Source organism: Archocentrus centrarchus, chromosome 9 (assembly GCF_007364275.1).
Source record: "Archocentrus centrarchus isolate MPI-CPG fArcCen1 chromosome 9, fArcCen1, whole genome shotgun sequence".
Taxonomy (NCBI): Eukaryota; Metazoa; Chordata; class Actinopteri; order Cichliformes; family Cichlidae; genus Archocentrus; species Archocentrus centrarchus.
In genome coordinates, this window is record NC_044354.1 from 5,044,799 (window position 1) to 5,114,482 (window position 69,684).

At 40.2% G+C, this 69,684-nt stretch overlaps 7 protein-coding genes across 9 annotated transcripts in view; 5 read left to right on the forward strand and 2 right to left on the reverse strand.

The window, feature by feature from the left end:
* Positions 1-398: 398 nt before the first annotated feature.
* tut7 (terminal uridylyl transferase 7) lies at positions 399-12,381 on the reverse strand. 2 transcript variants are annotated; one of them, XM_030738022.1, is made up of 30 exons: positions 12,247-12,381; positions 10,901-11,317; positions 10,620-10,774; positions 10,348-10,464; positions 10,079-10,256; positions 9,807-9,895; positions 9,403-9,454; positions 9,239-9,308; positions 8,954-9,080; positions 8,737-8,856; positions 8,476-8,607; positions 7,899-8,076; positions 6,725-7,440; positions 6,417-6,567; positions 5,794-5,880; positions 5,577-5,677; positions 4,969-5,026; positions 4,465-4,568; positions 4,244-4,333; positions 4,008-4,121; positions 3,642-3,716; positions 3,375-3,552; positions 3,138-3,185; positions 2,941-3,032; positions 2,733-2,848; positions 2,420-2,619; positions 2,261-2,328; positions 2,075-2,141; positions 1,160-1,234; positions 399-1,109 (listed from the first exon to the last, which is right to left on the reverse strand). In XM_030738022.1, exons 2-29 carry the CDS (start codon positions 11,295-11,297, stop codon positions 1,176-1,178), a joined length of 3,939 nt encoding a protein of 1,312 aa, XP_030593882.1. In that variant the 5' UTR covers positions 11,298-11,317; positions 12,247-12,381; the 3' UTR covers positions 399-1,109; positions 1,160-1,175. The 2 variants fall into 2 exon arrangements, with proteins under 2 accessions (XP_030593882.1, XP_030593881.1); XM_030738021.1 differs by having other exon boundaries at positions 399-1,234.
* Positions 12,382-13,684: 1,303 nt separating this feature from the next.
* ccno (cyclin O) lies at positions 13,685-18,600 on the forward strand. The gene is made up of 10 exons (XM_030738171.1): positions 13,685-13,747; positions 13,923-14,108; positions 14,200-14,548; positions 16,327-16,439; positions 16,525-16,597; positions 16,692-16,771; positions 17,241-17,301; positions 17,441-17,667; positions 17,931-18,041; positions 18,157-18,600. The coding sequence occupies exons 1-10, from the start codon at positions 13,685-13,687 to the stop codon at positions 18,598-18,600; spliced, it is 1,707 nt and encodes a 568-aa protein (XP_030594031.1).
* A 3,475-nt stretch (positions 18,601-22,075) lies between these two features.
* LOC115786377 (cell division cycle protein 20 homolog B-like) lies at positions 22,076-34,777 on the forward strand. 2 transcript variants are annotated; one of them, XM_030738508.1, is made up of 12 exons: positions 22,076-22,357; positions 22,656-22,701; positions 27,373-27,589; positions 28,223-28,332; positions 29,467-29,518; positions 29,834-29,950; positions 30,720-30,931; positions 31,082-31,176; positions 31,394-31,622; positions 31,976-32,101; positions 32,186-32,309; positions 33,652-34,777. In XM_030738508.1, the coding sequence occupies exons 2-12, from the start codon at positions 22,660-22,662 to the stop codon at positions 33,747-33,749; spliced, it is 1,422 nt and encodes a 473-aa protein (XP_030594368.1). In that variant the 5' UTR covers positions 22,076-22,357; positions 22,656-22,659; the 3' UTR covers positions 33,750-34,777. The 2 variants fall into 2 exon arrangements, with proteins under 2 accessions (XP_030594368.1, XP_030594369.1); XM_030738509.1 differs by lacking the exon at positions 22,656-22,701.
* Positions 23,322-26,257, reverse strand: gpx8 (glutathione peroxidase 8 (putative)). The gene is made up of 3 exons (XM_030738510.1): positions 25,997-26,257; positions 25,572-25,833; positions 23,322-24,404 (listed from the first exon to the last, which is right to left on the reverse strand). Exons 1-3 carry the CDS (start codon positions 26,201-26,203, stop codon positions 24,241-24,243), a joined length of 633 nt encoding a protein of 210 aa, XP_030594370.1. The 5' UTR covers positions 26,204-26,257; the 3' UTR covers positions 23,322-24,240.
* A 3,790-nt stretch (positions 34,778-38,567) lies between the features above and the next one.
* Positions 38,568-41,226, forward strand: LOC115785899 (granzyme A-like). The gene is made up of 5 exons (XM_030737820.1): positions 38,568-38,651; positions 38,914-39,055; positions 39,702-39,840; positions 40,393-40,668; positions 40,769-41,226. The coding sequence occupies exons 1-5, from the start codon at positions 38,588-38,590 to the stop codon at positions 40,916-40,918; spliced, it is 771 nt and encodes a 256-aa protein (XP_030593680.1). The 5' UTR covers positions 38,568-38,587; the 3' UTR covers positions 40,919-41,226.
* A 2,092-nt stretch (positions 41,227-43,318) lies between these two features.
* Positions 43,319-50,706, forward strand: LOC115786130 (polyserase-2-like). The gene is made up of 10 exons (XM_030738172.1): positions 43,319-43,402; positions 43,567-43,708; positions 44,690-44,828; positions 45,560-45,829; positions 45,947-46,085; positions 48,603-48,668; positions 48,854-48,995; positions 49,756-49,891; positions 50,156-50,425; positions 50,560-50,706. The coding sequence occupies exons 1-10, from the start codon at positions 43,339-43,341 to the stop codon at positions 50,704-50,706; spliced, it is 1,515 nt and encodes a 504-aa protein (XP_030594032.1). The 5' UTR covers positions 43,319-43,338.
* A 14,273-nt stretch (positions 50,707-64,979) lies between these two features.
* LOC115786131 (kallikrein-11-like) overlaps positions 64,980-69,684 on the forward strand; it is a 12,293-nt gene continuing 7,588 nt past the window's right edge. The window contains exons 1-5 of the mRNA XM_030738173.1: positions 64,980-65,085; positions 65,245-65,386; positions 66,226-66,364; positions 66,643-66,912; positions 67,047-67,201. Coding sequence (XP_030594033.1) covers positions 65,022-65,085; positions 65,245-65,386; positions 66,226-66,364; positions 66,643-66,912; positions 67,047-67,201 — 770 coding nt within the window. The 5' untranslated portion in view covers positions 64,980-65,021. The remainder of the gene's footprint in view (positions 65,086-65,244; positions 65,387-66,225; positions 66,365-66,642; positions 66,913-67,046; positions 67,202-69,684) is intronic.

Sequence of the window (69,684 nt, forward strand, 5' to 3'; positions counted from 1 at the left end):
AGTCTGAGCAGGAAACTTGACCCAACTTCCTCAATCATGTGTTCCTGTACCATCATTACAACACTTCCTAGCATGGGTGAAGACATACAGAAACTCAATAGAGAAACTTTTTACCGTCCCTCTATTAACATTTGCAGGCAGTTGCTGGGCAGTACGTATCCATGAACTTGGGTGGACCAGCAATCTCAGACTGAAACTGTGATCCTGAGAAACATGTTTACAGGGTGGTTTCTCTAACAAAGGCACACAAACATGGAGACACCTTGCAGGTAGTTCTGTCTTCAAGGCCAGCAGACATGGACTGATGGTTGTCAGTGCAGGACAACATTTAAAAACCCAACTTTAAAATAAAAATTATTAAAAAAAAAAAAAAAAAAAAAAAAAAAAAAAAAAAAAGATCCTGGCCATTAAAAATGTATACTGCCATTCAAAACTATGTTTTGTTTTTTTTAAATATCTGAAACAAGACTTAGAGGGAGAAAAAAAAATGAATATATGAATGGATACTTTTTGGTTAAATCTGAAATAGCTTCGACATTCTGCTGTTAAGTAGCAGACAAATACCATATTAGTTACCCATTTCTATCTGACTCAAAAATATAGCAGTGTTTAAAAAGACTAGACTTTATAGACTTTATCCAATTGTAAGGACGGTTGAGCCTCTAATGTCCCAAAACAAAAAAAAAAAAAAACAAACAAAAAAAAAAAAAATTGTTTCAAAGATGTATGATATCAAATGATGTCATCCTACTGAGATCTAAACTATTAATCATCTAACAGACATTTATTTACATTAAAATTTAAGAGATTTTACACCAAATTTGCAATAATATTGCTTTAAATGTAAGAAATATCTAAAATTTAAAAAAAAAAAAAAAACCCTTGACAGACTTGGTAAACAAAGACATGAGGTGCATGCTTAATGGCTTGTCTTTTTAAAACGAAAGCTTTAAAAAGCTCCTCTGACGAGGAGAGCTTTTTTGGGGGGTGAGGGTGGGGGGTAAACACAATAAAAAGGCCCTATTTGGCTTCAAGTCAAGGCGTCCTGGCTTTGGCTTTGAACAGGCTCCCAGTGGCCCAACAGTACCATTCAGATTTAAGGGTTTCTGGACTTCGGGTTGCTGTCTGCCTGGACAAAAGAAGAATCTCATGGTTTTTGTATTCATAGCAGCTTCTCATTCCACCGGGCTCTTCCTCTGACCAGAGCGGCCCAAATTTCGGCAGGCTAAACTACCTGAAACACACCAGAAAGCAGTCGTCAGCATTTAGTCCAAACACAATTTTCCACCTCAACAGCAACTTCTGTAACATAAATATAAAAACTTTAAAAAGGTGACAAAAATGGGCACGCTATTTGATCCTGATGAACTGAACACTACTTTATTGACCAAGGGGGGGAAAAAAAAAAAAAAAAATTATATATTATATATACACATTCAGGTAACAATACCAGATACAATAAATCAGAGAACATGTTCTAAGACCACATGGAAAACAACAGATAAAGCAAGCACCAGAATGCTACACTTTAGGAAACACATCAGCAAAGGTTCACTCCAGAGTCCAGAGAAAGACGGATGAACCTGAGCCTGCTGTACAAATGTCACGCTGTCAGTCTCTCTCTTCACAAGCCCTAGAACAAGACAGTTGACCCAAAAATACAAGAAGACACCTTCAACCTTTGACTAACTTCTCTGCAAACAGAACTTTGTCTCCATAAATGAAAGAGAATTTTAGTTAAACACATTTAGTTAGCAAAATGTGTGTGTGGGAGAGAATAAATCTAATCAATGCCTCGCTGTAGTGTAGGTGCATCCTCACTTGAATATGCTGTCTAAAAGGCAAAGCCAAGAAAAAAAAAAAAAGAACTTTGATATGACTTTAAATCTAATGAATGATTTTAGTGGAAATATGGAAATGTTACAGCTGTACACTTTCTGTTGTTGCCATTAATGAGGAAAGAAATGTGTGTGTGTGTGTTTGGGGGGGTGGGGGCTAAAGTAGGTTAAATTACTGTTTCAATAATGTAAAAGTGGCATTTTCCATGTATAAAAAGTATAATAAATTTAAATACCTGCTTGTGGACTCAAGATCACATTTTGCTGCTTTCTCTTCTTCTTATCTTCTTGTATAGGTATACCCTTAAAAAAATTAAACAGATCAACATTTGTACAGGTGTAGCAGTGTACAAAGCAGTGTACCAGAGCATCAATTTGAATTATTTTAAATTAATATTTTACACTGACTGAAACAAACATACCTGTTTCTCCGTTTCTCGCAAATTCCTCAAGTGGGGCGAAGAAGAAAAGTTATCCAGTTTCACATTACCTGCCAAATGACAAGTGAAGATTCAAAGTAACCAAGTGACTATTTTTTTTTAATAGTTCAAAGAACATAAGACAGTGAACTTTGCGCATACCTGCAGGGCTTCTGTAAAGCTGACAGTCCTTCTTGATGTGGGCGTTTGAGCCACACAGGTAGCAGCAGCGAATATCCACTCCATCCCTTTTCCTCCAGTGTTCACTCTTGTGTCTGACCTGATCCTTAGATTCCTCTGCTGCATTCACTTTGTCTTGTGGCTGCTCTGACCTCCTCTCTGAATCCCGCCTGTGCTTAGGCCTGGGGCCACAATCATTCACAATGTAACGCTAACATTAAAGGATGGCGTGCACGGTGCAAACGGATATTTGAGTAAATAGATATTGTGACTAATTACTTGTGATTGTACCCACTTCTTACGCATGGGGCAGTCTTTCATGAAGTGGCCAATCTTTCCACAGATGCGGCAGCAGCGATCATTGGGGGCCACTTCTCCTTCAGTAAGTACTTCGGGATCGAAGAAATACTCCTGGGAGAGGTGCGGGTAAAACACGGTTTTACTGTCGACTGGAAAGTATCACCACAATAAGCAAATGTAGTGTTCAGACAGCAAATACTGACCATCTGACTGGGATATACAGGAGGAAAGTGTCTGACTGGTGTGCCAAACACTCTTCTTCCATTGATGAGAGCCTTCATGATGAAGTTAGTCACTGAGACAAAAAAACAAAAATATGTATACATATTTTTTTTTATAAAAAAAACAAAAAACAAAAAAAACAATAACAAATGAGCCTAATTTGGGGGGGCAGGCATACTTTTCCTTGAGAGACCAGCACCCAAATTATGATTGAGGTCAAACGGATCTGTAATAGAAACAAAAAAGAACACTATTAAAAATATTCACAAGCAGCCATACATGGTTTGATTCAGCAAATTAAACATTTGATTTTAGATGAGTGATTAGTTAAAATATATTATGCAAATTTTTTTTTTTTTAATTCCCCCCCCACCCTTCCTTGGTGTACTTTAAACAGACCGAGTCTCACACAAACCTTCGATGACGATGTATTTTGAGGTCCACTGCTTGTTGAAGGTGGTGAGGCGGGCGAGCTGTCGGACACAGACAACGTGCTCTCTGAAGTCGAAGTCCTCCGTGTAAAAGCGCAGCAGGTTGAGCCACAGCTCCCCCACAGTCTCAGTGTTCTTCCCATAGTGTGGCCAGTGACTTGGCTAAAAAGGACAATTTTGATGGACCATTAATACAGTCTTACATTTGTATTCACCATATGGTTTTAGGCACGCAAATACAAAATACTCACCAGTGCTTTTAAATCATCAAAGAAGTACACGTTCCAACCGTCTACTAGTACTTCAGGCTTCTTTCCATCATAGATCTGCAAGAAACCACTTGGTCAAGCTGTAAGCTTGGACACATGACATTGTGACTGAACATCCTAAATAAAATAACTACTGCAAAGACACTTAGTATCAAATGAATTCAAATGCAGGCACCAAAATTGCCTGCATTTAAATTGTTAAATAACAAAATAGTAATAAAAAAAAAAAAAAAAAAAAAGTAGATTGTGTTTTAAAGAAAGGCTACACTTGCATGGCCAAACCAAGACACACATTTATGTGCGACTTGCAAAAAGGATAAAATGTGCTTTTCTTCCAGTCTCTTGTACCTCTTGCAGCACGGGGATAACTGGTGGGTTTCTCTGCTGAAGGAAGAACAGCACCATGAGGGTGTAGGCGTAGGATGAGAGGCTACCACGTGAAGCGTCTCCAATGTCACACATCTGTAAAATGGAAGTGGAAGCAAAATTTAATAAATACATTAACAAAAAAAAACCTGCATATTTTGTAAATTATGACCCAACACTTAAAAGATGCCTCAGCTGCGAGTCTAACGCATGTTCACCTTGGCAAAAACCTTCATTGCGTAACAGAGGATCTTCACTCTTCTGTCAATTGCAGCATACGTAGCTAGCAGGTGAGTGTTGTGCAAGGCCTGAAAGGGAGGAGGAAAAAAAAAAAAAAAAAAAGTGTTAAAATGAGATTTATAAGTCACTCAAAGGCAAATCCAAAAGGTGTATTTTTTTTTTTTTTTTTTTTAAATAAATTTAAAAGACAGAGCCCCACCAGCGTATTGTAGAGGCTGATGTCTCCTTCCAAGCCAGTGCGAACATGGTAGAACTTCACAATGGGTACTTTTGCTGTAGTGATGGGCAAGATGTTCCTCAGATCTGGTGAGATGTGGATACACACTGACATTACCAACACGTATGGGATAAACATACAGGACCTTTATTTGATCATTATAACTGATCTCCCATTAATGTGACTCCTGTGGTTGGGTAGGCAACACTACTTTTAAGTTGAATCAATTTAAAAGTTAAAAAAGAAACTTCCAAATATCTTTAAAATCAAATAAAACGTAAATAGAGTTTCACACTTAGCATGACACAAAGATGCTACCATAGCCACATTAATGAGTGCTATGAAAATACCCCAGGTTGCTATAAACCCAGAATGGTTTGTTACCATTTGATCAAAACTAACACTGGCTGCAGGCAGACAACATAAGCGACACACTGATTTAGAAGTGCAAGAATGTCAGCTTCTCTTATGTCTCCTATGTCTTACCTGGGTGCTTCTTTAGCAACCTTGCAAGGCTCTCAATGATGTTGATGCAGTCAATGTCCTATGAGAGGGAGGGCAGGGGGGCACAATTTAATCACTTATATAAGTATTGCTAGATAATAAGAATGCAAGGACAACCATGAAAAACAGCCAAGACAGCTTTTAATCAAGTTAAATTTTACTAATTGATTCTTGAATCAATCAGGTTGGTGTACACGGTGCAAATCAACAAAACTACATGCGTCAACGGCTTGATAAATAAAGTCAGGCTGAATTACAGGATTAGCTGTAGTTGGTAAGCTACCAAGAATTAAGTAGAGAATCCAAAGAGAGCACTAAAAACAACCAAAAATCATGAATATCAAAAGTAAAATATACCAAAAGTCAGAATAATAAACAATATACACCAGTGCTGCTCATTTGCATTCTTTGCAGATTAAAAATGTTCAACTTTCAAAAGTGAACATCACGAGAAGAATTTCATAAAAGCCTCAGAACTGCGTTTAATCCCCAATCGCTGAAGAAAGTCACGCTGAACCTCAACAAAGCTAAACGATAGTAAATAATTAGTGCACAGCTGATGTGTTCATATAAAAGAAGCAGTAGCTCACATCTATGGTTTCCTGTCCCTCCAACACCATGCAGATGTCTAGGTCACTCTGTCTGAAGCCAAAGCCATTTTTGGATGATCCAAACAGTTGTAAACGAGCGCCTGTGATCCAAAAAACACCAAGATTTGTTAACCAAGTCAATAAAATGTATCGCCATGGTAGTTTAACTCTGAAAAACCAAAAGATGCTAAACAGTAAAGAAGCCAGGTGACTTCACCATCAAACTGTCTTCTGACAAAGAGCTCGAGGTCTTGAAGGATGTGTTCTCTTACACCCACTTCCAGTTCATCTGGGGCAAAATCGCCTAAAAAGGAAACAAAACAATTTAGCTTAAAATAACTTGGTGATTAACTCATTTAAATAAATGCAAATCCTACTGGGGAGTCAATCAGAAAGTACACTTGAATGACCAGCACTGGGCCTAAGGCAAGAACCTTACTGAAATGTATCAGAATTTGACAATAAACTTTAAATTCACGTCAGTTTTTCCAGATACCCCCAGAACCACTGACACTGCTACATCTGCTGTATTTTCTTCTGGAGCATTTGAAGTTCTCCCTCTTCATTAAACTCAAGGAGCTTTTTGAGCCCCACACAAAACGTTGCCGCCCCATCATGCTCATGATTTTCTCTCAAACACACCATGAACAGATGGCCATCGTTAAGCTGAAACGAGCAATCTGCAACAATTAACACTTTGTTAAAATAGTTGAAGTTGGATTAAACGAACTTACTTTTTCCAGAGTAGAAGTGTGACATTGAGATACAGGTTAGGGACACATTTCCTCAACGTTAACAGTATTACATCTGACCCAAAACACTTAACCCCATAATACTCACTGTAACACTGCTCGCAGACTTTGTTAAGGACACTGAGAAACTCTGGTGTTAATGGGGGTAAGGGCTCCAGCTGCACTTTCTTGAAATCTTCAGGACAGTCTTTCTTCAGGTGGCCGTCACGTTTGCACAAGCTGCACACGACCATGTGTGACTAATGATGTCGAAATGAGAAATACAATTTAACATTTCGTCACCTACAACTTAAATAATTACCACACAACTTTAAAACGTTAAGTTAAATTATGAAATATATTCGTTTTTTGATTTACATGAATGTAAACACTGTGAACAAGCGAAGGCAAACTGACCTTTCCTCTGGTGAAAGCTTGTTTGGTGAACTCATAAGACAGTCTGCTCTGTTTCTGGTTTTTACTTTCTGGGCTCTCATCTTTAATTTGATCCTCTGAAGGTAGAAGAGAAACTTCGATAGGTGCCGAATCCACTTCTTCTTCCTCTTCCTCATCCATTGAGCCAGGTGTGTCTAAATCTGGACCCTCCTCATCAGACAAATGCTCCTCCCCTGAGATCTCATCAACTAGGAAAATCTCTTCATCTTCTGTGTTGAAGCTGTCCAGGTGCTGCCGGTTATGTGAGTCCACATCAATATTTACGTCTTCATCCTGCTCCTCCTCCTCATCGTCCTCATCCTCTGAAACGCTGCTTTTGCCCAGGTCCACCTTTTCTTTCTCCCTTTCTTCATCTGAGTCACTGAATTCTTCAATTTCCTCCTCTTCCTCAATAATGCAATCAGAGTCCTCGGGGCCATTTTCTATAGGTTTAGGTTGACTTGTACAATGAACGCTGAGCTGACTGAAATCTGACAAGCACGCGCTCTCTTCGTTCGAAGGCTTAGCATTAGCCCCCTGAATACGTCCTCCCTTTGGGCCTCTTTTGTGATTAGCAGCTTGTGTATTGAGTGACTGTGCAAAGTACTTGTATGTGGTTTTGAGGCAGTGGAGGATGTACTCAAACATTTGCTGGCTGTTCACTGTGCGGGCCACGTTTCTCTTCACAGCAAAGGGGTCTGAAAACAGAGCCATTTGCAAACATTACACCATGTAAGAGAAGTCTCCATCAGTGGTTCTCAACCTGTGGGCTGGGCCACATTGGTAGGGCACCCCTACCACTGCAAGGAGGACACAGACATCCAGGTATTTAAAAAAGGAGGGGAGTGTTTGGTTTTTTTAGTTTTTTTAAACAGGGAAAATATACAGGAGTTTGCTCATGAAGTTGCACTGACCTTTATTAAGTGAAATTCAACTTGGTTGGTTTAGATTTACTGAACCTTCTGGGGGTGCAGTATGCAAGAAAAAGTTTGGGAACCACTGCTTTAACGCATAACTCAAAAATAAGGATCTAGGACTGAGCAGAATCAAATCAAACTGAGAAATAAAACAGATTCTCCATGTGACCATTTCTCCTTACAGAAGTATCAAAACATAAAAGTGATTTTAACCAATCAGATATAAGAAAGCTTCTGACCCTCTATAGCGATGCGCTTTTTAGGCCAGTCTTTCATCTCTCTGGAGAGGACGACACTGGTCCGCACACTGATTACACTCTCAGCCATGTTGAACTCCAGGGAGTAGAAGCGAAGCATTTCAACCCAGAGAAGCCCAACTTCCACTGGTGGACGAGGACTCTGAAGCACCAGTGGAACCTGCAAAAAAAAAAAAAAAAAAAAAAACACACACCAGAAAGACTCATATTACTACAAAAGTATGCTTGAGCTTCACTGAAACATTTTTAACTGTCTCCGAATAAAAGTCAAAACTATCTTTTATTCAGAAACAATTTTCTGTGCTCTGATCGTCTTTCAGGCTATTCTGAGTGATGGAACATGACAAAAATAAATCTTTCCTGTGACAGATCAATTATAACTATACTATCAGAGGATTCACAATTTCTGCTCGTTTATATTTTTCTGTGGAAATAAAAGAATTTGATCTACAAAACTGCATCTTAAAAAAAAAAAAAATCTCAAATTATTATATCAAACTGACAAAAAAAGAGAATCAGCAGACTCAGTTGTTAAATGATGTGTCATCATCATGATTACCTTCCCCTTTCTGCAGGTGCCCTCTGCTGGTTGGGATTCCTTGGAGGAAGGGGTGTAGGCCCAGTGTAAACAGCCATCCTCTACATGCGTGAGGTTGAAGTCTGACAATCTGCTGAGTGAAAACACCTTAATCTAAAGACAATCAGATGTTTGCATTAGTTTATGTAAAAAAAACAAAAAACCAAAAAAAAAAAAACAACACCTAGCAAGAGCCAATAATGAAAAGCAAGCTAAAGGACTGAAATGAAAATAAAGACTTACATCTTGGTTGAAATAGGTGGGCAAGAGAGATTCTTTGCGCTTCTGTAAGAAGTAGATAACCAAAAGAGCAAAGACGTACGGCGGCAGTCCCCCCTCTTCGGCACGGTCAATCTCACAGATCTTTAAAAATAAATGCAATGTTTAACAAAGAGTAAAGAATTTTACAAGTTGCCTTACTAATGTGAGGAACAGAGCTCGGTCTATACTGGAAACATACCCGGGCCCAGCGTCTGAAGCCCAAAACCAGAGGCACGAGGAGAGGCTCCTGAGTGCCCAGAGCAGAAAGATAGGACGTGGTTTGGAACGCGTTTTCATTCCCAGCACTAACTTTGCAGATTAAGCCACTGTTGGGGGAGGAAGGGTGGAGAGCTCATTTTCATTTTGAGTTTGGTGCTCTTGAGCCTGTGCTATGAGCATTGTCTATATCCTCTTGTTGCATGCAAGAAAAAAAACAAACAGACAAACAAAAAAAAAGAGACATGTAACTGCATATGATACAGACCTCTTTTTTTCTTTGCAGATGACCACAGGCACCCTAGCGTGAAAATCGGCCTCCATATCAATGAAGAGAGCTGAGAATAGCACAACAAACAAACAATTTAAACCTTCCACTCGACACCATGACTGACTTACTTATGTCTGAAACACAGTAAAATGAAAACTCACGGCTCACAGAGAGGCACTCCTTAACCAACAACAAGACGTCTGGCTGATGCATCTGTGAATACATTCCATTTCAAAGCCTTTATACAACATAAATACAATATAAATATAGTGTATGCTACAAGCACAATATACACACAGTAACTTATTGTAAAATGCAATAAAATCATTTTCCCCACCCACACCATCACGACTTACCTTTGCCACATAAATACCATTTATGGTAATCTCTTATTTATTCTGCTACCTTAAATGATGCATTATAATGTCAGTCCATGCATATATATGTTGATGAAAGACTTTTTTCTACTGATTATTCTCCGGGGGTGTCACTATTTCCCAACTTTACCATCATAATAAAATTAAGAGAAACAGAAATAAAACTATATTCACATCACTGAACTCACGTGAGTTGGATACTGGATGTCAATGTTCATATCAGAGTCCTTGAATCCAAATTTAGTGCAAGATGATCCATAAAGCCTGAGTCGGATCTCTACGAATGGGTGAAAGCAGGACAATAATGTTACTATTATCAAAGTAACTGAAAGAATACAGTTGTTATATACATCGTGAACTTAAACATAAGAACCAGTTTGCTGCAATGCTGCAACAGTGTCAGGATTCATTTAAATTAAGTATCCGTTACAAACAAATATTTCCTCCTTGTGTGCCTTACCAGGTAGGACGGACAGGAGGAGGTCTTGCATGGTGGAGACAACACACCGTCTCCGCTCGACATCCTGGTCAGTCAGCCCATGTTTCTGGACGACAGCATCTAGTACAGCACTTATTGCACTGATCTGCTCTGGACTGGGAGGTAGGATCTCAGTCAGCATCACCTGCTCTTGCCTCTCCTATAAGCAAAAATAAACACACAGGAAAGGGGTGTTCATCGACTACGCCACAATAACAGCACAGTCAATATAAACTAACAGCATTTCATACCTTGGCCCTTCTCCTGTGTCGTTTGTCTCGAATGTGCCTGTAAGCCTCTGACAGAGAGTCCAGGAAAACGTCACACAGGGCACAGCTGTAAAGCGCAGCAGGGTTGCTGTGGGACTTCTGAAGTGATTTAAAAAAAAAAAGGAAAGCACAGACATCGGACAAATTAAAATTAAATTAAAATATTGAATCACTGGAGCAAGTTTGACAACAGAAAGAATGCAATTTTTTTAGGTTTAACTCCCAAAAAAAGAACAGACTTTGAAAATCTGTACCTTCTTTAGGCTGTAAACCTCAACCCTGTTAAGTCGCTTCTCTGCTTGCCGTATGCTGCGGAGCTCTTTGTTTGAGAGTACCGACTCTTCAATCACAAGACCCCTGTTCTCTTCAGCAAAAGATTTCTTCTTGTTTCGGTTTCTCCGCCTTTTGCCTTTGAAAAGGAGAAACGTCAAAAAGAGAATAAACTGTGAATTAGTAGTTTGCTTTTATAATAGACTGAGTGATAATGCTGAAAGTGTTCCACTCATTCTCCAGAGACTGATTTCCAAACCCTTACCTGACTTATGAGAACTATCATCTGTGGATTCTCTTCTTCCCTGTTCCCTGTCCTCCTTTGGACCTTCTTGTGTACCCCTCCTCCGGTGCTGCTGGGAGCGCTCTCTCCAGTTATCTTCCTGAGGACCTGTGAACCACCGGAGATCATCCCTCTGTGAGGGGCTGTGCCCACCTCTTAATCCACCAGGAGAGCGGCTTAGGGGCCCCAGCCCTCCCTTCTTAGGGCTGGCCCTGTAGGGCCCAGATTGGTTTTTCTTGGCCTGCTGGCCTCCGTCTGACCGGATGTTCTGTCCTTGCAACTGGTCCTGCATCCACCAGCTTTCTCCCTTCTCTGCCGCTGCTGCTCCCCGCTCCCTACCACCTCTCTTACCCCGGTAAGGCCTGCCCGAGTTTTCCATGGTACACAGTTGTGCTAAAACTGCAGGATAAAATGTCCAGTTAATGTGGAAATAGTCCTGATGTAATCAAAACACTGACAAACCAAGGATCACCTGACAACCTTCTGACTTTTGCAGAAGTGCTTTGTTTGAAGAAGCAGTGAGCTAATTTGGATATTTTATATTTGCATGTAGAAAACCTTACACTGACTGTAACTACTCAGTTATTTTGTCATGTAATCCATACCAGACTGTTGCGCAACTTTGCAGGACCTAGGCGCTGCTGCATTTTTCAGCTCAGCACCTGCTTGAACATGGTGAGCCAATAGGTAGCGAATGATAAAATGGTAACTGGCTGACCTCTGCAAACTCAGGTTAACCGTTAACCATCTTTTATTATTGGTTCTGAACGCTGACAGCTCTAAATAAAATCTTACCCATGTGATAGCTAACGTTAACAATGCTGATTTTCATGTCACTATTACTACTACTAATACTAGTAACAACATAACCGCTGTTGGTTGAAACAGTTTACGCACAAACATAAAAGGTTGCAGTCTAATCCAATCTAACCCAAACTGCGCGACAGTGAGATTATGACACGGTGTAAACGTTAGCTAGCTTACTAGCTTCTCCAGCGTTATTATTTGACTCTGTTACTTCTTCCGCTTCCTCGAGTTGATGGTTTATAATGTTACCATCTCTGTATCACACAGCTCGTCAATAAATCTGTGTTTGTTACCACATATAAAGTTCGAGAGTGCAGCCACATAGTTACAGCAATGCTAACGTTAGCTACACATACTTAGCTTGCTAGCACAGGCACTTAAGGTTAACAGCTAGCAGCGGCTATCGTCGCTGTTTACTGCAGTTTTTGTCAAGCTGTCCAACCTACAGCTGAGGTAAAGGCAGCTATTAGTCACACGCCTGCGGTAACTATCCACAAATATTGTTAAATTCGCCAAAATACCTTTTGAAAATGCACAGAGGACATGGTTGAAGCCTTGTTCAGGTCTGACTTTGCATGCTCTCTTGTCTTGGACTAGATTTTGAAAGGTGACATAGGAGCCGTTTATTTTCTAATCGTCAGCGTCCATGTTCCGCCCACCGCGCACGCACGCACGCACGCACACACAAACACACACAGACACACGCAGAAAAAAAAAAAGAAAGAAAAGTGCAAACCCTAACAAATCATTAACGCCGAAAAAATAAATATATATATACATACACTATGTTCGCCTTTTTTTTAATACAATGTATTTAATCCCATGTTTTACATTTTTTCTAACTGGCTCTGATTTACACAGATTTATTACTTTCGGCCTCTAAAATTTATAGAAAACGCGTTCCAGTTGCCAAAATTTACGAAATATTTGCCATTTTTTCTTTGTTTTTCTTTATGCATTGTTTATAGTATTTAAATTATTCATACACCTTGTTTGATATAGATTTTATTTTATAATTTGCTATGAAATGAGCTGATATGGCCAAATGTTTGAAATTATAATAAGTAAAACAACAGCTGCTGTATTATTATTATCATCGTTGTTGTCGTTTCTGTGATTACGTGAAGAAGAAGATTACATTTAAATTTAATACATGTAAACCATTTCACATGTGAACATTTCATATAGAGGTATTAATTTTCAGATATTTCATAGGAAATATTCTGTAAAATATTAAGTCTAAGTAAATTTAATCGTTTTTCTACAACAAGTTAAAGCGCGTTCAATAAGTTCAAAGTGTGCTTTTATTTTTAGGCCTTTAACGAGTAAAATCTGTTAATGTGTTATAGAGCATGATTTGATTCAAATCTCCTTTATATCTATTGACTTTTTAATTCGCTCTCATGTAATAGATCTAAAAGTATAACATATGGTCCAGGGTAGATGGGGCAGTGATTGTTTAGCCTCGGGTGCCTAGGGTAACAGGAGAAATGTGTGATGCATGAGCGGGGAAGACCCCGCGAAAACTGACGTCATCAGACAGAACTCCCCACTAAATCCAGAAGGCAGCATCCAGGAGACTGCTGCCGTGGATGCGCTGTCCTCTGCAGCCTATGTACGCAGTCACTGGACCAGCAGCTTGTGTGCAGACGGGCTCTAGTCAGACTGGAGATGGTGTCATTTGTGAACGATGAACGTGGTTTAGAAAGTGTTCTCAAAAGGAGAAGAATGAACGGCGCGTCTCCTTCTGCAGAAGCGCTCACGCTGGCTCAACAGCGCCAGACAGCTCGACATAGAAAACAGAAACTCGTGTCCAAACTGGCAGACTCTGGTTTTGAGGAAGATCTGACATCCTCCCCGATTCCTCAGAAATATGTGTCCCCGCTCCGTTCAGGCAAACCGGAGACTCTCGCAGGACAGCTCTGCAGCTGGTACCGTCAGTACGGAGACATCGGGTTTATGATCCAGAGGGAGAAAGAGGCGCAGTTTCATCCCTGCAAAAGCCTGGCACGCCAGCCACAAGTAAGACGCTTGCAGTGTAGATTTTAACTAAATGGAAAACACCATAAAAATATGAAAATATGTGTTACACCTGTATTTGTACTTTTTGACTCATTAGGCTACTTATCTGCCTACTTAAAAAAAAATATTGCATGGTTAAAAAAAAAAAATGGTGGTAACTGTGTTTTACTTGCAGTTGACTGCAGAGGCCCGGTGTAAGCTGGTCAGCTGGCTTATCCCAGTACACAAACATTTCCGTCTGTCCTTTGAGTGCTGCTGCCTGGCAGTGAACATCATGGACAGGTTCCTGGCATCCACACCTGTGGCTGCTGACTGCTTTCAGCTCCTAGGTGTCACTGCACTTCTCCTAGCCAGTAAACAGGTTTGTCTTTTTGTGCGTGGCGTACTTGTGAAGCAGATGCTTTGTGTTTTTTTGGATATCATTCGACCATCCCTTTCTTTGTTCTCCGCAGGTGGAGGTTTGCTCACCACGAATCAGCCATCTCTTGTCATTGTGCTGTAATGTGTTCACTAAAGAGCAACTCTGCAACCTGGAATGTCTTGTCCTGCTTCGTCTTAACTTCCGCCTCTCTGCACCCACGCTGGCCTTTTTCCTCGACTATTACACCAACTGCATTGAGGCTGCCCAGCTGGTGACAGGGAACAGAAGTGATGACGGATTTTCAAGAATGAATCCTGACACAAAGACTTCCAGTCAGTGCAGCAAACTTGCACAAAAGGTTTGCGAGTTGAGTCTCGCAGACTATGCTTTCAACAAATACCCACCATCACTGACTGCTAGCTGTGCACTGAGAGTAGCTGGTGAGTTACTGAAAACTGAACGGGGTCTTCCTGAGCACGACACCATCCGTTCACATGAACATCAGTGGGACTCTTTTGTTGATGAACTGTGCGCACAGTCAGTTTCTTTTCAGCCAGCTGAGAGTTCTCAGCTTTATGAGGGAGACTCTTTTGTGGTGAAGGACCGTTTCCAGCCTGAAGATCATGAGAGATGCAAACAGAGGCTTGTTCAGGAATGTAAAGAAAACCTAAAGCTGCTGGTGTCACTAAACCTGGAGACATTGGAAGTGATGTCTACTATGTGACTACATGAGTGCCACTATTTTCATAGCAGCATGTCAAATTCTCCTCTTCTTTTGGGTTATATTGTTATATTTTAAATAAGTGAGGATAAGGTGTCTATCAGAAGCCTCATATATACCTCATAGACAGTCAGCTGTTTACAGCTACAGGATGCTTACAATGTTGTATTTTTGCTTTTTATTTATTTATATTAATTTACTAAATAGAAATGAAGTATATTAATATATTATTTTATTTTTCATTAATTCTAATGCAAAATCATTATTTTCTGCATACAAGTTTATTTGTCGCTTTTGGAAACTTTTTAATGAAGGATCTCAAAGATGTGTTGTAATGAATTGATTGTTATAATTAATTAAAATTATGTGTAAATGCATTTGTCCTGGTCTCTTAATTTGCCATTAAATATGAAATTATTTCATTTTAGCTTATGGTGACCTTTGAAATAAATCAGTCAACTATAAGCAGCCAAGGAAATAAGCCTTTGTAGAGTCTCTGTTTTCACGGCACTGCAGTATTAAACGACTGATGACAACATGCCAAACCCCTGCCAGCAGAACGCACATATTTTTGACTGGTCTAAATCTAATAAACCACCCCACATGTGGTATGAAAGTGCTGTAAATATGAGGCTAAGGCACTGTGAGTAGTAGTACTTGAATCAATGCACTGATTTTTGTAGCTTATAGGCTGTTGTGCTTGTTTGCCTGGAGGTCAGTTTAACCACGTTTCTTTGTTTACCGTTGGCTATTATTTGAAACAGAATTGTGCCAACGCAGTTTGGTCAGTTTTAGGGGATTTATAAGCTCGCCCTTCTGACACAGTGTTTATTTATTAATAGAGACATTTGTTAGAGTGTTTACTGAGCTGCCGGCTGTAATTGCTCTTTTCAGTTTCCACTGATCTTTAAATGTGGCAACAGGCTTTGTAAACTAACTAGATTTTACGCACAGTTGAATAGAAATTACGCACCGACTTTTCTGGTCATAAAAATGCTATTCTATAAATTATTAAGGGTTTATTTATAATGATATAATGTAACGATAATTATAATGCATAAATAAAAAAATAAGCTATTTTGGCGATTTTATGATGATCAGCTTACACAGCCTCTCTATTGTCTCCACTCACTGTTTATGCACACCATACAATAATCTAGGAGCCTAAGGCATTTTCTGAGTATTTATAAATACTGTATGTCCAAAAGAAGCCATGCCCCTCTGGCTCAGGGAGTTTTTGGCTGCATGCTGAGCGAAGACAGGTCTGAAGCAAAGAGCACCTGCTGTAGCCTAATGGCGCCGTTACGCGCGGCACCAGTATTACACTTCAGACCAGAAAACCGTTATTCTGCACCAGTTTAATCTCCGAGGACGCTACTCCCTGGAGACCAAATAGGTGCATTTGATTGGGTCGCAAGTATGAAACCGCGGTATGGAGAAACACAGACCGGGAGAACGTCGACTATATCAACTCTAAATCAAATGATGTCCCTTCAGTTCTGCAGACAGAGCTGAATTTGGCGGAGATGCAAATAGATGGAAAAACGTTTGATGGTATTTGTCCCAACCAAATGGGGCAAACCTGGAAGAGAGCTGTCGCAAACAAAACGGTTTGAATTACTTCCCTTTGCATGCACTACACACAATTCACCTCTGTGGAGCAGAAAAGACTTTTAAAGTGTTTTCTACCTGCAGGATAAAGTGCTGGTGCCAAGAAGCAGCAGTCCAGTCACTGTGTATGTTGAGCTTCCATGCATCATTGAACAAGGTAAGCTCATCTCTGACACCATAGCTGAACTTCAACCTAAAGCCAGTGTGAGCGCACAAATACACTCCGGGTTCCCACTGTTCCTGTGTTGCAGCTTTCTCCACCATTGCATGGGATGATTTGGAAGATTGTGCGTCCGCCGTGAGACAGGAGAGAGACTCCCTCGGGTCTCAGGTGAGGAGGGAAAAAACGTCAGATGAGAAATGCTCTCTTTCTGTCTCGCGCGCGCTCTCATCAGTCACACCAGTTTTGTGACATCTCGATGTAACTGATGCAGCTTAAATGTAACAACGTGAATCCACGCTTTTCCGGTAAACCGCCGGACAGAACTTTAGGATGGTGGCAGATCTGCAGGTCACTGTTAATGTTTGACACGACCTGCTGGAATCCTACACATGTCATTGTAGTTAACTCATGACACGCAGGCTACAAACTGGCCCTTTTTCCACGAGCTGCCTCTTTGACACAGACAACGACACAACACATTCACCGAAATGACAACCGATACGTATTCTGCTATAACGTCATATTGTCTTGATTTTTCCTGGTGGGATTTTCAGGTAAAACTGCTATGATGCTTTTTTTTTTTTTTTAAATGACCGTTTATATGAAGTGCCTGATGGTCAGTTTTATTCATACACAGGTAAACCAGTCGGATGCAAATGACCAAGACTTTGGAGAATATGGGCTGGATTTCATGGCAGGTGAGAAAACTAAACCTTATAAGCTGCTGGAGTGCTGCATCGCTATAATAATTAATATAATCAAATTCAAAATCATGCAGTAGTGAGATCCTCAAAAATCACATTGAATAAATCCCTGGGTGTTTGCCTTCTCTGTCAGAGTCTCCTACCACACTGGAGAGCAATCTGTCTCCAGATGAACTAGTACCTTTTCAAGGATGTATTATACCTCCCCTCACCCCTCAGCGGGACTTCTCTCCAGAAAACAGTCTGGTTAACTCATCTACAGAAACAGGCAACCCACCTGCCCAGGATGGAGATCCCTGGAAAGGGATAGCAGAGTGCCATGGAAGGGCTTTGGGACACAGCATAGCAGTCAACAAACAGGTAAAATCTTGGGAACATGGACCACTGCCCTGCAGACTTTTTGATCTTGACTTTACAACTTTTGTGTGAATGATCTTTGTGGGAAATCAACATGCATATATTGTGCTTAAAATGACAAAAAAAAAAAGTAAATTAGGGCTATATTTGAAATAACTATTTGTTTACATCTAAACACAAAAGACTGTAGAGGAGTTAGTTATGCCTAAATGAAAAAGGAAAAGCTGGTCACATGGCTGAACATATTTTGCTTTGTGTGTTTGCAGCTCCACGAGTCCCTTCACACACAACAAGAAGAGATCGATTCTCTTGAGGAGAGGAACCTTCACCTCAGGCAGCTGGCTAGTCGAGCAAAGCACCTGGCCTCAGTGCTTGAAGTAAGTTCACAACTGAAGTCAGATTAAGATTCATCATGAATATTATGTAACCTCTTATGCTTGGATTGTCATAAATAATTATTATTGGTCTTTAACTTTGGTCATTTTCTTTCAGAAATTGATGACGGTCAGAGACTCACATGTAAGAGAGCCAGTAATGCCTTGTGGTGGTGATAAAGCCTCGCTGAGTCCCTGTAAGCGACAGCGACTTGATGAAGGATATGAAACAGAATCCTCTGACTCAGTGGAGGACATGTTGAGGGATATTAGCACACGCTGCAATGCTGTCCTGCACAGCAGAGCTACTGAAACAAGACTGCAGCAGGATTTAGAGACTATATGCATGTATGGCGCATTCTCAGGCCTGCAGACGTCCATAGCTAAAGACAGCGCCGTGACTGTGGATGCAGCAGAAGCTGGAGAGAGTGTCTCATCTTTTAGAACCTCTGTTAGAGAACACTGCACCATAAGGACCCAGGTCTTTCCTCATGGACACGCCTTTACCTCGAGGACTCAGCAGGGCGGATACCGCTTTCGCTGGGTTCCCAACCAAAGCTGAAATCAGAGATTAGCATGTAAAGTTGGAGATGTCATGTGGTGCTAATTAGTCGTATGAAGGTGCCCTAACTCTGTAGGCTGGAAGGAAGTGTGTGTGGGCTGCAACTGTTAATGTTAAACCTATAATAGATGGTGATATCTGTAAATGATTCAATGATGTCTTCCTCAGGTAGCTTGTAAGCTAATTGTTCAGAGAAGTGGTACTTAAATGAAATAATACTGCCCAAGCTGTTGTTTACATTGTGTTTCAGTTTACATACCTTAATATCCATTTATGGTTACATCTCGCTATATATTTTCTGTCTTGGAAAATGCCAATATTTTACACATTTGGAAATAAATGTGTTTTAAAAACTGTAAAAAAAAATATGTGTGTACAACATATTTATAGAGCTCACTGAGTTTTTTTTATATGATGATAAAGGAGCTTTGGTGAAAATAAATTAGGCAAATGGAAAGAAACTGTGAACTTGTTTGAGCAGTGAAACAAATGTAACCCTATGAGCTACTTTAAGAAGCAGGAGCTTTGTTTCTGTCTGAGTGACTGTGTGGGCTGAAAGAGGGGACTGAGTAATGATGCAGTGCAGCCAACATCCGTGTTTATATCCTTTTTGGAAAATTAAATATTGCCTATCCCAGCTGTTATGGTCATCTATCCCCAAAACAGAAAATCAGAAAACCTGATTTAAAAAAACAGGAAATTAAAGCAAGAAGAAGAAATTCACTTATCTACAGAGGATGTTAATTTCTGCACTGTTTATCCAAGACAGATTTCCCATGTGGGACAATAAAGTTTATTCAATTCAATTCAAATTCTGACCTTTGAGTATCTGTGGTGTAATCTTCCTTACTTTCACTCCGCTGTTGAACTCTTTAGCTGCAGGCTGATGTCCAATCTCAGGTCAGGCACCTGTATGAACCTCCACCACCAGGGCCTGTTTATTTTAGAGCAGTGAAGGCAGCAGTGCAGACCCGTGGCTGGGGACAGTTTACAGCACTGATTCTCCTGCTGTCATGGCAAATGAACTAGTTCTTATATAGTGCTTTTCTACTCTATCTTAGCACTCAAAGCACTTATACAACATGTTTACATTTACCCATTCATACAAGTATTTCCATGTGTATCTAAGCTAAGTGCTCACTGTCTAACATTCACACACATTCCCACTCCCAATGCTTGCATCGGAGAGCAACTTGGGGTTCAGTATCTTGCCCAAGGATATTTTGGCATGCAGCCCAGAGCAGCCAGGGATCTAACCGCCAACCTTCCAATTAGTAAGTGACCTGCTCTACCTCCTGAGCCACAGCCATGTCATGAACACCAGATCTAGGCACACAGGTGGAGATAAGAAGAGCCTGATAGCAAGATGGAGGTTTGATTGACACAGGCCTGACTCTTTATTTTAAGACCATGTTAGGTGCATCTGTGACAACTGATAAACAGTTGATGGCAAATTTATATTCTGGGTTTAAGATCATTGGGCTTTTGCTTTTAAATCCAATTTTTTTCCTTATTATACTCATATATGCCTGTTTCATTGTTTATGATGGCACTGCTGTAAAATAGACACTTTAAACCAGTTTAGCCTCTGCAACAGAAATGTGTCATAGGAAGAAACCTATAAGAATATTGAGGAGTGCGAAGTTTGCAGTGACTTTGCTTTTATTAATCACGTACAAAAGCAGAGCTGCGATCATCTTGATTTTGTTCAAAAAGAGAGAGAAACGAGGAAGATCAAAGGTCAGGAAGGAAGTGTTACAGTCAACATGTCAAAATGGAAGATTTTTATATCTGATCAGATAGATAGATATGCAGCTCAAACATATACTGCCCTTTTTATTTTTATTTTTAAAGTAGCCCAACTTAGACACCTTTAATAGATTTGTGCCATATCAAACTTCATCCCCTCTATTACAACACAAATCTACACATCAGCTTAGCCCGACACCCAGCCGGGTCTTGAGCCACTTTTACTGCAAACAAATGCTTTTGTCGTTGACCAGCAGATCTCTTAAGAACAAGGCGCACAGGGCAGAGCTTTGTTTAAGCTGGTTGCGACACATTTGACCGGTTAAGCTACCGCCAAACTGCGGGGCACGGTGCGGGAGGGGACAGGAAAATACAGACATAATGAGTTTCTAAGGTGACTAAACTCAAACCTGGAAGGAGGCTGCAAACCAGATGGAGTCCAGCGGGAAAGGGAGTGGAGGGAAACTGATGTAGCCTGATAGGCCACGGAGATGCCGCAGGCTCCTGGGCAAATGAAGGCTAATACATATTTAACCCATTATACAAACAAACAAACCTGGAATAGCTTAAGTGAGCAAAATTTAGGCTATACCACAATTATGCCTGCCTCAAATGTAGGCTGTTTAAATTTGAAACAACTTACATTAAGGAAAAAAACATGGTTTCACCATTTTTATTTTATGAACGAGAACTGGGTGGATTTAGACTACACTATAATTGCAAATTTCCCTTCAAGTTTAAAAGTAAAACCACAGACACGGAGCATCTTTTGTTGTTTATTTTGGACGTGCTGATAAATTAAAGGCTTCTGTTGGTTATCTTATGAGGTGAGCTTTTTTTTTATGTGTGTTATTTGGGCTCTATGGCAGCCTGATGGAGCACCTGTCGCACAGTTCCGGGCTCGCGCTCGAGGTGCGAGGGCATATGGAAGTGGCAGGTGGCGAGAACGTGCGTCCGCTCGCGCCGTTCTCGCCCACTTAGCGCCAGAGCAGCTCCTCATTAATTAAACGCTGTGGCCCGCGACACCCGACCTGTACCCGCACAACACGGTTAGTGACAGCCCACCCGAGGAGCTGTTACACGTTTATGACCAGGCATAAAGTCAAATCAGTAATTCTGAATTTACTGGGGTGTTTATTAGTAGGTCTATTTATTTTCAGTATTTGCTGAAGATGTTTGAATTTAGTTTAACATATTTTACAGAAGATCTAAAATAACTAAATGCAATTTTGCAAAAAAGGGCGGCCTTTTATTTTTTTTAAAATGTAATTTAACTTTACTTCTCAACAGGTAAAACATTTCAGAGCTGTAGTTCATTTATTTTTGCATTTTTTTTTCATGAATTGTGATTTATGAATGACTTAAAATAAATTTTTCAGTAAATTAGATTTCTTTGTTTGAATCGCGTGCGTTTTAAAAGTGCACCTACCTCCTTCCCAACTATAGCTGATAATCATCATCAGCCTATAGATTTAAAATTAAGTTTTCTTCACATAACAAGCGGAATGAAAGTCTGCATCTGCAAACCATGTGATTAAGTGTGTAAACTGACACCACCCTAAAGAAATAAAGGTGAAGTAGTTTGTCCTTTTCTGAATTAGGCCATCAACTGATAAAACGCTGGCGCCTCCACCTCTATAACATTACCGCGTTGCTCTTTTTTTTTTTCCTTCTTTCTTTTACTTTGTCCGTTTGTTTCCATTAGAAACAAGCACGCGAAGGGGATCTCTGAATAGGAGCAAGTCTATAGGCTAGTTAATTAAAAACAGGAAAAAGTGGACCTAACTGCCAATAGCAGAGCAGAGGACGTTGCTTCCCGCTCCGCTGTCCGCCCAGCGAGAGTATTTAGGAGAGGAGCAGGAGAGGAGGCGACAGGTGCACCAGGCATGACCTGGTCAGTGTCCTCACTTGGGCTGAGATGGAGAGGCAAAATGGTGACTGAGGCCTGCTCACATAAAGGGAAGGGAAGATGCGCTTGAAACGCAGGAGTGGAGAATCACACAAATGGGTGAGTAGGTTGTAAAAATAGTTGTGCTCTATTAAAACAGCCTCAGTGGAACCAGTCAAGAGATGTTATTACTTAGGGTTGCTGGTGCTGCTACCAGGCAACTCAAACTATAAACACAGGGACTCTTCCTCTTTGGTTTCCCCTAACCACAGCACAGTAAAGGTATTGTGATATAAAAAAAGAAATAACACTAATCACTGAGATTATTTACAGTATACTTGTAAAACAGCCAACTTGGTGAATAATTCCTAGTTTTAGGTGATGATGAGCTTGATTTTATTTTTGTTTTCATGATCAGGAGAATGCTGAGAGATTTTATAAGAAAGCGACACTTTCCCTTCAAGGTAAGACAGGGGGGAAAAAGGGAAATTTGGCAGTAAAACAATCAAACTATTCAACATAATTGTGCCAGCTGCTCCCCTCTCTTTCTGCATCTGCTCTCGTGGTGGCAGGGTGGCAGTGTACTGCTGCTGGCTGTGATATCCGACTGACAGCTGTCAGCTGCACTCCTCACTGCTCCTCACCTAAAACATGCTTGCCGACACTGCCACATATCCCACTTCACTCACCTGCAAATAAGAAGTCAGCTGAGAATAAAGCTGGGAGAAAATTCTACGCTTTGCATACTGATAAATACTGAGCAGCTCAACATCAGCACAGCACAGTCAAATCCACACATTTGCATTCACATGTGCAGAAGGCCTCAGAGTTGTGGCTGGTTGGGAGGCAGTGTAATGTTAGCTGACGTTTCTCTGGACAGCTCACACTGCTCTGCTACCTTAACGGTTACATTTCACTCTGGTGCTCATGCACCTCGTGCACCTGGCAGGTAAGATACTGATGCAAGCATCTCAGATGGCTCAGTAGACGCCCAATATGACTTTTAAAAGTTTGCCCACTCCGCAAAGAAAATAATATTTTAAAGCTGAGTTTGTCTGATTTTCAATAGATTTTGTATATCTAATTTTTTTTTTTTTGGCTTCTGGTATCACTGAAAATAAAAACAGTTTAAAATTTAGACAAAAGTGAAGTTGTTGAATTGTGGGCGGCTGGAAGGCAGTGTCTTGTTAGCTGGTTGATTCTTCATGTGCCAGCTTACCTGCTGCTGCCCTCCAACTGTCCATTTAACCCACAGCAGCAGTGATGTCTGCAGTCACTCTTCACTAGATACAATTCAGAGTCTGTGTCTATTTTATGTTAATTTCCTTGTAGCTGTTCACGATATTAAATATTCAGACTCAGCAACATGCTATGGCAAAGAAAACAAACAAACAAAAAAAGATCAGCTACAACATGCAGAGTATCAGCATCATATATGGCCTTAACATCAGTACTTTAACACCTCTAATGGGATTACAGTTATTCGGTTAAAAAAGGTGATTAATATTCACAACAAATCTAGAAGAAACCTAAATGGAAAAATCCTCACATCATTAGTTACATCAAATAGTTATTAGTGTATTTTATTGCTGGATAGATGTTGCATAGTTTACTGGGCTCAAATCAGTCAAAATAGGCTCAATTACTTTGCTTCATCTTAAAAAAAAACCCAAAAATTTTAATGTAAACACTGGAAAGAGATGACAAGAAGGCAAGCTGAACATTTTAAAATGCCAACATCTGAAAAGCAACACAACCACTGCAGCAACAGCAGTAATGACACCCCACACACACGCGCGCACACACAAACAAACACAAACACTCTGACACGCATTGCATGACTGATTGCCTTTGCATGCCTGATATTTCCATCCTGCATCTTTCTGGAGCAACAACCCTCCCAGCAACACTCACTGTCAACAGTTCAGTCCCTCCCGGCTGTCTGAGCACAGGAAGCGCAGACACAAAGCCCTGCTATGTCCAGTATCCATCACTAAGGGGCATTATAGCTCCACTCGTTTCTTGAGGATGATTTCCCGCACCATCATTGTGACCTCTTCTCTGATGCTTTCAATGGGCTCGTCTGTCCGCCAGAATCTGACCACTTTCCCTTCTGGATTCACCAGAAACTTCCAGAAGTTCCACTTTGGAAGTTTCTGCACAGAATCTGAAAAAACAAACAACACATCACAGCACAGTTATTAATCACACATTTCAGTTTTTTAATTGATCTGATTTTAAGCCAGGAAACGTTAAAGTGTATTATCCAAGATGGGCAGTGACAAAATAAGATTCCTTAAAGCTGAGACCAATCAAAAACAGCGTCTGTGAGGCAGATCCATCAGGCTCTAAAATACCTCTATAAACATTGATTTAATTCCCAAAGGTTGCCTAAAATCCTAAATTATACATGTTAAGATATTTAATAGCCATCATAATTAATTTAGAGGTCACATTACAGCACTGAGCTTATGTCTATCTGACTGTCTTGAGCTTGAAGATGCTGCAGAATAGCAAATACCAAACCTGAAAATTAGCAGCAGATAACTGTGAGAACCAGTTCCAGCAGGACTTCTCCATAACAGAAGTGCTTAAATATAAAAGAAATCCTGCAGCACCATATCTAATTTGATAGGGTGATGCAACAACTGTTGTGTTATTGTCTGTTAAAGTAATTTTATCTTAATAAATAGATTCTGTTTTCTATCATATGGGCCAGGGTGTCAATTCTGCAGCTCAATAAACAGAAAATATGCTTTTTTTTTTTTTTTTTTTTTTTTTTTAGCAGATATGAAACTAAATTGACATTTCACACCATCAAGTCTCATAATCAAAGAATAAATCAGAACCATACTTTATATCCCAGTTACCTCTGGAGTTCATAGACTTGTTCTGCGGGTCTTCTTTCAGGTGCATCATGTTCATAAATACTGATTAAATTACCCTGGGGTGATTGAAAAATACAAAACTTTATCCACATTTTACAACAGTAACAGGTTATTTTCCTCTCAGGGGGAAGCAAAAATGGACTTTACTTAATCTAATTTGGGCTTAGACTATCAACACCTGTACCTGGAATACAGGTGAGACTAAGTATATTTTTGCTTGGTGATGATTTCAGAGATATCTCAACCTGAGAAAGTCGGTAGTGGCAGAATCCTTTAAGGTTTGGTCAAAGTTTCCAAATTTTACTTCCTGGCAGAAAGCTGCTGCAGCCATAAATAAATCAGAAACTTGCACTCGGAGGAGGTATAAATATATAATTGGCGTTTCTGTGCTCTCATAGTGATCTCGCAGTCATATTTTTTTGTTGTTAAAAATCCTTTCTCCCAACCTGTGAGGAATTTGAAAGCAGGCTCAGCCTCTGATCCCATTATTTTGATCTTGCTGAAGAAAGGGAAGGTAACCCCGTAGGTGGACTTGGCGAAAGCTTCGATGTCCCAGCTGGTTCCGGTCTCCGTGTCCCCGAACTGTCCGCAGGGGAAGGCCAGGACGTTGAAGTGAGAAGTGCCCAGCTCCCGGTGGAGCTCCTGTAGAGACTTGTAGTTCGCCTCCGTCTGCTGGCAGTGACTCGCCACGTTTACAACTAAGGACGCCTGCAAAGGAGAGGATCAGGATCAGTGTGCAATTTCGAAAATGCTCCTAGAAATACATTTTCTGCAAAATAAATCCCGCTCTCCACTGCCACAGAATAACTTCAAGTCTGTTTTAGGCAGATTTATTCTCAATCTGAAACGACTGGTGATGATGTGGACATACTTTTCCTCGGTACTTCTCCAGAGAAACCGTCCTCCCCTTCGCGTCCTTCACCTCGAAAGAATAAAAATCCTTCGGTTTTCTGGGTTTCACCAGCTGGGTCTGCAGAAGGAACAAACACCCCACACCCATCGTCATGCTCAACAGCACGGTTATTTTTTTTGCTTTTGGGTTGGAGGACCTCGTAGGATAACCTCCTAACGCCTCCATCTTGGAGGAGGAAGAACGAACCGTGGTCGGAACTGGGGCTCTCCTTCCAGAAGTGCTGGGGCGGACCAGACGAGAGAGTCGCGTTAAGCTCGACGGAGAAACAATACGAGCAACTATACCGGAAACTGAGCGGCATTAAAAATAAATACATAAATAAATAGTCATGCAAGCAATGTGACAAATGCTTGGTGTAAAACGGGACAAAAATCTGCAACTACTTGTAAAGAAAAGAAATCACTAATGGACTTTGCGCTAGATTAGACTAATTGAAATGATACTGTATACCCACTAAAGAGAAAATAATGTCTGAAGCTTTACTTTTTGCAGGTTTTGTCGATGCAACTTGCAGAAAGAGGCCTGAAAACTAAGACTACCATCTACATGAGTGCGAGGGACGTCACAGCCGTAACAATGAAAATATAGCAAAACTAAAACTGAGCATTTTTAGGCACTCAGAGCTAAAGTCGAACGAGCACACACAGATTATATGCAAGAAAATAAACAAATACAATAAAGAAAAAAGACCCCAATTCATATATATATATATATATATATATATATATATATATATATATATATATATATATATATATATATATATATATATATATATATATATATATATATATATATATATATACACACACACACACACACATACAGTTTTACCAATTTTACCTCAAGTACTTGCAGACCTGTAAGCTCTCTTGTTTCATGCCACCCCTCTTATCCTGATACTGGGTGGGCAGTTCATTCGCCTTGTTGTGGAAAGCTGAACTCAATTCTGCTCAATAGAACCCTAACCCTAAAATGCTTTTGCTTAGTAAAATATATTTCAAATATTCAGAAACATTTTTGTTAGTTTTTAAGCTCTACACAGCACAATGCAGTATAACATTAAACTGGGGGGGGGGGGGGGGGGGGGGGGGGGTATCGCAATTAAGGTGAAAATAATATTGTAGGGGGGGGTCACACCTTACCGTCCTCTACTCATAGCATTTAAGACACTTGTGCTTCAAAACTTTTAACCGGAAGTGAGGCTCTTAATGCTGCTCTCTTGACACTAGTGTGCTCATGGAGTTTGATATGAAGTTAATGTTTAATAAATGTTAAATATACTTATTTTGAGATTGCATTATTTAAAATAAATATATTTTTTGTCTTCTCAGGGACAATACGAGGCCCGTGAAGTCACATACAAGCGCTTCAGGAGGCGGATCATCCAGAGGAGCTGCAGAGAGGCCCCTGCTGCGAGTACCCCGCTGGCCCCTGGGCGGCAGTGTGAGCCCAGCTTTGAGTTTGATCCGGTGTGTCAGAGGCTGGAGCTCGAGTCTCCACCGAGAAAGCAAGAACCAGCGCAGGGAGTGCTGCAGGGAAATATACAAGGTATTAACCGACACAGAGAATGTGATACTGATGTCAAACACATCCACATCGGTTAGTTCATTAAAACTGTGATCAGCAAAATAAGAAATTACCTCAACGCAGCTTTTAAATAAGAAAGACAACAACTAACAAAGATTTAAAGACGTTAAATTAAAAATGAAAATGGTCTGGTTTCAGATTCACAAGTCCCCAAAGTATGTAGGCATTGTAAATTAAGCTGCATTATTATTTTAGGCAGGCACACTAGATTATATACATTAATATACATTATAATAATATATAATGTATAATATACCATGAAAATGCAACAGTGTTTGTGCAGTTTGGATAAAGATTTTGGTTTTAAAAAATGTTTGAGCTGCGACATGAAGGTGTTAGACATCACTGGGAAAAGCACCTAAGCTGTCAGTGTTGCAGCAGTAACACATTTATGATTCAGCTGTTTAACTCTGTTCTTATATGACAGTACTGTTTTTTAAATGCACAGACTTGCCGGTCAGTGCTCCCCTATAGGCCCATATCCAACAAGAGTTCTTCATCCTGTCTTTTTAATCTTCAGGAGTTGAATCACACAGGCACAGTAGATTTATACTAGAAATGTGACCAACATTTTCTGCCATTTGGTTTCACCAGAATCAGCATTGGTGGGAGGCCTGTCTCACTCTGAGCCTGCTAACTTGTTGAACACAGCATGCACTGTTGCTGCCAGGAGACAGCCTGCTGCAGAAAATGGCCCAGAACAGGTTTGTTTAAGGAAGCTGTAGTTCCTTGTGTGAATGTCTATGTGTTTGTGTGTCTGCATGCACGAAAATGAATGAAGAATGTTCACAGAGATGAAAAAAATTGAAGGGGGCGTTAAAGTGACCTCTGCAGGTTATCCTCTGTTACATGAACATAGAGATTATTACAAAAAAGTGAAAAAAAAATAGTCCCGAGTTTTGTCTGTGTGGGTTCTCTCTGGGTACTCTGGGTAGGTTAACCGGTCACTCCAAATGTTTAATGGTTTAATGACTTCTTGAAATTTTTCTTGAATTTCTTCACAAATAATATTTTAAGCATCTGGTTCTCTTCCACAATGTGTCTTTTGTTCTGTCTCTCTCTATTCACCTTAAATCAGTCACAGCAGATGACTGCCCCTCCCTGAGCCTGGTTCTGCTGCAGGTTTCTTCCTGTTAAAAGGGAGTTTTTCCTTCCCGCTGTTGCCAACTAGTTTCTTATAGGGGGTCATCAGATTGCTGGAGTTTTCTCTCTGTTACAGTATAAGGCATCTTGAGGCAACTGTTGTTGTGATTTGGTGCTATACAATTAAAATGGAATTGAATTCAGTTGAATTGAACTGTCTCCATGTTCTCCCCGTGTTTGCTTGGGTTTCCTCCTCCCACAGTCCAAAGACATGCAGTTACTGGGGTTAGGTTAATTGGTCACTCTAAATTGCCCATATGTGTGAGTGTGAATGGTTGTCTGTCTCTCTGTGTTGGCCCTGTGACAGGCTGGTGACCTGTACAGGGTGTACCCTGCCTCTCGCCCTGTGACAGCTGGGATAGGCTCCAGCCCCCCGCGACACTGAACAGGATAAGCGGAAGAGGATGGATGGATGAACTGTCTCCATGTGTTGGTCCTGCAGTGGACTGACGACCTGTCCAGGGTATATGCTGTCCTTCACCCTGTGACAGCTGGGATAAGCTTGAGACCCCCCCCCCCCCACCCGACTGTGAATTGTAGAAGTAGAAGAAAATTAATGGACCTTTAGTGTCATCATGCCATAAAATATATAAAGAATATGAAACGGAAAAACTGTATATATATTGCTAATGCTAGCTTTCAATGATATCCTAATGCTAGAAACTTTTGTTTTTTTTTGTTTGTTTGTTTTACAGCGATGGGTGTGGACACCTGCAGGTCAAGAACAGGGACACCTCAGTCACTGTGGTAGAGCATGTTTCTTTTTCTTTCAAACAGACATGAATGGTTGTGTGAATGATCTCTGGAATGATACTACATGATGTCATACTGGGAAATGCAAACAGACACCATGATCATGTAGCAGCTTTTTATTATGAAGCAAATGAAACTTCTGGAGGACCGTTGGATGATGTAATTATAGGTTTACTTTATCAGATTAAATAACCTATTAAAATAAAAACACGACACAACAAAGGAATTTTAACTGAGATTCAGTGAGTACGATCTATTGCATTAACAACAGATCCACAATGTATGTTTTGTAATATTTTTTCATTGAAGGTAATGATGAAAGAAGACGTGGTCTTCAGCCATTTGCCATTCTGAGCAAAGCCAGCCTGAGTCTGCAGGGGAAGTCAGTGGTTAAGTTGGGGGCACCTTCACTACTGAATGACTACTGTAAGAGAAGATAAAGTCCTATATGATATTTACAAATTGTAAATGAAGCAATCCAGATATGATTGAAGTGCAGTCTTTTAGTTTTAATGTGTTGCATCAAGATGTTCCCTTAAGATGCTTTGGTGGGTCTTTACTGCAGCCACCTTCACCTGGTGCTTGTTTGCTTTCAGTTTTGTGTTTAATAAGTTAAAAACATGATCTACTGAGTTGAGATCGGGGTTGTCCTTTGAAGAATATCTGATTTCCTTGCTTTGATAAACTCTTGGGCTGCTTTTGCAGTATGCTTTGGGTCATTATCCATTTGCACCGTGAGGTGCTCTCTGATTAGTTTTGCAGCATTTTGCTGAATCTGAGCAGCAATATCTATCCCTGTACATTTCAAAATTCATGCTGCTGCTTCTATCAGCAGCCACATCATTTAATAGACACTAGTAACTAGTTCCACTGGCAGCCAAACATGCTCATGCCTTAACCTGTCTATCATATTTGACAGATGATGTGATATGCTTTGGATCACAAGCTGTTCCTTCTGTTCTTTTCTCTACTGAGCAGTCACTAAGGAAACTGAGGCCACATTCACTAGCAACTTTCATTTCTACAGTTTTATCTGCATGCTTGGTGTTTTATTAATTTATCGCAGTATTGTTAAACTCAGTTTGGCCAAACTAGATAAATTTAGACCTCCCAAATAAAAAATACAAATAATAAAAAAAAAAAAATGAAATTACAGTAGAATGTAGCCTCTGTTTTTGCAACTTTGTCATTTCAGACACCAATCTTCTGGACTGCAGCTGTAACGGCATGGTTGCGTTAGCACTCGGCTCTACTGTTTACATTTGGAATTCAGAAACTCGTGCTCTGGTTGGACATTTGGACCCGAGTCCACAGCCAGGATGCCAATACCGTCAGTCCATCTCGTCTCTGTGCTGGAGCAGAGATGGCAGAGCTCTCAGCATTGCGACCAGGCGAGGGGAGATACAGGTAACGCCTCTGGTAAATGAGTGCGTAGAGGTTGGAAACTTATTCAAACCAACAGTGGTATGGGGGGGGTCTGTATGAAGCGATGTGTCATACTCACTAAATCAGCAAGATGACAGTTTGTGGTATCTTTGTCTCTCTTTGACTCTTTAGTTGTGGGATGTCGAACACAAGCAGAGGATGAGGTTTCTGTTGTCACACCTGACTGTGGTGAGAGCTCTTTCCTGGAAACAGCAGTTACTTAGCAGGTACTCATTTGGGTTGTTCTGGTATTTAAACAATGTTCTGTATCATCATGAAATGGACAAATTCACCAACACTGGAATGATGGAAAACAATGTCACTTAGCTTAGGAGAGCGGTTAAAGCCATACAGCTTTATAAGAAATGTAGGTGAATTAGCTGTGAGCAGGGCAGAAGAGACAATATCAATAAGTGTCCATAAAACAGTATTTTTTTCTGACAGTGGCTCGGTTCTTGGACATATCTGTCACCTTGACCCTCGGGCTTTCACACCTCTGGTAGGTGCAACCACCCAGAGTGAGGGGGTCTGCAGCCTGCAGTGGTCACCAGGAGGCAGTTGGCTGGCCAGTGGTTCCACAGAAGGCCATCTCCATATCTGGGACCATAGCATCACAGGAAACAAAATGTCAAGTCAGCCAATAATGACAATGAAGCAGTGCAGTGCTGTTAAGGTCTGTGTAATTGTAACTGTGTGTGCCTTTTAGAGCAAACTCTGCTGATGTGACTTTAATGAAATAAAAATGGGAACACACATCCTGCTGTAAGTGATATTGCATATTCATGTGCAATATTCATTGCACATGGATGGATCCATCCATCCATATGGATATCTATATCTAGCCATTTGCAGGCACTAACGTGTTTGGTGTTTTTAAAGGCTGACACAACCACAGTCACATATTGCAAGCAACTCAACTTCGGTATGGGCTAATAGTGTTAATGTTTAAGGATTTTGCTGTCATTATACCAAGGCTTAAAGTATTGTTAATGCATCTACCTTTGTGTCTGCCTTTGTATATTTCAGGCAATGGGGTGGTGTCCATGGCAGAGAAACACGATTGCTACTGGAGGGGGATGGAAAGACGGTGAGCTGAGAATCTGGGACACACAGTCTGGGTCTTGTGTAACTTCCACACACACAAATTCACAGGTGCTTGAGAGTTAAATTAGAGTGGATACTTTTGTTACTGTATGTAAATGCTGGATAAACATTTCCCAATTGCTCCTTTTGCAGATATGTTCTCTACAATGGGCTGAAAAGAAGAGACATGTGGTTACAGGTCATGGTCTTCCTCATCACAAAGTCATATCCTGGATGTGGGAGTTTCCCTCCCTCAGCCCCATTTACCAGTTCACAGGTCAGTTCTCTGTTACTGCAGCCCTTAAAAAGATCTGTTTAACACATTGTTGAATTGTATCTGCACTGCTGCCTGACTCAGCCAGTCCAGTCTTTCAGCACATTTACAACACCCTCATAGGAACAAATGTATTGCATCATTAACACGGTGAGTAAGATTCCCATAGAAGTGTTGGTTGTCAGTGCAGCAGCTCTGTCACCTATCACTAAGCTGTTTTATACTCACTGTGTGCTGACTCATTCATGTCCTGGGCTTCCCTCTAGTGAATATGAAACGATGAATTGAATGTCCAGAGTTACTACTATTTTAATTCTTGACTTGTTCAGTAAATGCACAGCAGGGATGTTTATTTGCTCTGACTGCATTTAAGCCTCATAATTAGACAAATTTACATTTAATTTCATATGTAAATAAAATCTTAAACAATCCAATTTTTAAGTTGTGAAAGCAGAAAAAGAGAATATGAAAAATAAAGATGAATAGAAAAAAATACACTTGGTCATTTAGATAAAATTCCTCCAAACTAATGTTCCTGACTGCTAAACAGCTGCCAGAAACGTTCATTCTTGTGGTCAGGGGGCTCAAAACAGATACTGAAAGCAAAAAACACACTTTCTGTTTCAACACACTGATGTGTAATATTCAATAATTTTACTCAAGTATTTTTTTAAATTTTATTTGTTTAACCAGGGTCTTTTTTCTACTTTTACAACTTGTGTGAAAACTGGATTCTCGTGTTTTTCTTGCAACTATAGTTTGACATTATGGTTTTTTTGCTTTGCTTTTGTTGCAGAGGGTTTATTTTTGCCAGAATCATAATTGGCATATCCATATCCCAGTCCAGTAAGAGGACTGGTTGTGATAACAAAAAGAAATTGACCATTTTCTTGCTCAGACTCAGGCATAAGTTCCCCCTTCTCATTTTTGCCGATAAGACTCTGTTTGACTCAGCTGTGCTCATAGACAGGGAGAAGTTGTTACTGAAAGCAGCACCCATTTGAATCACATGTAAAATGTGTGAGCAGTGGGGTTTGGAACAGAGGGTTTAGTGCTTATATTACTCAGTAATCATTTCGGAAGCTTTCTTAGTTTGGAAAGCCCTCCTCATTTTCCTGTATTATCTATATTTTTCCAATTTCACGTCATTGTTGGTTTTTGATGTGTGAAAAAAAATTAACTTAAAAAAGCATCATGATCAAAGGTAGCACGCTTCAATATTAATTCCTTGTTAAATAACACTACATTTCCTTATTAGTCTCAGTAACTGAGACTAATATGGGGGACACAATATATTTAAAAATCAAAATTAATTTAAATAAAAATGTCTTTGTTTTTTAATCAGGTCACTCTGATCGAGTCCTGCACTTGGCCTTGAACCCTGACAACACTCGAATCTTCTCCACCGCCGCAGACCAGCGCTTTCACATCTGGGATCTGTAGTTACCAGCATCGTGGAGCCGTGACATTCATATCGATAATGAAAGTCTTCGGATGAGAACTGGGTATAAAATTGATTACCACATATGTGGTCATTGCTGCTTTCTTGGCAATTGTATCAAAGAGACTGCACATTTCCTGCCCGTCATCTGTACCACACGCCAAAGCCAGCTCACACCAGTTCACACCTTTTGCCGTGTATCATGCATGCCAGCAGCAGAGGTTTCCTGTTTCCTGTTAATACCAATGTATTATTTAATTTAATTGTTTAGTATTCAGTATGACAGATATGTTTCGGTGATTGCCACAAGGTGGACACGGGACACGTGTTATGCAAAACTGCACAGAAAATAGTTCAAATAGTGGACGCAGCGTCTTCTGTGGTGCACGCACATGAAATATCTCAGCACATTTCGTACGTTCCATTCTGACATGTTTACAAAAGAAACATTTCATAAAAGGCCTTTGTTTAAATTTTATTTTTCACAATGAAGTGAAATTCGTGAACCTAATAGTAAAATACACTCTTCCAGGATGAAATTGCTTTTTATTCTTGCCCCTTTTTATTCCATATTTTACTTGAAATTTCTTAATGATATGAAATATGTCTACTACATTTGACCTCAAAACCTGAGTAAACATTTCATGGTTTGTTTTACAAGTTACTTATTTAGCAGTCAAAGCACTTCGACTGAAGTTAAATACTTGTGTGTTGCAAAGGTTTTACTTGCAAACGTGTGACCAGATAAGATTCAAGAGAACACTTTGTGCAGAAGTGCTGTGGTGAAGACTTCCTTTCTATAAACAAAGCAAGACCCCCTTGGGTTATTTCTTATGGGTAACATGTTCAGTCGCTCTGCGGCATGTGCAGTGATGTTTGGTTTAGACCCTGTCACCTCTGACATCTGCAACATCTAGCCTGCACTCTTACACTTTTTGCTAAGATGAAATGCAAGGCCAAGATGAATGACATCAACATTCAGCTGAAAGCACCACCATGCATCAAGTGCAGCATCACCGCAGAGCTTTGACTGGGGCTACAGTGGGAAGGTTTGCCTTGACTTTAAGTATAAAACTTAATCAAGAAAAAACAAAACACACCAAAGTGCCGGTTCACACAGCACAGAAACAAAACCGAAATCATGACCCCAAAAAAAAAAAAAAACTCCCCCAAAATTTAGGAGGTCTGCATCAGTTGTGTTTCTCTCTGCTGCACAAACCTTTCTAAATATGTTGAGCCTCATTAAAATTCATTAAATTCACGATGGCTCAGCTCAGGATAAATTGGCTATGCAAAAACTCCCCTAAAAATGTGTCAGGATATATTGTGTCCCTTCTTGCACTCAAAGTAATACACACACCCCTAATTGCCACATATACTGCACAGTATACTCATTGCAGTATCCACCACTCAGCAAGTGTGTGAATCTAGATATCACTTACAGGAGGAGCTTACAGTGCTAGTGTTTATTTTTCATCGCATAAAGCTCTGATATTGTGTGTCTGATGAAGTGCAGAATCATATGGGAAAGAAATAAAGTAATAAATAAGAATTTCCCATTCCCTCCAGTCGTGAATGCTTGTGTTGTACAACATGACGTATACTTCAGCCTTTCTAATATCCGGACTGCAGGGGGCTATTTGCATATTATTTTTAACCCCCTTATAAAAGCTCTGCACCTTTCTCTGGGTGTCCGGCTTTATTGGGTGCTTTAGAAACAATATTCTGTTTTCTAGTTCACTCCAGTTATAGAGAACTGAAGATGCCTCTTGGACAAACAAAGCTTAGATAATCCTGTTTTGTTATTGAACCTCTTGCATCATGCCTCTATTTGAGCTGATTTTATAAACTTCCCATCCAAACGGAGTCCTTGGGGAATGAGAAGGAGAGGACATGGGATGAGTATAGCAACACTTGGGAAACACCAGACAGCTCATGGTCAGCTGTCTGACAGGAAAGAAAGGAAATCATAAATAACACCTTCCACAAAACTGCACAGATACTGTTTTATGTCTGACAGAGAAACACAGCTTCATGTAGCTGTTCTGGGTAACTTTTAAAAATGTCTTTAATATGGGTCAAGCTGTCATTACATTTTTCATAATTCAGGGAAATGTAAAACAAGTGTAACATCTAATGCAATATGCTTTTAAATTATTAGGACTGATTTTTGACTGCATACTCTAGCAACTTTTAATGTTAACAAAAATGTGATTTTGCTGTGTACAAGGATAGTCTAGCATGCCATTAATAGATGCCATTGAAGGCCATGCTCTTCTACAATGACATACAAATCCAACTGTCCCAAATTTCTTTCTCCCAAATTTTCCTCTCTAATGTCATTTTCTGTCTCTTAGGTTGTCTTTGGTAGGTTGAAAAATGAACGTTATTTAAACTTTACGCAAAAAGTAAAGAAATATTTGTTTGGTTGATTATTTCTTTGTTGTAACAATTCTTCTCAGCAATAAATCTTATATCGTTATAAAGCCTGTTTATTTCCTCTTTTTTTTTTTAAAGCCTGTCATGTCTGGCAGTTTTTGCAATCGGAGTGATGATCCAAATGCAATGATGTACCAAACATATTTGCTTTTACAAGAACAGCTCTATAAGTTTTCTATAGGCTATTCTTGTTAATGTTTGTATTTTTATTTTTTATTAGTTATTTATGCCAGGCCTGACAGGCAATAAGGAAAGGGATAGAAAAGAGGGGGGGGGGGGGGGGGGGGGGGGGGGGGGGGCAAAGAGGAGAAAGGAAAGAAAAATACTCAAAGATATACATACATACATACACACGTTCACATGTCTATACAAATGCATATACATATACACACATACACACACTGTTTGCAGTAATGTGTGTATGCGCCTCTGTTATGGAATAAGGGGTAAGAACTGCAACCATGCCCCGTGCGATCCAGAGGCAAATAGGAAAGGACCCAGGGGACCCAGGCCATCCACAGCCCACTGGGAGCTCAGAAGACCTGAGGCCACACATCCTGATGGCAACCGAGTGCACACCCCAGAGGAAGAAGGAGGGAGACCCTAGAAGGAGCTCCCACGGCCAAAGGGCAAGAGTCCAAAGAGCCAGAGGTAATGAGCAGCCCACCCCCCCGCAGGCCGGCACCCTCAGCACGAGCCAAGCATGCGGGCCGGAGGCCCCAAGCGCCCGAGAACCGCCCGACACCCGGCAGAGCCCCCCCCCAACGCCAAGGAGGCCCAAGCCACCCCCCATATTTATTTCCTCTTAAATAGTGCCATTTTAAGGAAAATGCATTTATGGGTTGAGCCCATGAAACTGTTTGGCATTGGCAGAGAAGTTTTCTCAAGTTTCTGGGAGTTCTATCTTTCACTGTCCTTGATACCACTTATGCAAACAACATCAGCTTTTGGCTCGGTCTCCAGCCCCAGAGCGTCTCCAGTGACTGGCTGAGGGTGAATAGGTAACAGCTGGACAGCAAACACTGGTATAGGAGAAACTGTAAAGGCTGCTGTGCAAGTTTGGAGGTCATGTAGGAAAAAAGATAAGCTGCTGCCTCACTACTGTATTGAAGCACACGTGATTGGCTACCAGGGTAAGTGATGCTTCTTTCCTGCTATTTTGGAGTTAGGAACTGACAAATACAGTAAATATATAGCTTAAGAAACTGTACAAAGATGACACAAACAATTATAGAATGACATTCAGATTCTTTAAAATATAACACACTGACTGAAACCCTGTTCTGCTTGAGATTGTTGCCAGCATATCATGTCATAAAGACACTATCCCATCCTCCATTGGTTATGAAACTAAGGCCAGAGTCAGAGTTGAATATTTGCTAATGCATGGCAGCACGAGACAGTACCTGCAGCCCATTCAGGTTACACATGCAGTCCAGCTCCTCCAGACGCCTCATGGGGTCTGTTTCTGTCAGAAACGTGCATGTTTCAGGCCATGTTGTAGGAATCTGGCAGAGTCCTCCTGTTCCTCTCTGCAAAAAGCAGCAGATACTGGTCCTGCTGCTGGGTTGATGTCCTTCCATGGCCCTGTCCACGCTCTTGAGACTATGCTAGGAGCTACAGCAAGCCTTCTTTCAGTGGCACATGTGAATGTGCCATCTTGGAAGAGCTGGACTACTTGAAAGGGTTTTAGAATCTCATGTTAATAGTAAGTGACATAAACACTAACAAAAAGCAAAATCAGAGAAAAATCAGTCGGCAGGGATGAGGAGAAAGCAACAGCCTGTGCCCACACCTGCAAAACCATTCACTTTTGATGGCACCCACTTATTTCTGACTTTGTGTTATGCTATGAGGATTGGGTGTTCCCTTATTTATAATTTTTCTTTGGTTTTATGCTATTTCAGTCTCTGCTTTACCCATCATTTTTCACATCAAACCTATTCCCAAACATTCCTCTAGTTTTTTATTCCCCTCAGTCAGTGAGGGTGGACACAGTGGGTGCAGAGCGTGTGCATCTTAGTACGAGTATCTCTGCATTTATGCGGATAACACCACACAATTACAAAGTGACCACACGCAAAGCAGGTGTGAGACACTCCTTGTCATCTTCCAGCTGTTTCATACTAGTAGTACACATGTACTAAGACCCGCACCCTCTGATTCACGCTGTTTCACACAGGTCGACCCTCACCAAGGACACTGAAAAAAAGATTACTCGTAAGTGGCGTCACTGGCTTTGAAATGTGTGCGTTCTCAGCCCGTACTTGTGACCACTTTTCTGACTCACGAATTTCCATTTTTCAGACCACTTCCTTTGAGCTTAATACATAAAGTTGAGCAAGTGCTTCGTGTTGGGTTTCAGTGCATTTAACATTAGAGCAAAGCAAAAGAAGGAGAAATGTTCGGCCTCGGGGGTTTCAGTGTGTTCATCTCATGTGCTGTTCTTCTCATTGTTCAGTCAAGTGAGTAATAGCTTCTTTTTTACATTTGTTTGTTTAATACTAAATAGTTAATTAATGTAAACATGCTTAATATTTCAGCCAGTTCCTGATGCTTTCTTAGTTCTACTCCACATATGAGATTTGAAAGTTGAATAAATGTTGGAATTTGGATTTGGACATGCTGCTGCTGTTGTGCATGTAGATTATATGATCTGAATGTCACACTGATGTATTTTAATATCACAGAGCAACATGTACAGAGTGTTTTTCTGTCTGAATATAGGTTATGGTTCTGAGATTATTGGAGGGAATGAAGTTGAGCCACACTCGTTGCCATTCATGGCTCTGCTGGAGAGTAACACACCTGCATGTGGAGGGGTGCTCATTAACAAAGCGTGGGTCCTGACGGCTGCTCACTGTGTTAAGTAGGTATCTGTAAGATTCATTTATGAAATATGTAATATCAATTTTTACTGGCTCATGTCCAGAATACGGTATCATTGTTATTTCAGATGTCATGCTAATCAGTCACATTTCCGCTTTATGATTCTTCAGTCAGCACTCATTACAGCAGCTCTGATCATGCAGATAGTTACTCAGTTTAAGAAACCACAACAGCTCCAGGGCTTGAAACATGCATCTGAACTTAAATGTCCATTTGCACATTAAAACTAAATGAGAAACATGCATGAATTTTCATGGAACTGCATCAAGGGAAATCGAGTTCTTGATACATCTTCTGATTTAAGAGACTCATTGAGAGAGGCACTGACAGAAGCATCCTAGCAGAAGGCCTGTATATAATTAATGTCACTGTTTTACAGTCCGCCCCCAAGAAAGTCAAATTTATACCTCACAGTCATATCCTCTCTGTTAGAGCATAAAATTGCTAATCAACACTCATGCTGTCACCAGTGGAGTCATAACATTTCTTTACACAGGATCAAATGCTGCACAAGTCTGAACATGACACAGTCTGACCTTATTTTTTTGTATTGTGTAATAATTCAAATATATAAGAAGAAGAAAAGCAAATCTTCATTGTTTCCTTATTTGTTTTTGCTCTTATAGCATTAAGAAAGTGTTGCTGGGGGTGCACTCCATCAAAAACGATAAAAAAGATTCCAGGCAGGTCCGAAAGGTGAAAAGAAGTTTTCCTCATCCCTGCTATGATAACACAGACAAGGTCAATGACCTCATGTTGCTCCAGGTAAGGTGATTACAATCATTGATATTTCTGTTTGACGACATTACATATTCCATGTTTAGAAAGGAGAAATGATTCCTCTCATAAACCCAGGCTGTTACTTATCATTATTTACACAAAAATACAAAATTAAGTCTTTCTCATCTCCCCATCCATCCATCCATCCATCCATTCTGTTCCACTTATCCTGTTCAGGGTTGCGGGGGGGCTGGAGCCTATCCCAGCTCCCCATTTGTTCAAAATACAACAGCTCAAATTCTCAGTGGAACCAAAAAGAGGCCAAATTATTTTTGTGCTTGTCTGAAGATTTTTCATGGTGTTAGTGATGAGATTTTAAGCAGTGAGCTGCTCTTTGTCCACTGTGGAATGAATGTACAGCATACATTTTCAATAACTTCAATAAGAATTAGGTGCACAAGTTTGAATTTATTTGGGATCTTTTGGAACAACTGAACATGCATGTTCCAAATAAATGTTTGTTTTGTTTGTTTTCACAAACTCCATAAATTCAATGATGAAGTCACTGTCGTTAAGTAATTATTATTTAAATTTCAGCTGGACAAACCAGTAACGAAAACCAAGACAGTAAATTGGGTCAAGCTGGCCAAAAGCAGCAGAGAGCCGACAGCTGGAAGCACCTGTGTGGTGGCTGGATGGGGAGCAACTGCAGACAATGCCAAGCAAATGTCAGACGTCCTGAGGTCTGTCAACGTAACTGTGATCGACAGGGTGAAGTGCAACTCTCCTGGTTATTACAACTTCAAACCTGTTATCACCCGCAGCATGATATGTGCTGGTTCAAATGGTAAAAACCCAGCAGATACCTGTCAGGTACGTATGCCTAACAGCCCACTGTACCACCTTAACTGTGAATGAACCGAAACATGAATAAATAAATAAAATGACCATCATATTGTTGTTCTCTCTGCAGGGGGATTCAGGGGGGCCGCTGCTGTGCAATGGTGTGCTTACTGGAATCACTTCCTTTGGAGGGAAGTGCGGTATCATAAATAAACCTGGAGTGTATGCTTTTCTCTCAGAAAAACAACTCAAGTGGATCAAAAAGACAACAAACACCTAAAACAGAAGGAATTCTGTTTCCTATGTTAATTTAAATGTTTAAATGTTTAAATTTAAATGCTTCTTTTTTAATTGTCCCAATATGTCTATATTTATATCTGTCTATATTTACGGTAAGGATTATATTAAAGCAGATAATATTTCTCCAAGAGTGTTTTTGGCCATTGGTGTAAATGAATGATTCTCAAACTGTGGATCAGGCCCCACTGGTGGGGTATAGATTCATTGCAGGTCCTGTGTGGATGAAAATATCAGATGAAATAACTGGAATAAATATTACTGGAGAGAAAATAAAGAAGTTTACTGATACTAGTGCACTTCCTTCCATTTCACTGTACTTTTTTTACATTCTAGCAGTGGTCTGGGTTACTAAATGTAGAAAAACCAAACAAACAAGCACAGAAGGAATCGGAGGGCAATAAAATGAATTGAAATTAAAGTGTTGAGATGAGAGTACACATGACTCTGCCAGACAGATCTGCTGTACAGTTGTGGCATGAGGTATGAAAGATTTTGTGTTTTTGTCCTTGCGTGCTTGTCCAGTGTGTGGCGGTCAAACGATGGTGTCATGATTATCCATGATGGATGACCTCAGCTTTAAAGAGTCTAGTTTGCAGCCATTTAGAGCCACTACAGTTTAATGCACAGCAAAAATAATCAGTGCTTTTAGGAACTTAATCATACTTAAAGTAATTAAAGGAACACTTTGAAAACCCATCAGATCTCAGTGGGTAGAAATGAAAGGATGCAACATCATTTGATGGAAATGAAAATTATCAACCTGCAATTCTGAAATTCCATTGCAGCAACTCAAAATGGTACTCAGTAGTTTGTAGGGCCTCCACGCTTTGCAAAGATACTGGGTTGCCTGGTGATACTGGGGTATGCTCCTGTGGATGGTGTTCTAGAGGTTCTCCTCCCAGATCTGGATCAGGGTATTACTGAGCTCCAGAGGTGGAAAGCCACAAAGTACAAATACTTCATTAATATATAGAAGCAGAATTTACAAAGAGATGAAACACCCAAAAACATATAATTTATGCATTATTTGTGGTGCTATACTGAGGTTTAATCGGGCCGAAATGATCCAGAACAGTGTTTGTGGTGCTGATGTCCATAAGCTGCATACTAACCTTTTGTTATTCAAATACTTCCTCTTGGTGATGTGGTGCAGGAGCTCTATGTACAGAAAACACGGTGACTCCAGAGGATTTCATCTTTCGCGGCCGTCTCCAAAAGTTGACAAAATCAATGGAAAACCTCGCTAGATTTGTCATTAGTTGCTGTACTAACGTAACTGAGGTGAATTCCTTTGTTCCACCATGAACATTATTCCGATGTTAAAGATGAGTTGCACATGACTTTTCTCCCAGGTCACTTCTGCCCCACCTGTCATGACCCCGTACCCCACCAGTGGGGCGTACCACACAGAAATGACTGGGTTACATCAAGTGTAGCAGAGATGACTTTGAATTTAAGCTGATCATGCTTAGATTTATTCCCTGAATTCTATCTTTTTAACAACTTTATACTGTCTACTATAGAGACAGAACAAACAGTGTAGTGTCAGTGTAGGGGATGAAAATGAGCCAAAATAGCTCGTGAAATGTTGGGTTACATGAATCCATGAAGAGCAGTAAATCCCAGAGCAGCAGCAGCAGCAGCACAGGTCAGCTGATCACAGCCTGCACACATAGAAAATCTACTCGAGCTCACAACAGAAATTGGTTTGAGTTGTGATTCTTTTCCCCATGCTGAGTCACTACAGCCAGTCTTAGGCTTCCCCCACCTGCTGAATCCCACTCTAACCCCTGATTGTACTCATGTTCCTCTGTGGAGGCAGAGTCACCTTACGACAGCAAATGGAGCTATTTTTTAAAATTAATTCTTTCTTTTTCTTTGCTCATGTTCTACATAACCTTGTTCAAGCTGAGTGCATTTATTAGAAAAATGACAAAAGATTAGAAACATGGTTTCTAACCAGACACTTCCTCTAGATGGCATTATCTTGGCCTTACTTTGTGAGTGGCCTTCTCTCTCACAGCCCTGAGCCTGGTTCTGCTGCAGGTTTCTGCCCACTGTTTCCAAGTGCTTGCTCATATGGGGGCTGTATAATTGTTGGGGTTACTTTCTATTTTGTATTTTCTTTACCTTACAGTATAAAGCACTGAATTCAGTTAATTCATTACTGCTTTTCAATAAAAACATTAACTAACTAATTAACTAATTAAAATGGTTGATTTTCTGAAGTTTGACCGCAGGCTTTAAAACAATATCAGAGTGCATCAGTTCACATATGCCAGTTTTGCTGACTCATTAATTTCCATGATGAAACCACATCCTTCGAGCTCAACATATAATGCAGTGCATCACGGTGAATTTCAGTCCATTCAACATCTGATCAAAGTGAGACCAGACACAATGTTGTGCCTGAGGAGTGTTAGTCTCCTTATCACATGTGTGATTCTCTTTGTCATCCCTTCAGGTGAGTAATGATTTCTATTGTACACATATTCACAGTACACACTACTTTTAGTATTACAAAGCAGCGGTGAAGGGTGTTTCTTTGTTTTGCTCATCTGTTCTTTCTTTTGTTCTTGATCATCTTCTGACTTTGTATTGTAAACGTATGATTTTGTTTCGTTTTAGGTCGTGGTTCTGAGATTATTGGAGGGAAAGAAGTCAAGCCACACTCGCTGCCCTTCATGGCCTATCTGAGAAGTGACAAATCCTTCTGTGGAGGAACATTAATCCATCAACAGTGGGTCCTGACGGCCGCCCACTGCGCCAAGTAAGAACCCGAGGCTTACTTTTCTTGAATTTTCTAATCAAAATCTTCCAATATTTTTAACAGACTCTGTGAAACATAATACACGAGATCAAATGTCCATACACTCTGCTCTGAAAATGTATTGATTTTAAAGTGGGTACATCAGTTTAGCTGGTTTCATATATTATGGCAAAACTAAATAATGTCAGTAAACATTTCTCTAATATGGTCAGTATAAACATTTTTGCGACTTTAAATATCTATACATTCCCATCTGTACATAGATATGTTTTCTGTATTGTATTGATAGTTAAATTGACATCCCCTTGAAAATGTATTGCTCATGGAGATTTGTCAGCTATCTTTTAAGGAAAAGTCTCGGCTTCCAGACAAAGGATAGCTTTTTAGCCTTCATCACAATCCCAAGCATGCAGAAAAGGCATATTTTAAATAGTAAATGTACCACTGAGCTTCTTTTAAGCTATACAATGTTGCCAAAAGTATTCACTCACCCATCCAAATAACTGAATTCAGGTATTCCAATCACTTCCATGGCCACAGGTGTATAAAACCAACCTAGGCATGCAGACTGCTTCTAAAGACATTTGGGAAAGAATGCACAATGCAAAGCGTGGGATACCGTGGTTCAAAGCATGCTGCCAACAGTGGACAACACCAGGTCCATAAAGACATGGAGTCTTGACCTCAACCTGACAAGAACACCTTTGGGATGAATTAGAGCGGGGTCAGGCCTACATCAGTGTCTGACCTCACAAATCCGCTTCTGGAAGAATGGTCAAAGATTCATATAAACCTTGTGGAAAGCCTTTACAGAAGAGTTGAAGCTGTTATAGCTGCAAAGGGTGAACCAACATCAGTATTAAACCTTATGGATTAAGGATGGGATGCTACTCACTAAAAGCCATAACCGAGCCATATCTGAGCTGTTAGGTTTTTATAAAAGTGAACTGTCATCATTACACCTCATCTTTTCTTTTACAGTATTAGTAAGGTGATCCTGGGAGTGCACTCCATCAAAAAAGACGGGCAAGATTCCAAGCAGATCCACGAGGTTAAGAAACGTTTTCCTCATCCCAACTTCTCTGATATATTAAAGGGTGATGACCTCATGTTATTGAAGGTAAGGTCATAATCCAATATCCAATATTAGCAAAGACGCAAGGATAACATATTTAGAGCAATTTGCTTAAAATGTAAATCTGCTATCATTTTTTCTTTTGGCAGAAAAAAAATTTGGTCCAAATCAGAGGGTCAAGAAACAAAATCAAGTGTTTTTTACACAATCGTTCCTTCTTGTCCTGCTGTAATTTGTTCAGTAAAGAAGTGATATCAACATCATACTTTTTCAGTGTGTTCGTGTACCTACATCTCCATCTTATTTTATCCATAACAAGTGTCCAGTACAAGCACAATTAATTTAGTTCCAGTGGAAATAAAATCTGAATCACGCTAACAGTTGTAAATTAGATATTTTATTCGTAGCACAGGCAAATTTTTAAAACAAGCTTATTTCTTTAAACATGCCCCGAACCTCTTCAATCAATTTTATTTCAGCTTCAGAGTGCTGATAGATTGTCTGTGATGCTACTGTCAGTACTGCCAGTGTACTGCCCAAACGCTTTGAGCCACTCCTTGTTTTTCTCCATGGATTAAGACTGAGATGTCACTCAGATTCATATGTGTGTGAAGGTAGATGAGCGAATACGTTTGGCAGCATGGTGCATGTTTGCAGATGTTTCAATAAATATCAGCAACTATTTTCATTTTTTCCTAGAAAAATATTAAGAAGTGAGGGGTATGTAAAGATAATGCACAGAACATTTTTCATGGTTTGTTTGTTTGTTTTTCCAGCTTAAGAAACCAGTGAACAAAACCAAGACAGTGAAATGGCTCAAGTTGGGCAAAACAGTCAAAGACCCTGCAGCGGGCAGCAAGTGTCTGGTGGCTGGATGGGGAAAAACTCAAAAGGCGCGAAACTCAGACGTCCTGATGGCTGTCAGTGTGACTGTGACTGACAGACAGAAGTGCAACTCTCGTGATTATTACAACCACAACCCTGTTATTACGAGTGGCATGATCTGTGCTGGTTCAAGTGGTAAAAATAAGGCTGGTACCTGTAATGTAAGTATGCAGAATTTATTTATTTTTCCTTGCTTGAATAAATGATCATTCAGCTCAACACCCTTTTGGCTATTTTACACCTGTAAGTTAGTCATCAGGTATCTGTTCTTGCTGCAGGGAGATTCAGGAGGGCCGCTGTTGTGTAAAGGAGAGCTGGTTGGAGTCACTTCTTTTGGACCTCAGGAGTGTGGGAAGATAAATCAACCTGGAATCTACTCTTTCCTGTCAGAGAAACAACTCAAGTGGATCCAAAAAACAATGAAATAATGTGAATGTCATGAATCCACAGACATCAAACAGGCTAAAAGATGGGCCCTGATGTCACTGCTGTCTCTGTAGACCACTTACTTGGACATTTTTTAAATTTCACTGCTTATATTTTGTAATATTTAAGTTTCTTCTTGCTGGCTGTATTTGTTACACACTGCTTGTATGTGATAGTACTCCCACTTATATATTTTAAATCAAAAATAAGGCTTGTGAACAGATTTTCATATAGATAAATTCTTGAACATGCTTTCTTTTAGTATTTGGCCTTGAAAACCCTAAAACAAACATATTTTCTGCTACACTTTCTGTTTGTATACTTTCTAATAAAGCCAGAGACATAAACAAAAATTCTAATCCTTATCTATTTTATTGTTTGTAGTAAAACTCTTTCATTTATTTTTTTTTAAATAGTAGCTTCTAAATCTGTCGTATTTCCCTGGCATCACGAAACTTATACTTCAAATGAAAAACTTTTAATGCCTAACATAATTTTACATTTATTTCATATCTCCTCTTTAGATTATTGTACAACGATTTCCTGCAAAAAAAAAAAAAATTAAAGTGCTGTCAACAGAGAGAACGATCACTTCAACAAAAAGCAAACAAAAAACTGATGAGGCTTGTGATGCACACAAGCGTCTTCATTTACAAGAGCCAGTCTCATTTTTCCTAATGGTGGCTCTGTGCAAACTTTTTTTTTTAACTAATTAAATGGAAAGCTTCAAAGCTTCAAGCAGCTTCATCACTAGAGAGAACTGGCCAGCTCGACTAGAACAGGTGGGCAGTACTGGTAATGGATCCACTCTTTGGCCACTCAGTACAAAACTGGAAACAGGAAGGCAAGGATGTTAACACCAAGGGTCTACAGGACTGTCAGTTTTAGTTAATTTTATTGCTGACTGTGCTCTCAGTGCTTCTCTTTACTTGTAAGGTGACTGCTGCACATTAGAGCTCTGAAACTTTAAACTGGATCCATTTAAGGTTACCGAAAGGCATAAAAGGCCAAAAAAATAATCTTGGGGGAAAAGAAGGTTTCTGCCCCACAACATGACGAAGAAGACGTGGAAATGGTTTTAGTTTCTCGACCCATCAAAGTAAAATCTGAGACTGATTGAACAGGTATTCCTGGTGTGTCTGCTGTTTCCAGCAGTGGAAAAGAGACTCAGCTGCAGATTGGAATCGATTTCCTAAATCACCAGATTAATACACACACATTCCTGTGACATTGTGACACACAGTTGTGGCTTCATTCAGAGGTTTTAGTGAAGTATGGCTTAACAAGCTGCACATATAAAATGTATTCTCTCTGCAGAGAATCTATATTGCACTGACAAAGCACAATATAGGCTCTGCTGAGGCAGCGCTTTCAGGCTTCTCTTCTGTGGAACGAGCTCCCAGTTTGGAGACACCTGCTCTGCTTTCATGATGAGGCTTAATACTTTCCTTTTTGGCAGGTGACTGCCTCATTTTTATTTGACAACCAGTTGCTTCTGCAGTTGGGCTTCTTGAAAATACATTATATTGAAAGAATCCCAACAATCAAATGACCCCCTGTGAGCAAGCACTTGATGACAGTGGGAAGGAAAAAACTCCCTTTTAACAGGAAGAAACCTCCAGTACAACCAGACTCAGGGAGGGGCAGCCATCCAACAGCAAGAAGGTCCTGGGTTTAAATCCATCATCTGGTTGGGGCCTTTCTGTGTGGAGTTTGCATGTTCTCCTCATGTCTGTGTGTGTGTTCTCTCCAGCTACTCTGGCTTCCTCCTGCAGTCCAAAGACATACATGTTTAGGGTCATTGGTGTTTCTAAATTGGCAGTAGGTGTGAATGTGAGCATGAGTGGTTGTTCGCCTCTCTGTGTGTTAGCCCTGGGAGAGACCTGTGCCACCACCCATCCACTAAAATGTTAACTTTTTTTCTTAAAACCAAGAAAAACATACCACCTAAAAACTACTAAGTTTAGTACAATAAGTACAATGTGAGCTGCGTCATTACACATTGTGTGTGTGTGTGTGTGTGTGTGTGTGTGTTAACAATGTGGAAAATCATGCACCATAAATAAGTTTGGGGTTTTTAAAGTGCTAAATTATAACACATCTCAGCTCAGAGGATTTGAAGTTGCATCTAAGTTGCATGTTTATATAAATGAATGGTTGAATTAAGTTACAGCTTTGCAATGATAAATTATACACACTTCATTCATCCTGAAAACTAGTGCACTCACTTTACACATCTTAATTACTTCTGACAAATCAGTGTGAACTTAAACTTAACATAAGCTATTTAAGTTTTTATCTAGTTGATTGAACTTTGAACTTTTAGTTGGGACTCCTTCAGGCTGATCTACTGTTCAGTTCAATTTAAGGCATTTCTCTCTTTGATCAACAGATGCTTTAGTTTCACTCAACCAATTAAACTGTGTGGTAGACCACATCCTTTCAGCTCAGCATATAAAGCTGTGTCTCACAGTGGATTTCAGTGCATTCAGCATCTGATCAGATAAGAAATGTTTTGCATGATGAATTTCAGTATTTTCATCTCGTGCGTGCTCCTCTTCATCGTCCAGTCAGGTGAGAAATGTTTTCTATTCTACTTTAATTTACTTATTGATAATTTTCTCCTCCATGTGAACAAACAATGCAGTGTCACATTACTGATACCTTTCAGTATTGCAAAGCAGTTGGTGAAGGGTGTTTGTTTTACTCATCTGTTCTTGACTTGATCGTCTGCTGGTTTTGTTGCATATTTGTTTCAGGTCGTGGTTCTGAGATTATTGAAGGGAAAGAAGTCAGGCCGCACTCGCTGCCCTTCATGGCTTATGTGAGAAGTAAAAACTCAGCCTGCGGAGGGACTTTAATCCATCCAAAATGGGTCCTGACAGCTGCCCACTGCACTGAGTAGGAACCTGAGGATTACTTTTCTTAAACTTTCAAAAAAAGATCTTTTATAACAGACTCTGTGAAAGATTATGTATTAAATGATTTAAAAAAAAAATTGTGATAATTATGAAAAACACAAGATCAAAAGTCCACACATGCTGTATTGATGATTAATTGGTTTAGAGTGAGCTCATTAAGAATGATATATTCCTGGATTAGTGAAAAAAAACTGCCTCAGTTCTCAGCTTTAATGTATTTTGTATTACACCTGCTCCAGAACTGGAACAAGACAGCAGGAAGTAAAATGTGACAGTTTAAAGTATCCAGAATCTTTTCAAAGGTCATATAATATGTGTTACTTTAACAAAATATGCTAAGCTGTTTAAATCAAAGGGAGATGATGAATATACAATATTTGCAACCCTAGGAAATAAATTATTGTCGATCTTTTAATTATAGATTTTCCATTATCTTGTTAGTCAAGTCAGGGTTTATTTCTATAGCACATTAAAAACAACTTCCATTGACCAAAGTGCTGAACAGATCATCAAAACATGCAATAATCATCAAAACATCAATAAATACAATCAAACAAAATCTGGTAAAATCACAGATATGTATAAAAACTATGATACCATAGTAAAGCCAGAATACTCTACCCAACTAGTTCCAATGCAAGCATAAATCAAAATGTCTTAATTAGTGCTTTAAAATGATTAAGAGAATGAGCTTCTCTTATAAGTGAACTGTCATCAACACACTGTGTTTTCAATTACAGTATGAGTCTGGTGATCCTGGGAGCACACTCCATCAAGAAAGTGGAAAATTCTAAGCAGGTTCGAGAGGTTGAGAAACGTTTTCCTCATCCCGACTATTACAATGTAACCCAGGGCAACGACCTCATGTTGCTCAAGGTCAGGTGATAATTCAGTGTCCAATAGCAAGTGAAGTAAAGATGCATTAATGTGAATAAGATTGTTTTTATTGTTATTATGTACAGACATGTTTCAATAAATTGCTGCGTTTCCCATTTTCTAAGCAAAATATAAATGAGTGGTGGTGCAAGACTTGAGCAGAGTGCTGCATATATACTTACTTAGTATCATAAGGCCAACTCTGTGAAGTTAATGTATAGACAGTCATTATCAATGTGTAATGTTTTTTTTTTTAACTGTCAGCTGAAGAAATCTGTGAAGAAAACCAAGACAGTGAATTGGCTCAAGTTTGGCAAAACTGTCAGAGACCCTGCAGCTGGCAGCAAGTGTCTGGTGGCTGGATGGGGACGAACTGAAAACAACAAAACCTCAGATGTCCTCAGGTCTGTCAATGTGACCGTGATCAACAGACAGAAGTGCAACTCTCGTGATTATTACAATCACAGACCTGTTATCACCGCTGACATGATCTGTGCTGGTTCAAGTGGTGCAAACAAGGCTGATACCTGTCAGGTAAGTATGAAGAATGTTTGTATGTATTTTTTTCTTGTTTTATGTAAAAGCTCATTCAGCTCAGGACCCTTTTGGCTCTTTCACACCTGTGAGTCAGTCAAAGAAAGTCTATCATGTATTTGTTCTCGCTGCAGGGGGATTCAGGAGGGCCGCTGTTGTGCAATGGAGAGCTGGTTGGAGTCACTTCTTTTGGACGGGGTTGTGGCATCATTAAAAAACCTGGAGTCTATTCATTTGTCTCAGAGAAGCAACTCAAGTGGATCAAAAAAACAATGAAATAATCTGAATGAATCTGCAGGCGTGGCTCCATACGAGCTGAGCAAGATGAGAATCTTTGATGCTTTGATGTTAAATCTGCTGCTGTTGTCCCTGCAGATCACTTATGTGACCATTATCCATTTTATCATTTCATTGTTTCTCTGTTTCTATTTTAGTTTTTGCTAGCTTGCTTTAATTTTTACAGACTTGGCACAGATATGATAGCACCCATTTCCACTGAAGGAACTTAGAGCAGATAAAGGAAGCAGCAACATTAGTGCGACTGACCCCTCAACACATTAAGCATTTCTGTATAAGAAGAGAGACTGTGATGGTTTGCAGATTAATGTTTGACTCTGGAGACCGTACATAAATGTGGATATCCCTGAAAAAGTTTCTACAAGTTTCTCTTCTCTTTTGCTTTTTTATTTTCCTGCTTGTGAAAATATTTAAAATCAAATCTTAATTTCTCTTTTTGAAAATAATTTAAAGTACCCTCATGTATGTCAGTGCTCCTGTTTGCTGCAGGTGACTGCCACAGCTGCAATAAAAGCAAGGAAAAGAGATTTTGTTGTTGTTTTGTGTCTGTGTGTTTTTTTTTTATGTACACACAAAATGATCTTTTAGTTTTTGTTAGCCTGCTCTAATTTCTGCAGACTCTGCATATAAATGCCATTAAAAATTTATATTTCACTCCTTTTGTTTTAGTATTCAAATTAAAAACCTTTGATGTAGAAGACACGTCCTTTTTCATTTCTTTTCTTCCTCCTCTTTACATCAGCTACAGCTCATTGTAAAAAGATTTCCTGCAAAAGAAAATTACAGTAATGTCAACACAGAAATCATTCAGTTGTCAGGAAAAAAAAAAAACTACATGATGAACACTTAGTTGGAGTTGACCACAAAAGCAGAAATTTTCTCTTAAATGCTGCTGCTGTTCCTTCATTCCTGTCAAGTTGCCACAGCCAGTTAGCCTCTCTGCAACATTTGAGCCCCACTTTAAATTCTTTTAAATATTGTTGTTGTAAATGAGTGACAGCACTCAAAGATTTCTTTTTTTTTTTAGTTCAATTCAATTCAATTTTATTTATATAGCGCCAAATCACAACAAACTGTCGCCTCAAGTAAATAATAAATATCGTTGCTTTCATGACCCTGCTCTCACTGTGGCACCAACATTCAGTTTTCATACTACGCCACTAGGTGGGGCTCTCTGCTAAATTTGTGGGCACTGAGTGGCTTCAAACACTAATCAGTACTAATGTGCATTAATAACTCTCTTTTGTGCACATTTACAGCACTTTGTTAAAAAAGGAACACATAACAGCAACTTAATGTCAGTCCTGGAAGAATACTTCACTACTTTATACTTCATACCATACTTTACTCAACACTCATGTACTCCTAACAGAGTGCCTCCACACATCACATCTGAAGTGTTATTCCATTTCCTCACACCTGTAACTTCACCACATGATATGAGACCACAGCAGAATATACAGTTACTTAATAAAATACTGTATTTGCCCGCTTCCTGGTTACTTAGTTTTAGCATATTTGTCACACAGGTTTTCTCCCAGTTAGTGGGGTTAGGTTAACTGGTGATTCTAAAATTGGCCATAGGTATGACTGTGAGTGTGAATGGTTGTCTGTCTCTGTGTGTTAGCCTTGCTACTGTTGGTCAGTGCTCATGTCTGTGTCCCTTCAATTTTAACAGCACTCTAGCTTTCACACAGTCATAATCATTCTTCCCACTACATACACTCACACACTCCAGCACATACACCCAACACATTGGGTGGAGGAGGGGATGGGTGGGTCTTACCAAACTCCGGTTTCCTGCACCCTGCCTGCGATGGGCTCTGTTAAGGACTGGGCGGCCTTCGGGCGCCTGGGGCCGCGCCTGGGGTTCTTACCTATTGACTGTGGGAGCTCCGTCTAGTGTCTGGGGTGTGCTTGTGGATGTCATTGAGATGTGTGGCCGCAGGTCTCCTGACCTTTGGGTGGGCTGTGGACGGCCCGGGTCCCCTACATTTGTGGTAACATTAAAAACCTGGAGTCTATTCTTTTCTCTTGCAACAACAACTTAAGTGGATCAAGAACACAATTGATTCCCATGTAATGTGATGACTCTGCAGGCATGAGTGCACATACAAGCTAACATTAGTTCCATCAGCTACATGTGAATCTTGGATTAAATATGTCACTGCTGCAAAAGAGGAAAATTGGATATTTCTTTGTGTTATTATTATGTGCATTCAAAACCATCAAAGTCTCTCAGATAGAAATATTCACCATTTCCAGTATTATCAACTTAAACTGAAAATGAGACTTATGAACAGATTTTTTTTTTTGCTGTAGCTAAATCCTCAAACGTGCTTTCTTGTTTGTTCAGTGCTGGTTGTGATTATCTGTGTTTGGAAATCAAAATCAAAGATATTTTCTACTGTACTTTTTCTTTCTAATAAAACACATTTTTAAAAGGCTTTTGCAGTATTTTGTTGTTTTTAACAACAATTCTTTCAAAATAAAATTGAAAGTTTTCATAGAAACATAATATATAAGGATAAAATTTCTTAACTGATTTTCTTCCTCCTCTTTACAGTGGAGGAAATAAATATTTGATCCCCTGCTGAATTAATAAGTTTGCTCACTTTAAAAGAAATGGCACACAGCCCATCTGCAGGACGGCTGTAGGTTATTGAAAAAAATAAATGTTTCCTGCAAAAGACAATAGCAGAAAGAACAAGTATGATGAAACTCTTAAAATCAGAGCGGACCACAAAAGACGACGCTGAGACCCCACACAGGAAGAGTGCAAAATGTCACAACAGGCCACAAGTGTCTTCGATTACAAGGGGCAGTCTCAGTTAGTCAGTCAGACCTTTTCTCTTAAATGCTGCCGTTCCCTCAGTCCTGTCAGTTTATAACAGCAGTCAGCTTAGCGCTTTAGAGTCATCTCAACATCACTCTAAACGAGGGATAACCGTTAAAGATTTTTTTCAAGTAAATAATAAACCCTGGCCTTTTTATGACCCTGGCCTCATTGTGACACTAATACTCATACTACAGTTTCATATTACACTACTATGTGGGGTTCTCTGCTAGGTCTTGTGAGCAACTCAGTACACAGTTATACTGGTAAAACTTCAAATAATTTTAATAAAAAAAGACGTCTTATTAACAAATATATAAATGATGAATGCTACTCGTTACTTTTATCTCTGCTGATTTGTTAGATTACTGAGTCTGGTGCACATTTATATCCCATTGTTAAAAATAGCACAAGTAAGATATAACATCTCTCTTAAGGAAGTGAGACTTTAGTTTAAATGCATGAGTTTAACACTTGAATCAAGACTCACGTACTCTTAACTCAGTGTGCCTCGTATACTTCACATCTCAAGTGTTACTCCACTTCCTGACCTCTGCAACTTCATCACATGGTATGAGCCCACAGTGCTATAGTAAAATTAGCACATTTACTTGAGCACATGTATATTTTTTCTGCTAGTACACAAAAGCTAGTGAATGAAACGTTATCTAAAATGCATTTTTGTTCCAACTGTACCCATGCTGGGAACAGCTGAAACAGTAGCATGGCACACTTAAAACATTCATTCATAATGCTGGAAAGCTGACTAACCAATGACTGACCTGACTGTTGTGTTATGACAGGTGTGAAAAATTGTGCCGTATATACTGCTCAGAAAATTAAAGGAACACTTTGAAACCACATCAGATCTCAATGGGGAGAAAATAATGCTGGATATCTATACTGTGATGGACTGGATGATGTGTTAGGAATTAAAAAGGAGGCCACATTAGTTTGATAGAAATGAAAATTATCAATCTACAGAGGCTGACTTCAGAAACAGCCTGAAAATCAAAGTGAAAATGGTGCCTCAGGCTTGTCAAAATTTCATTGCAGTAACTCAAAATGGTACTCAGTAGTTTGTATGTCTCCCACGTACTTGTATGCATGCCTGACAATGTCAGGGCATGCTCCTAATGAGGTGACAGATGGTGTCCCAGAGGATCTCCTAAAGATCTAGACCAGGGCATCAGTAAACTCCTGGATAGTCTAAGGTGCAACCTGGCAGTGTCGGATGGACCGAAACATAAGGTCCCAGAGGTATTCTATTGGATTAAATAAAACAGATGGTAGAATGATTATTATCCAACCTTCCTGAGCAGGCTCCAGTAACCAGTGGCAGACATTCAAGAAAGAGTCTCAAATGTAAAGAGCTGGACAGCACCGAGTCCTGACATGATTCATACCTACTCGCTTAAGAAGCTAACTGCACTCCATGAGCACCTGGCAGCACAAATGGCCACTAACCCGTCTCAGCACAAACTCCTGTGAGGCACATGGCTCAATACATGAGTGGAGCCCAGAAAGGAACTGGCAGCAACACCAGAGGAGCAAAACACCAGCTACTGTAAGACCACACTGAACAACCTGTGCACTGCCTGGACTGATTACAAGAAAGCCAATGACTCGATGCTGCACACATGGATCCTGGAAATGTCCAGAACTATAGAAAATCAACAGGACCCTAAGCGCCTTCATCAGGAATTCAATGGGGATTTGGAGAATAACACTAGAGGCCAACTTCTAGCCAACTGCACATGTCACCATCAAGTGCAGGATTTACCAAGGAGATGCTCTGTCCTCACTGCTGCTCTGGATGGGCCTGAAACCACTCAGCCAGATCATTAACAAGACTGGCTACGGATACCAACTACAGAATGGATCAAACATCAGCCACCTCCTCTACATGGATGACATCAAGTTGTATGCCAGGAGAGAATGAGACATTCATTCACTGATCTACACACTAGGATCTACAGCATCGGAATGACATTTGGACTGGAGAAGTGTAGTCAGAACTGAGAGGATTGCACTGCCAGAAGGTAACATTGCAGACACTGAGGATAGCTACAGGTATCTTGGAATCCCACAGGCAAATGGGAACCATGAAGACACCGCTAGGAAAGCTGCAGACAGTAAAGGCAAGTCCTGAGGAGTCAGCTGAATGGGAACAGCACTCAACACCTACTCTGGTCATCAGATACCCTGGGACAATAAGCTGACCACCAACATCTTGTCTTCTCTCATAACATACCTCCACAAATACAGTTTAATTTTTTTAATTTTTTTTTTTTTAAAATCTAACACAAACGTAAGTGGAACTGAAAGTGTGGACCTACACCCAGTGACCGTGTGCTGCTGTCAGAGACACTCATATGTGTTGCTAAAAGTGTCGACCTACACCCAGTGATAAGGCGTGCTGCAGCAACGAAGAGAGGTTATCATTTATGATAAATCTGACCACAGGAACAGGTCAAAAACAATATCAGCATCTTTTCAGTTCACATGTGTCTATTTTGCTGACTCATTAATTTTCATAGTCAGGTAACCAGCTGTGCAACACAGTGGAGTTCAGTGCATTCAGCATCTGATCTACAAGAGATAAGAAGAAATGTTCGGCCTGAGGAATTTCAGTGTTTTCATCTCATGCATTCTCCTTGTCATCATCCAGACAGGTGAGTAATATTTTCTGTTGTACTTATTTACTTATTAATAATTTATCTGTTCATGTTAACAAGCAGAATGCAAAGTCAGATTACTGACATCTTCCAGTATTACAAAGCGATTGGTGCGGTGTGTTTGTTTGGCTCACCTGTTTATGACTTTGTTGTGTGACTGGATATTTTCTTTGTGTTTCAGGTCGTGGTTCTGAGATTATTGAAGGGAAAGAAGTGAGGCCACACTCGCTGCCCTTCATAGCTTATGTGTTGTAATGTCCCTGTTGAGGGACATTAATTCATTAACAATGGGTCCTGACAGCTGCTCACTGCACTGAGTAGGAACCTGAGGCATACTTTTCTTATTTATTAGAGTATGAAAGGCAATGTATTGTGTGCTTGTTATATTGTGATAATTATAACTGTAGTGGTTCCTATGTACTCCTGAACTAAGATACAGCGCCTGGGTCTGTTCCCTTTAATAAAACACAACTAGGGAAAAATACACTCTCTTGGATCTGACGCTGATTGTAAAATGCTCTGGCTGGGGGGTGTCCCTGTGGGTGGTAAGGAGTGGTTTGGGATTTCCTTATCCCCAACATGGTCAAGAGTTCTTTTATCAACAGATTCTCAAAATCCTGCCCTTGGTCAGAATGTATGCGGGCTCGCAGGCCATAATGGACAAAGAATTTCTCCAGAAGCACCTTTGCTACTGCTGCGGCTCGTTGGTTAGTTGTGGGAAAAGCTTGAGTGTACTGGTGAAATGGTCAGTGACCACAAGGATGTTACAGACTCCCCGTGAATCTGGTTTGACTGACAGAAAATCAATACACACCAGGTCCATGGGAACAATACTCGTTATCTGATGCAGTGGAGAAACCTTTCGAGGTAGAATCTTCTGAACCACACATCTCCCACAGCTTTTGATGTACTGCTTGATATGAGCAGCCATTTTGGGCCAGTAAAACCATCTCAAACCAGCTCCATCATCTTCTCAGTACCTAAATGTCCAAAATTATCATGCAAAGACAGCAGTACAAGTGGCCAGTGTTTTTTGGGAAGGACTAACTGGAGCGCTTCCACACCACTGGGCTTCACAGTCTTCCTGTACAAAAACTCATTCCGCAGCTGGAGCTTTTCTCGTTGAAAAAGGGCCATCTCTGGGTGGCTGCTCAAAATAGCACAGGGCCACCTTCTGGCTCTCATTTCTTGTTTCACTTTTCCAATGGCTTTGTCCAAATCCTGGTGCTTTTGTAGGTCAAGATTACTCAGTAATTCCGTCAGGGGTTCACCCAGTTGGACTGGATACACATATAGGTCGGGAATGGCTGAGGGTGATGCACCAAATTGAGCAACGCATCCACTCAGGATGTTTAAAGGCTCACTGACCCTCACAGTTTTGCAGAGAGCCTTCACTCCAGAAGGGGGTATCCACCCCTCATCTTCAGGGTTTGCATTCCTTGACAACAGATCTGCATCTACATTTTCTCGGCCTGTCCTATATTGTATACCAAAATCATAAGTAGACAGGGCAGAAAGCCACCTATGCCCTGTGGCATTGAGCTTGGCCATAGTGAGAACGTAGGTGAGTGGGTTGTTGTCAGTTCTCACAGTGAACTTAGCGTGACAGGCGCTCCGGTTATGCCTTGAGGCATACGCAAGGATTGAAAAAAAACAAGTGGACATAGGAAAGCTGTTTTCTCCTCGTCTTTTTCTGCCATCGCGATCCGATAGAAGCCGTTTATCAGGTCCAAAACAGAAAACCATTGACTCCCAGTCATAGAGTCTAAAGCCTCATCTGTTCTAGGGACTGTGTACTGATCTGGGATTGTCTGGGCATTGATGGTTCGGTAATCAATATAAATTCTGATGGTGCCTTTCTTTTTTCTTGCCACTACAATGGGAGATGCACATGGACTGCGTGACTTTTTGATTATTCCAGCCACCAGTAGTTTTTGCAGGTGGCACCTCACATTGTCTATACCTCCTGGTGCAAGATGTCTGGATCTTTCTCTGAAAGGTTGTGGGTTGCTAAGGCAGATGGTGTGTTCAACATCTTTAGCCAGCCCTACATCCCATTCGCCCAGAGAAAAAACTCCAGCTTTTTCAGACAATTTTTAAATGAGTCTCTCTTTCCAAGCACTTGGGATCGGAGAATCTCCAAAGTTGAATAATTCCAGCTCTATAGCTTTAGAGGGGACCTCATCCCTCTTGAGTGCAGTCACAATTTCTGCCTTATGGACACAGGCTGTAACAGTGCCCTTAGAAATTGACTTGGCTTTTAGTGACTCAAAATGTTTGTGTTCATATCTGAAGGCAAGAGAACACATGGGGCACCATAACCCTGCCTGGGAGAGGGGTTTTGATGGGGGGGCCTCAATTATTAACACATCTTGGTCCCATGACTCCTTTGTAGTCACCTTACAGCAGGGGTATCAAACTCCAGGCCTCAAGGGCCGGTGTCCTGCAGGTTTTAGATGTGTCCCTGATCCAACACACCTGAATCAAATGGCTGAATTACCTCCTCAGTATGCAGTCAAGTTCTCCAGAGTCCTGCTAATGACTTCTATATTTCACTCAGGTGTGCTGAAGCAGAGACACTTCGAGGCCTGGAGTTTGAGACCCCTGCCTTACAGGATGCACACACTGCCCCACCAGGGGGGATTTGGAGTCGTCCAGGGCCAGTCCACCTTATTTGTCCAACACCATCATCTATTGGCCCAGGCGAAGATGTTTGGACTCGTGCAGGTGGCTCTGCACAGACCTGCCAAACTTGAGCGGGCCCACAACTCTCAGCTCTGCTGTTGCCGTGCTTGGGTCCATGATGTATTCTGGGGGCTGTGCAGTGTGTAGCTATGAGTCCATCTCCACTGCAGCAGTAACAGAAGTCCTCTCCATCCAACCTGGATCATGTTTTTCCCTGATTACTTGAATGTGTGAGACTGGTATTACTGTCTCTACTCTCTCTGGAGCCTCTTCTTCCACTCAAACTCCTTGGACACCCTAGAGTCTGTGTAGGCCACAGACATTACACTGAGCTGATTTTGTAGATCCTCTACCTGCTTCTTCAAGGCCTGAACCTCACAGCTGATGGTCATTTTGTCTCCTTTCTCCCTTTGAAACACTTTAGACAGCTTATTCCCTTGCATGGGTTTTGGCCCTGGTGTCAACTTAGACATCTGTGACCGCAGCTCATTAATGTGAGACTAAGTCTCCAACATCACACTCCATTTGTTTATCTTCTTCCACCTGTACTTGCCTGACTGCAGGATTAGCTTGGTGGTGGCGGCCAGTTTTCTGTCTTAATAACTGTTGATTTTCCTCTTCTCTGATCTCATTTAACAGTCAAGAAAGAAGGGGGGTTGCTTTTTCTCTCTCGTAGTCTCAACTGTAGAAGCAGTATGTTAGATTCAGTAGCGCCTCTGGGGAGTTGTTCCACATGAGCACTGTCTCTGTCTGGTTTGGGGACAGCCCTCCTCTGTGTACTGTTTTAGTTAACAATCGCTCCACTCTCTTCAGGAAGTCAGACAGTCTTTCCCCAGGACCTTGCCTCAATGCTCCGAAAGAAAAGTAAATGGACTAGCTCTCATATACCACTTTTCTACTCAGAGCACTCAAAGCGCTTACACAACACGTTTTACATTTACCCATGCACTCACATTCATACAAGCACTTCCATGTTTCTACTAAGCTAAGTGCTTTTTAATTAACTAACATTCACACACATTCATACTCCGACAGGACGGTCGGAGAGCAACTTGGGGTTCCAGTGACCTCAATAGGCCACAGGAAACAATGGAGCGGAGTCCTAAGTTGGTTTCAACTGAAACCACTGATTAAATATGACCCACGCCCCCTTCACACCTGGGCACATGTGTTCAAGCACATGATCAACAGAGGGTCATAACCACCTCCAGGGGACTACGCCCACAGGGGTTTAAATACCTGGGTCTCTCCACCATTTGGTTGAGAACTGAAGAAGCCTTTCGGATGAGAGGTGAAACGTCTTCAAGAAACAAAAAGAAGTCCAGTCGCCTTTTTCAAGCTCCAGAGACTACTATGACCTGGATAACTGAGAATCTACACAGACAACTTGGGGTTAAGTATCTTGCCCAAGGATACATTGGCATGTAGCCTGGAGTAGCCAGGAATCGAACCGCTGACCTTCTGATCAGTAGGTGACCTGCTCTACCTCCTGAGCTACAGCCACCCCAAAATCTTAAGTTTTGGGGTAAAGTGGGACTTGAACCTGCTCTCTGTTTCTTCTGCATTCATGGTCCAGTGTTTCTACCACTGAGCCAACAGGAGTCTCACATCCGCCCCTTAACTTTCACTCTTCCAAGAGCCTCAATAGTCTTGACAGTCTCTTCAGTATGCTCTGTTGTGATGTCTATGGGGACCCGTTTAACTATAATGGCATGGTTAAGGTCTACACCTTCTCCTTTACACCAGTTTTCTAATAGAGACATGTTTTCTCTTACTTACCAAATTATTACAATAGTAGCTGTAAACCTGGGGTTGGGGTTTAACAATGGCCAGGCAGGAAAACAACAATCATTAAACCACACAGCTACTAAAGGATTTACATGCAATGAACATCACGAAATAACACACTTTAAACCAGGGATCCTCAATTCCAGGCCTCGAAGTCCGGTGTCCTGCAGGTTTTAGATGTGTCCCTGATCCAACACACCTGAATCAGATGGCTGAATTACCTCCTCAGTATGCAGTCAAGTTCTCCAGAGTCCTGCTAATGACTTCTATATTTGACTCAGGTGTGTTGGATCAGGGACACATCTAAAACCTGTAGGACACTGGACCTCGAGGCCTGGATTTGAGGATCCCTGCTTTAAACATTAGAATCCCAGCAGTGCCTCCATTTATGTAGCGCTTCCTATGTACCCCTGAACTGAGATACAGCGCCCTCGGTCCGTCCCCTTTAATAACACAATAGTCAGATCTCTTGGATCTGATGCTGAATGTAAAATTATCTGGCAAATTGTTGTGTAATTTTACCTTTTTATTTCTCACGCTGTAAATCCCTGACATTCAGTCCTGATCATCTGGTGATGGTGTATGAGGAGAGTTAGTGAACACCTAGTCTTGGCTACCGTGCAGTGCGATAGCAGGGTTACTCACTCAGCTATGGCAGGCAGTTTTAACATAAAATCCATTTGTCTGACTATTTGTAACTACATTTCCGATATCTAAAACTGCATTTTGACTAGACAAAACTACATTTTGACTATCCAAAATGGTAATTTAAGATATCTTCAATTACATTTTGTAATTGTGACTAGTCAAAATTACATTTTTAGATATCTGAATTAAGCGATTGCATGTCTGTACTGAGCTGTCCAAACAATTGCCTACAGTGTAGAATTTCAGGTGGATGCAAAGGCGCTGGCCGTTGTGGACAAAATTGTAAGAAAATGCCACAATATAGAAAGAGCAAGAGCGGAGAACATGAAAATCATGTACTTACAGACTGCTTAAGAAATCTGCACAGAATCTCTGATTTTATGGCAGGCCGTTTAACAAACAGCCTTATAAACTTTACGCCAAAATCTCCACACACTTTGATAATACAGTATATTGGTTTAGAGTGAGTACATTAAAAATTATGTTGCTGAATTTACAAATAGTACAAAAAAATTGAAATGTCAGCAATGTCACTGACATGGTCCGTATAAAAATTTTGGAAATTTACATGTCTATACTTATTGAGAATTTATATATTTCCTTATCATGTTGACAGAAATCAAACTGGCATCTCTTTGAAAATTTATTGCTTATGGAAATCATTCAGATTTGTCTCCTGTTTCTTGAAGAAAAGCCTGTAAGACACAAGGAGATTTGACAGTTTTGCACTTTAATGAAAAGAGGTTAATCACACTCCAATAAATGAAAATGTTTTCAACATGCAGCCTTCTTCACATTCACAATCATACAGAAAAGGTTCATTTAAAACAGAAAACACACGACTGATCCTCTTCTTTTTAGGTATTTTGTATTATATCTGCTAAAGAACTGGAACAAGAAATTAGGTAGTAAAATGCCTCAGTTTAATGTATCCAGAATGTTTTCAAAGGTCAAATAACATACATTATAATAACAAAATTGTTAAACTAATTAAACTGAATGGAGAGAATGAACATACAATATTTACAACCCATCCATCCATCCATCCATCCATCCATCCATTCGCTTCCGCACATCCTGTTAAGGGTCGCGGGGGGGCTGGAGCCTATCCCAGCTGTCATAGGGCGAGAGGCAGGGTACACCCTGAACAGGTCGCCAGCCTGTTGCAGGGCCAACATGGAGTGACAGACATGAAGTAACCTCGGCAGCTCCATCCACTAACCACTGTGTGACACACCTGCCCCCCAAGGCCCTATGTGTACTATGACATGTTGTGAGCTGTATGATGTAATTAAAAAGGAGGGGTCAAGGGAGTGGCCCTACTCACTGCAGCACATATAAATAAAAACCTATAACTAGCAGGAAAGTGGTAATTACATGCTTGACTCTGATGCCTAAGAAACATATTTTTTCTCTTGTTTTTTTTCCCTATTCTTTAGGTCAAATGTAGATTTTCTTAATAGGTTTCCTTCAAAAGACAATTACAGTTATGTTAACACAGAGTATTCACGTGAAAAAAAAAAGAAGACGAAGAAGCGCTCACTCAGAGCAGACCTAAGTATGCTGCACTTGACACAACTGACCTGAACATGCATCCTTAGGAAGTCAGTGACAGTAACTGTGGACTCGCCAGCACATACACAGCACTACCTTCATGATTTCAATATCTCCATCTGCATTGTGTCTTTTGTCGTCGTTTACCTCCACAAATCTTGTTTCAGTTTTTCTACGTTTTGTTTTAGTAAGTTATAAAGTGACCATTTAGAAACATTTTAAGTGTGGCTGAAAGTGTCAGTCATATACATACACAGTCATATACACTACATGTCTGCACCTATTGAGCAGCAAATGGTTATTCATGATACATTTGACCACAGGCTTTGAAACTTGTCAATATGCATCATTGCCATGTCTCTATTTTGCTAACTTATTAATTTTCATGGTCTGACCACATCCTTTCAGCTCAATATAAAAAAAGCATTGTGTGCATCTCGATGGCTCTCAGTGAATTCAACAAGTGATCAAAGAAAGATAAGAAGAAAAACGTGTTTCCATCTCATATGAGGTGCTATAAAAACCTGCGAATCAAAAGATAAGCGCTGTGCCGCAACCCACAAGTTTAAACTAAAAATATGCAAATTGAAAATGTTTGCAGAGCAGCTGCAGACACAGAGACGCTGTCAGGGGATGAGAAGGAGGAAGGCCAGATATTAGAGCAGGAAGGAGAGAGCTGAGAGGACATACCAGGATCAGGGACAAGGTGGAGTCATTATGGAGAAGGGGACACAGGAGCCTTTGCTGTTGAATTCACTCACACACTCACACACACACACACACACACACACACACACACTGAGGCTAAAACTTTGACTTTTTAAACTATTTGCTCTGTTAATTTACAGAATCAAATAACATATTGCTAAATGTGCATTAAACTGTACAGTACCTCTCCTTTCTTTATCTATTCATTACTGGACGATTTAATGAGTCATTACTTGGAGGGACAGAAGATAAGAAATAAATAATAATAAGCCTCAGAACGATATATTTGAGGCTGTAAACATCTGAGCCTGTGTGTATTTAGGAAAAGCCCAAATAAATTCAACATTGTGCACCCAGTTCTTGCTCTTTAAAGTCGTTAAAAATGTATCCTGCACGGGGCAAAGCCAGTGACCACATGCATATGCCACGTTGCGATGCAGGCGGCGCTGGTTCGAGTCCCGGCCTGTCGCCAGCTTTCCTGTCTCTCTACTATGGATAAAAGCCGCTGTGGCTGAAAAAAAAAAAAAAAGTATCCCGTACAATCATTCCACACTGTAAAAAGAACAGTTCAAAGAACTGCTCTAAATTGGGGCGCCAGTTTAGCTCATTAGGTGGAGCAGGTGACCTGTCTGCCATTAGGCTAGTGCACAGGCCTGGGTTCAGATCTGTCCTCAGTCTGCTTACTGCATGCCTTCCTCTGGTCTTTCTACCAGCTGTCTTCTCTCCACTGTCCTACTGCTAAAAAGCCCAAAAATAGATTTAACAAGACAATCAGCAATGGGGATACCCTCCCATAATTAATGAAAATATAAAATTATTTTGGAAGTAAGGATAACAGTACAGCCCCATTTCATAACAGAAAACCCATCAGCAGACATCTTATTACCTTCTGCAAAACTAATGTGGAGGCCTTCCCCTAAATTTTTACCCAAATACTTTAGTCAGCTCTAAGTTAGTAAAGATAAAATACATATTCAAGTAAAAATATTAATTAAAATTTTTTTTTTAATGATGTAAGAGACTGATATTCTGATGAAGTTACAGAGGTTACTCCAGCTGTGATGTGTGGAGACACACTGAGCTGGGAGTACTCGAGTCTTGAATAAAGTATTAGGCCTATGGTGAATTCTATTCTTTCTGTGTGGAGTTTGCATGTTCTCCCCGTGTCTGCGTAGGTTCTCTCCAGGTACTCTGACTTTCTCCCACAGTCCAATTACATGCACGCAGTTTAGAACTTTACTTTAGTTTCACTCAACCAATTTAACTGTGTGGTGAATGTGTCCAGTTTGCTGACTCATTTATTTGCATAGCCAGACCACATCCTGTCAGCTCATCATATATAGTTGTGTATCACAGTGGACTGCAGTGCATTCAGCATCTGATCAGAGAACAGTAAGACAACATGTTCCACGTGAGGAATTTCAGTCTTTTTGTCTCGTGCGTGCTCCTCTTCATCCTCCAGACAGGTAAGTAATGTTTTCTATTGTACTTTAATTTACTTACTGATAATTTTCTCCTTCGTGTGAACAAGCAGAATGCAAAGGTACAAAGCAGTTGATGCAGGGTGTTTGTTTCATCTGTTCTCGACTTGATCGTCTGCTGGTTTTGTTGCATATTTGTTTCAGGTCGTGGTTCTGAGATTATTGAAGGGAAAGAAGTCAGGCCGCACTCGCTGCCCTTCATGGCTTATGTGAGAAGTAAAACATCAGCCTGTGGAGGGACTTTAATCCATCCAAAATGGGTCCTGACAGCTGCCCACTGCACTGAGTAGGAACCTGAGGATTACTTTTCTTAAATTTTCAAAAAAGATCTTTTTTAACAGACTGTGTGAAAGATTCTGTATTACATGATTTAAAAAAAAAATTGTGATAATTATAAAAAACACAAGATCACATGTTGCATTGATGATTAATTGGTTTAGAGTGAGCTCATTAAGAATGATATATTCCTGGATTAGTGAAAAAAAACTGCCTCAGTTCTCAGCTTTAATGTATTTTGTATTACACCTGCTCCAGAACTGGAACAAGACAGCAGGAAGTAAAATGTGACAGTTTAAAGTATCCAGAATCTTTTCAAAGGTCATATAATATGTGTTACTATAACAAAATATGATAAGCTGTTTAAATCAAAGGGAGATGATGAATATACAATATTCAATATTATTTTTATAGCACATTTAAAACAACTTCCATTGACCAAAGAGCCAAACAGATCATCAAAACATGCAATAATCATTGAAACATCAATAATACAATCAAACAAAATCGAATGTTCACTGGTAAAATCACAGATACATAAAAACTATGATACCATAGTAAAGCCAGAATACTCCACCCAACTACTTCAAATGCAAGCAAAAATAAAAATGTCTTAATTAGTGCTTTAAAATGATTAAGAGAATGAGCTTCTCTTATATGAGAAGGTAAGTTATTCCAAAGCTTAGGTGCCACCACTGCAAAGGCTCTATCAGCTCTGCTCCCTAGTAGGAATATAGGGTCTCTGTTATTATAATATCTTCCAGAGGTGTCTAATTGGTTTACACACTCCTGACCTTTAACCTTTTATATAAGTGAACTGTCATCAACACACTGTGTTTTCAATTACAGTATGAGTCTGGTGATCCTGGGAGCACACTCCATCAAGAAAGTGGAAAAAGGTTCCTGGCAGGTTCGAGAGGTTGAGAAACGTTTTCCTCATCCCGACTATTACAATGTAACCCAGGGCAATGACCTCATGTTGCTCAAGGTCAGGTGATAATTCAGTGTCCAATAGCAAGTGAAGTAAAGATGCATTAATGTGAATAAGATTGTTTTTATTGTTATCCATGTATGTACTGTACAGACATGTTTCAATAAATTGCTGCGTTTCCCATTTTCTAAGCAGAATATAAATGAGTGGTGGTGCAAGACTTGAGCAGAGTGCTGCATATATACTTACTTAGTATGATAAGGCCAACTCTGTGAAGGTAATGTATAGACAGTCATTATCAATGTGTAATGTTTTTTTTTTTAACTCTTTGTCAGCTGAAGAAATCTGTGAAGAAAACCAAGACAGTGAATTGGCTCAACTTTGGCCAAACTGTCAGAGACCCTGCAGCTGGCAGCAAGTGTCTGGTGGCTGGATGGGGACGAACTGAAAACAACAAAACCTCAGATGTCCTCAGGTCTGTCAATGTGACCGTGATCAACAGACAGAAGTGCAACTCTCGTGATTATTACAACCAGAGACCTGTTATCACCGCTGACATGATCTGTGCTGGTTCAAATGGTGCAAACAAGGCTGATACCTGTCAGGTAAGTATGAAGAATGTTTGTATGTATTCTTTTCTTGTTTTATGTAAAAGCTCATTCAGCTCAGGACCCTTTTGGCTCTTTCACACCTGTGAGTCAGTCAAAGAAAGTCTATCATGTATTTGTTCTCGCTGCAGGGGGATTCAGGAGGGCCGCTGTTGTGCAAGGGACGGCTGGTTGGAGTCACTTCTTTTGGATGGGGTTGTGGCATCATTAAAAAACCTGGAGTCTATTCATTTGTCTCAGAGAAGCAACTCGAGTGGATCAAAAAAACAATGAAATCATATGAATGAGTCTACAGGCATCGCTCCATACGAGCTGAGCAAGATGAGAATCTTTAGTGCTTTGATGTTAAATCTGTTGATGCTGTCACTGTAGACTGCATTGATGTGAATACGTTTTTTACCATATGCAGTGTATTTCCATGTATGTATAGACCTGTTTCAATTCATCTTTTTTTCTCTACATACAAAACCCATCAAAGTAAAACAGCAAAGTGAGATTATTCAGTCTGTCAGCCCGACAGTCAGATTTTCTGACAAAGATCAATTCTTGAATATTCTTCCTTTATTTCATTTCTCATTCTGAGTTTTTTTGCTTGAAACCCCCCCCCCCCCCCCCAATTATATTTCTAATAGCTTTTCTACTTTTTCTACTTTCTAATAAAGCTGGAGGCATGAATAAAAAGTGTTTTCCTTCTCTTTTTTTCATCATTTGTACTGATTTCTTTTTTCAAATGTTCATCTTTAATGTATATGGGTATACATAAATATAAATAGCAGGAAAGTGGTAATTACAGCCTGACTCTGATGCTTTAGAAACATATTTTTAGGGCCCGAGCACAACCTGTGCGAAGGCCCTATTGTAATTGCTTTGGACATTTAGACAAATGAATTGCTTTTTCGAGGGCCTAACCATGCTCAAAGACTCATGAAATTTGGCACACATGTCAGGTCTGGTGAAAATTTAAGTATTTTAATGGTTTCAGGCATGGCCTTTTCAAAATGGCTCTACAGCGCCACCTTTAGTTCAATTCCCACTGCTGTGTTTCACATAAATGTATGAAATTTGGTACACATATGTAACATGTCCAGACGAACAAAAACTCAACAGGAAGTCCTGTTGGCCTAAACCCAAAAGGAAGTCCGCCATTTTGAATCAAATGGCTGATTTTAGCCATTTCCTGCCCTCATACTCTGTCTAATAACTCAAAGGTTTTGGATTTTTTCAACTTCATATTTGTTTTGTCTTATCTACACACCAGGGGGAATCGAAATTTCAAAAATGGTGAGTTTTCACCAGAGGGCGTGGCCGTGACACCACAGTGAATTTTGATCATTCGCCAGGAAATTTTGATTGCCTCTCATTCAAACCTGCATTATCCAATCTGGGTCAAACTTCCGCAGTAGGATGACAGTCCGCCCCTGAACCCATACATATGATAATATTTGCTGACAGTCACAGCGCCACCTAGTGGGAGCAGGAAATGTCATGTTTTACACTTTGAGGTCCAGCTCCAAGGTGGTCGAGCAGAACCATCTCAAATTTCCCCTGAAAAGCCTTAAAGAGCCTTACACTGTTTTCAGAACTGTGAGTTTTCGCCAAAGGGCGTGACCCTGGCAGGATGGCAGTGTTCAGTGTTTCGCCATGAACACAATAAGGGCCCTAACTTCCCCATTCTCCCTCAAACTTTAATGGTTTGATAAGCCTCCCGCCCTGAACACAATTATATGCATACAGTCCCTAAACGTTAGTGCGCCACCTATATCCATTTTATCATTTCATTATTTCTCTTATTCTATTTTAGTTTTTGCTAGATTGCTTTAATTTTTACAGACTTGGCACAGATATGATAGCAGCCCTTTCCATTGAAGGAACGTAGAACAGATAAAGGAAGCATAAGCATTAGTGCGACTGACCCCCAACACATATTTAGCACTTCTGGATAAGAAAAGTGACTGTGATGGTTTTGCAGATTAATGTTTGGCTCTGCGGAGCGTACATAAATGTGGATATCCCTGAAAGAGTTTCTACAAGTTTCTCTTTTCTTTTGCTGTTTTATTTTTCTGCTTGTGAAAATATTTAAAATCAAATCTTAATTTCTCTTTTTCAAAATAATTTAAAGTACCCTCATGTATGTCAGTGCTCCTGTTTTCTGCTGCTGTTCCTTCATTCCTGTCAAGTTGCCACAGCCAGTTAGCCTCTCTGCAACATTTGAGCCCCACTTTAAATTCTCTTAAATATTGTTTTTGTAAATGAGTAACAGCACTCAAAGATTTTCTTTTTTTTTTTGAGTAAATAATAAATATCGTTGCTTTCATGACCCTGCTCTCACTGTGGCACCAACACTCAGTTTTCATACTACGCCACTAGGTGGGGCTCTCTGATAAATTTGTGGGCACTGAGTGGCTTCAACCACTAATCAGTACTAATGTGCATTAATAACTCTCTTTTGTGCACATTTACAGCACTTTGTTAAAAAAGGAACACATAACAGCAACTTAATGTCAGTCCTGGAAGAATACTTCACTACTTTATACTTCATACCATGCTTTACTCAAGACTCATGTACTCTTAAGTGCCTCCACACATCACATCTGAAGTGTTATTCCATTTCCTCACACCTGTAACTTCACCACATGATATGAGACCACAGCAGAATATACAGTGACTTAATAAAGTACTGTGTTTGCCCGCTTCCTGATTTCTTATTTTTTAGCATATTTGTCACACTGACATGTTTCAGAGCCAACAAATTTGAAAATTAGACAAAGA

Coding starts and splice junctions, on each gene's coding strand:
- LOC115786377 (XM_030738508.1), top strand. CDS start 22,660: ATGCTGAGAGATTTTATAAGAAAGCGACACTTTCCCTTCAAG. Junction 22,702..27,372: donor AGCGACACTTTCCCTTCAAG/GTAAGACAGGGG, acceptor TTGTCTTCTCAG/GGACAATACGAGGCCCGTGA. Junction 32,102..32,185: donor CCACACACACAAATTCACAG/GTGCTTGAGAGT, acceptor CTCCTTTTGCAG/ATATGTTCTCTACAATGGGC.
- LOC115786130 (XM_030738172.1), top strand. CDS start 43,339: ATGTTGTGCCTGAGGAGTGTTAGTCTCCTTATCACATGTGTGATTCTC. Junction 46,086..48,602: donor ACTCAAGTGGATCCAAAAAA/CAATGAAATAAT, acceptor TGATCAGATAAG/AAATGTTTTGCATGATGAAT. Junction 48,669..48,853: donor CCTCTTCATCGTCCAGTCAG/GTGAGAAATGTT, acceptor TATTTGTTTCAG/GTCGTGGTTCTGAGATTATT.
- gpx8 (XM_030738510.1), bottom strand. CDS start 26,203: ATGGAGGCGTTAGGAGGTTATCCTACGAGGTCCTCCAACCCAAAAGCA. Junction 25,834..25,996: donor TGGAGAAGTACCGAGGAAAA/GTATGTCCACAT, acceptor TCTCCTTTGCAG/GCGTCCTTAGTTGTAAACGT. Junction 24,405..25,571: donor TGCTTTCAAATTCCTCACAG/GTTGGGAGAAAG, acceptor TTGTTTTTTCAG/ATTCTGTGCAGAAACTTCCA.
- LOC115785899 (XM_030737820.1), top strand. CDS start 38,588: ATGTTCGGCCTCGGGGGTTTCAGTGTGTTCATCTCATGTGCTGTTCTT. Junction 38,652..38,913: donor TCTTCTCATTGTTCAGTCAA/GTGAGTAATAGC, acceptor GTCTGAATATAG/GTTATGGTTCTGAGATTATT. Junction 39,841..40,392: donor ATGACCTCATGTTGCTCCAG/GTAAGGTGATTA, acceptor TTTAAATTTCAG/CTGGACAAACCAGTAACGAA.
- tut7 (XM_030738022.1), bottom strand. CDS start 11,297: ATGGAAAACTCGGGCAGGCCTTACCGGGGTAAGAGAGGTGGTAGGGAG. Junction 4,569..4,968: donor GTTGCTAAAGAAGCACCCAG/GTAAGACATAGG, acceptor ACATCTCACCAG/ATCTGAGGAACATCTTGCCC. Junction 2,620..2,732: donor GACTGCCCCATGCGTAAGAA/GTGGGTACAATC, acceptor TTGTGGCCCCAG/GCCTAAGCACAGGCGGGATT.
- ccno (XM_030738171.1), top strand. CDS start 13,685: ATGATCCAGAGGGAGAAAGAGGCGCAGTTTCATCCCTGCAAAAGCCTG. Junction 14,549..16,326: donor CTGTGCACTGAGAGTAGCTG/GTGAGTTACTGA, acceptor ATGTCCCTTCAG/TTCTGCAGACAGAGCTGAAT. Junction 16,772..17,240: donor GAGACTCCCTCGGGTCTCAG/GTGAGGAGGGAA, acceptor ATTCATACACAG/GTAAACCAGTCGGATGCAAA.